Source organism: Chenopodium quinoa, unplaced genomic scaffold (assembly GCF_001683475.1).
Source record: "Chenopodium quinoa cultivar QQ74 unplaced genomic scaffold, ASM168347v1, whole genome shotgun sequence".
In the NCBI taxonomy this organism is placed as follows: Eukaryota; Viridiplantae; Streptophyta; class Magnoliopsida; order Caryophyllales; family Amaranthaceae; genus Chenopodium; species Chenopodium quinoa.
In genome coordinates, this window is record NW_018744949.1 from 726,173 (window position 1) to 798,261 (window position 72,089).

Genomic DNA, 72,089 nt, shown 5'->3' on the forward strand with positions numbered 1-72,089 from the left:
CACATAGGACTTAGAAGGTGCCCGATTGTGCATTGCACATGGGACTTAGACGGTGCCCGTTTGTGCATTGCACATGGGACTTAGACAATTCCCGGTTGTGCATTGCACATGGGACTTTATACAAAAATAGAACTGAAATAAAGTATTCTTTTCATTCATATGCTCTATTTACAAAAATATTTACAATCTCCTTAGAAGTAGTACTTTTTCAAGTTATCTACATTCAAGGTTCTGGCTAACTGCCTGCCATCTGGTGTTTCCAGGCGGTAGTTGGCGCCTCTTACTTGTTCAAAAATCCGGTAGGGCCTTCCCAATTGGGGGTTAGCTTTCCTTGTTCATTTGCCCTACCGGTTATCTCCATTTTTCGTAACACAAAGTCCCCCACTTTGAGGGGCCGCTTGTGTACTCTTTTGTTGTAAGCCCTCGTCATTCTCAGACAATATATCTTATGACGCAAGGCGGCGTTGCCCCTACGCTCCGAGAGTGAATCCAATGCTAGACGCATGTCCTTCCAATTTCCCTCTTCGTCATAGAGCATGACTCGGAGTGTTGGCTCATAAAGTTCGATTGGCAGGACGGCTTCAATGCCGCATGTCATGAGAAACGGGGTTTCAGCGGTTGCCCCCTTTTCTGTTGTCCTGATGGCCCAAAGGACGTGAGGTAACTCATCCGCCCAAAGACCACCAGCTCTTTAAATCTTCTTTTTTATGCCGTCTGATATGAGCTTGTTAAAGGCTTCACCTTGACCTTTTGCCTGGGGTTGGCCAACAGACGCGAAGCAATGCGAGATCCCCTGATCTCCCAACCAATCCTTGAGGGTAGGCGTTTCAAACTGAGGACCGTTGTCAAACACCATAGACATAGGAACCCTAAACCGGGTGATGATGTTCCTCCAAATGAAGGAGATGACATCCTTTGTCTTGATGCCTTTGACCGCCTCTGCCTCGACCCATTTGGTGAAGCAATCCACAGCCACCAGAATATATCTTCTGCCGCCTGTGGCAGGCGTATAAGGACCTAAGATGTCCATGCCCCATTTTGCAAATGGAACCGGGTTGTAGATAGCCGTCAGGTCTGTTGCCGGACGGTGTATGAGCCGGCCAAACCACTGCCACTTGTCACATTCCTTCACCAATTCCATGGCGTCTGCTTCAAGGGTGGGCCAAAAGTAACCTTGCCGCCTGACCCTCTTTGCTAGAGTCCTACCGCCTATATGTGACGTAAAGAAGCCCGCATGTAGGTCCTGTAGCACCTCTTTTCCCCTTTTTGGGGTAACATACTTCAGCAACGGCTGGAGGTAACCCTTTCTGAAGAGTTCCCCCTTGTACATTTCAAAGCTCAAAGCTCGTTTTTTAAGTGCAGCCGCTTCTAAAGAGGCATCCGGCAAAGTGTTGTGTACCAAATAATCTCGGATGGGGTGCATCCAGGTAGAGCTTCGGTCAAGAATTCCAATGGGGTCATGTTCAATACTTCTTTTTTCCATGACCTCCCAGAAGACTGACCTAGGCGTATCACAAGTGGCGGATGAGGCCAATTTGGACAAAGCATCCGCCTGATTATTTTCTGACCGAGGCACCTGACTTATATGGAATTCATCAAGTGTCCCCGCCTCATCTTTGACCGCCTGAAGGTCTTTGATCATTGCCGGATGGATTGCCTCATAGTCACCATTGAATTGGCTAACAATCAATTGAGAATCAGAACAGGCGTTAACTTTTCTTGCCCTTGCCGCCTTACACATGCGTATACCGGCTAACAAGGCTTCATATTCAGCTTCATTGTTTGAAGCTTGAAACTTGAATCGTAGTGCATATTCATACGTATCCCCTTCTGGAGATTTGCAAATTATGCCTGCACCACAGCCGTTCAAGGTAAAGCTTTCGTCTACGATTAACTTCCAAACCTGATCGGAATTTTTCGGCTGTTCCGGCCTAGTCATTTCAACAATGAAGTCGGCAAACGCCTGGCCTTTCACTGCCCGCCTAGGTTCAAAAGTTATCTCCAGGCTTTGCATTTCAACAGCCCACTTGATCATTCTACCGGATGACACTATAGTAGTCATTGGACGCTTGAGTGACTGGTCAGTATAGACAATCACCGGATGAGCCAAGAAGTAGGGCTTCAACCGCTTAACTGCTTTATAAAGAGCGAGCCCAAAATTTTCAATCATTTGGTACTAGAGTTCAACATTTCTAAGTATATGGCTGATGAAATACACCGGGAGCTGTTTGTCGTCGCTCTCAGCAAGGAGAACAACACTAAGGGAGTGATCTAAGATGGCTAGGTACATGTAGAGAACCTGCATAGGCACGGGGCTCACTAACCTTGGCAAAGAATGCAAGTGTTGCTTTAACCTCTGAAATGCCGCCTCAGCCTCTTCTCCCCATTCAAATCTAAACCTCTTCCTGATTGTTTGGAAGAAGTAAAGGCACTTGTCACCTGACCGACTAAGGAATCTTCCCAATGCCGCCAGGCAACAGGTTAGCTTCTGGGCCTCCTTGACAGTGCAGGGTGACTTCAAGTCAATCACCGCCTATACCTTTTCCGAAATGGCCTCTATGCCTCTTTGATCAATCAGAAATCCGAGGAACTTTCCAGACTCAACACCAAACACACACTTCTTGGGATTAAGCATGACCTTGTGCCGCCTAAGAGTGGTGAAGATTTCTTGGAGGTCAGCTAGGTGATCCGCCTGTATCTTGGATTTGACTATCATGTCATCAATATACGCCTCTACGTTCCTTCCAATTTGATTGATAAAAACGGTGTTGATCATTCGTTCGAAGGTAGCAGGCGCATTCTTCAACCCAAACGGCATCACCGTGTAGCAGTACAACCCCGGATCAGTGACGAAGGTCGTCTTCTCCTGATCCTTCTTCCATAGGGGAGATCTAATGGAAGCCTAAGTACGCGTCCATAAAGCTCATCAAGGCATGGCCGGCTGTAGAGTCGAGCAGGCTGTCGATCTTAGGAAGTGGGTAGCTATCCTTCGGACATGCCTTGTTCTGATCTGTGTAATCTACACACATCCGCCAGGTACCATTCGACTTCTTGACAAGAACAACATTTGCTACCCAATCCAGGTAGTAGCATTTATGAATGAACCCAGCATCCAGGAGCTTTTTGACCTCGGCGGCTGCCGCCTGAGACCTCTCCACGCCATGATCCTTCTTCTTTTGCCTAACCGGCTTTATTTTGGGATCAACGGCTAACTTGTGGACGGCAAGATCCGGGCTAACGCCTAACATCTCCTCCAATTCAAAGGAAAAAATGTATTTGAACTCTCTCAGAAGTTGGAGCAGGTCTGCCCCCAACCATGATTGTTCTGTCAGGGCGGCTATCGTCCAGGACGACGTCAATGCTCTCACCAGCCGGCTGGGGTCGGGAATCATCCGGCCTTTCACCGGCTAGTGATTGCTATTTTGTTTGTCTAGCGGGGGCCAATTGGTCCGCCTTTCGCTTTTTACCGGCTAACTTGGGAGCAGGCGCGACATCCTTGTCATCGAGGTCAGCGGGTTCCTCGTTATGACCGGCTGCCGTAGCAGTCGGCCTGACGTCTGAGAAGTATCACTCTCCAGCCGTCATTTGGTCCCCGCGCAGGGCACCGACTGACCCGTCATCCCTCTCAAACTTAATCATCATGAGGGATGGGATGATGACGGACTTGGACTCGTTAAGGGTAGGACGGCCCAATATGAGATTGTAGGCGGTCAATTCCTCGACCACCAAAAATTTGACGAACATGTGCCGCCCTTCCCCCTTCTCTCCTAGCCGGATGGGTAGGTCTATCCTTCCCACAGAATGCACCACTCCTCCCCCAAAGCCGACTAGTGGGTGAGGAGCCTTGTGCATACTGCTAGTCTTGTACTTGAGCTTTGTCAAGCACTGGTAGCTAATCAGGTCAGACGAGCTCCCGGTATCAATTAAGATCCGGCCAACTCGTTGATTGGCAACTTTTCATTCGATGACAATGGGGTCATCATGAGGCCGCCTGACCATACCCTTGTCCTTCTCAAAGATGAAGACCTCGGGGAAGGTGTCTTTCGACGCCTGGCCCTCATCCTCTGGGTTAGACAGCTTCCTAATATTATCCTTGGTGCCCCGGATGGTAGGACCTCCGCCTGCGAAGCCGCCTGCTATAGTGAAGATGTGCTCTTCATCAGTTTCAGGGCTAGCAGCCGACATCTTGAACGGTTGTCCCCCGCCTGATTTGGGGTTGCACTTGGACTTCACCAGGTAGGATTTCAAATCCCCCTCGTTGGCCAGACGGTCCAATAGCCGCCTGAGGCTATAGCAACCATTGGTGTCGTGGTCAACGTCCTCATGGAACTGACAGTATTTACTTTTATCTCTGTTCTTGACATAGCTCTTCATACAATCGGTTTCTCAATTGTCAACCAATATTTTATCCCCATGAGAATGGAAGAGCAGTCTTTGTTGAACTCGTACTTGAGGACGTACGGTTCCAACTTTCTTTGTTTCTTCTGGGACGGAAAACCAACGCGGTTTGCTGCCTAGACTTTTTTTCTTTTCTTTTCTTCCTTTTTTGCCAGCTGAGTAGGCTGGTGTCTCTCTTGTCGGACCGCTTAGGTTCTGACGGGTGCTTGATGGCGCAGAGTTCAGTTGCCTGTATATAGGCCTCAGCCTCCATCAGCGCCTCCTAGAGGGTAGCTACCCTCTTACGGACCAGGTCTAATTTGAAAGTTGACCCATCCTTCAGACCCTTAAAGAAGTCTGTATATGCAACTTCGTTAGACATCCCTTGAATCTAAATTCTCATCAGATTGAACCGCCTGACATAGGACCATAGTCCCTCCTTGTCAACCTACTGGATAGCCCCTAGGTTGAGACTAGTCTTTTTGGCAGGGATGTTCATTGAGAAGTTGGACGTAAACAGGTATGCAAGCGTCTTAAAGTTATTGATGCATCCAGCCGGCAAGTTGCCAAACTATCGTTGGGCTATGCCCTTTAATGTAGTCGGGAAGCATCTGCACCAGGCGACGTCATCCAATCCCTATAGGTACATTAGGTTGGTGTATGCCATAAGGTGGTCTTCCAGGTTAGTGGTCTCGTCATAGGTACCGACCAACACATTTTTAACCTTGGCCGGCTGTGCCGCCTCAGTTATTTCTCGAGAGAAAGCCGAAGGCTGTTTCCCAAGGTTTAGCACCCGAAGCTGCCAGTCCATAGGCTGGACCTGGTATTCCGCCTAACCCCCGAAGGAAGCCGATTGCATGAATGGAGATCCATATGGGGCGTATTGTTGTTGGGGCACATACGGAGCTTGCTGGATCACGTGAGGGCCAGTACGTGCGGACACGCCGCGTGACTGACTCCCTTGTTGAGTCTCCGAATGCTTTATTGAAGCATTTTGGAAACTGAGTAGGTCGACGTAGAGGCCGACTGAGACATGCTCTGACTTCTCTTCTTCTGGATGAACATCCGGGCGTCAGAGAAAGTCTTCTTCGACCCATCCGGTTGTGTATGCCGGATGGCCTTCCTTTGCCCTGATTCAGGGAAACGAAGTTTGGAGAGGTTGATCAGGGGCCCATCCGTTCCCTTAGGTTTGGGGTGAGGAGTAGGCACCCGGTCTTTGATTTTCTTCTGCCCGGAGGGAGAAGGTTTCTTCGCCGACTGACCCTTGTTTGAGCTAGCTGACTTCTTGATGATGTCCTTTATTTCCCCTTTGAAACTTGTCATGAACTTCATGAGCTCGTCTCTAGTGACCGGGGCAGCACCCTCCGCCGCCTGGGGTTTTCCAACAGGCTTGCCGCCTGGGTTGCTGGGACCAACTTTATCGTGGCCCTGTTCCCTAGTTTCCTTAGAACGGGTGCACCTAGATCGAAATGACCCGTCTGGGGCCATATAGGTTTCGACGTGGTAGTCGTCACCACTGCCACTTTCATGGTCCATATGGACCTCAGGGTTAGCCGTAGGCCGGCTGCCCTCAGCATTCGGTACAGCATCAAATTCCATCTCAGTAGTACTCTCCCTACAGATGGCGCCAAATGTTTCGGGTGTTTTTAGTCCCTCGGGAGAGTTACAATACTGGGTATGAGCGCCTAACTTCTGTACCTGCAAAACCACGAAATTTCGGTTGGGTGGAGTTCCGCCTCCGAAGATCAAGTTAGTATGATTCCGGATGAGTAAGCGTGCGAAAAGTAAAATGGGAGTTTCTATCTGATTCAGGGAGATTCCGCAATTAATATTGCTCGGGATTTTTGTATGTATTTATAAATGCCAATAAATGAGGATGATTCCTCTATTTATAGCAGATGAGAATCTGCTCCCCAATTGGGGGTTCAATGCAACGTGGCATCCTCTGATTAGATCCCCTTGGGCCTATATGAGGGTGACACGTGTCAGGCCCTCATTAGGCCACGTGGCATAGGGTATTTTTACCATAAACAATTTTGTAGGAAACTTTATGTTACATAATGATTATATGTTGTGTTACTCTCATTTTTTAGAATGATGGAGAAGTATAATTGTTGGAATAATAAATGGCTTCAAGGGATATATGATTTGAAAAAAAAAATGGTGTCCAGCTTATTCCAAAGAGTATTTTTTAGGTAGTATTTTATCCTCCCAAAGGAGTAAGACAACTATCAAGTCAGTTTCGCACAAGGTATCAAAAATAGATGGTTTGTGTGATTTTTATAGACATTTGAATGATGTTGTTGTTGGGTGGAGGAACGATGAAAATGGGGATGATTTTCAAACTTTGAATGGTAATCGATATCTTGCATTTGTTGAGGTTAGATTGCTTTTGCATTCTAAGGAGATATACACAAGGGAAATTGGTTTGTTGTTTGAGGAAAATTACATAACTACAAATGCATATAAACAGATGATTTAGGATGTCAGATATTCTATCTTTATTGAAGCCAAAGATCATATTATCCATGTTGTTACCTTCAACTGTAAGGAGGTTAAAGTTGATTACACTTGCAAGGGGTATAGTGAGTCGGGTATACTATGTGTGCATTCGATGAGGATCTTTTTTTATTCATTTTATCGAAAAAATTCGTGATTGCTATATGATTCCTCGATGGACAAAGTCTGCTATGGCTACTAATGGAGGAAAGGAAAAGGTGACTAATGATCCTTAATATGTTCCTTCATAGCTATAGAGAAATTTGGTTATAAGGAACTTGGTTCAGTTGGTGAATGAAAGGAATAGTGTCCTTCGAACAAGTGTATTATTCCGATAGAGGGTTAGGAATTAATTAGGAAAGCTAATTATTCAGTGAGGTCAAGTGATCGGAATGCCTAGCTGGAGGCCGCTTTCGATCAGTAATATTAATGTGTAATTAATATTACAGCTTGCTTTTGACTATACCCTTCGGGTCACACCCAATCATGTAACCAAACAAAGGCGACGAATTAATCCGAAGGATTAAATAAGTCGATAGAGATTTTACGAACTTAGACGTCGGATTTCGAGGTTAGACTATCGAAGCCGAGCGTCGACTTCGAGTCAATTTATGCTTTCGATGGGACAAGAAATTAGTAAAACAACAAGTCAGCGCGCACAAAAGTCTAAGCCATGCAAGGGCTAGGCAGGCTAGGAAGCCTAGTCGGGCTGCTGCTGCATGGCATATGATTTACCGCAAGCCCAAAAAACATCGTATGGCTTGGCTGGGCGTGTGCTGCCAAGCAGGTGCTTGCGGGCTAGCAACAAGCCCTCGCTAGCAAGGTCAGTAGCTAGCAAGGCTCGTTGGGCCTCGTTAGCGAAAGCAGCGCCCAACACTAGCAGCCTACATATGCTAGCTAAGCATACTAGCGCGGGATAGTGCTGCTTCGTGGGCTGGCTGGCAAGCCCAGCCGAGGGACCAGGCACTAGCAAGGCAGCCTTAGTGCCCTAGGCAGGCCGCCAACTAGTGCCATACTATTGTGGCCGGTTTGTAAAAAGGGTTGGCTTGGGAGCAAGGGAGGAGTGGTCCTCCTCTTGTGGTCCTCACCTACCCTCCTTTCTCTTATTGCCACTTGTTGTTTGCTAATTGATTTGTGATTTTAATTTAATTTAGAATTAAATTGATTACTCACTTTCTCATTTCAATAACTCTCCCACATGGAAAGTTATTGGATGTTTTTGGGAGCATATTCCTATAAATACCCACCTTGGGTAATGAGATTTCTCATTTGAGTTGAACTCAATAAGGTCTCTTCCAAAAGTGAGAAAGTCTTTAAGTTCATAATACTCTAGTTTATTTTGGTCTAGCCTCGTCTAAGCTACGAGGTAGGGGCTGATTCGGGCGCGAGGGTGTAAGACGGAGGAGGACTTGCACTTGCTTGTCTAGAGGTTTTCCGTGTTCGTGCTCAGGGTTCGTGAGAAGCACGCGTTAAGGGTGAACAAGTCTTATCCTAATTTTCTCTCTCTTTCCATTATGTGTTTATGCTTTCATTAATTGCATGTTATGTTGTTTAGTTGTAATTATTATGCATGCGATCCTTTTGCGGGTTTTGTTTCGCGCGGAGTCAAACACCACAAAACCCAACAGTGGTATAAGAGCCTCTTGTATTAAATTTTTACAACAAAAATATTAATTAAGGTGATTTAAAATAGATTTAAATTTCTGGATTAGCAACCTAATTAGATTAGGACCTCGTTTTTAATTGGATTAAAATCGTATTATTGCTAATGTTTTTATTTTGGGTGGAATCGATGTTCTAAATCATTCTTTATCCCCAAAGTGATTAAAAATGGCCTTCTACAAGCCAAAATCCACCTAAAAAGTGGTTTTTCGAAGGGTTTTTCGTTTGGAACGAACATTTTTAAATATTTAAATCTTGATTAATTCTGACATGCAACTGTTGGATTATGTGTTTGATTATACCATTAATTTACTGCAATTTTGTTCCTTATTGAGCATGTTTATAATGTAAATTGGTTGCTTAATTTGGATAGCTCTTAATTTCACGTAAACTTGGAATTTCTCATTCTTGCAAATAAATTAATTGTAATGTGAAAGTTTGTGTTGAAAATGATTTTTGAAACGCTTAAAATAGTTATTAATCATTAATGGTTTAAATGGTTGAATCTTAACATGCTAAAATCCATAATGAACAAATTTTGAGCTTTTATCATGTTGGAAGTTGATTAAAATCTTAAATATTCATACTTGTGCTTGAATTGTTATCCATCATATTGGAAGGTAATAATATAATATTCAAATACGCATAAGTAAGTATTGGATAAATTATTTCATTGGATGATTGATTGTTTATTCAACTATTTTTTTGTCAAATATCATTATTAATTTTAATTTTGGTCAAATTAATTTTGAGACAAGCCTTCAATTTTATTTGCATAAAAGTTGAGCCAAAAATATTAAAAGAATAGTTCTTGAATTAATTTTGGTTTATGCACCTAAATTGAATTAATTAGGTTAGACTTGTTTTAGTTCAAAAATGTTCAAATGTTGATTCTAAAATTAATTTAGAATTTAACTAATAGTCACAAAAAAATAATAAAAAATTGGTGCATGCCCCTAAATCGAGGCATAAAGCCTTGATGCTAGCCTCAGCAAGCAGGGCTGCTTGTGCAACCACGTTGACTTGTTGGCGTGGGTGTGTGTGGGGGGGAGGGGGGGTTGTGTGCGAGCGTATGGTGCAAAGGCTAGGAGTGGTTGTGCGGGTGGCTAAGCATCACCCAACCTGCCGCAAGCCCTAGGGCTGCTAGGCAGCGCCTTGTGATAAGTGTCATTCATGACACAATTTAGGGAATTTTTCACCCTTAGTTTTAGGTCTATTTCGGTGTATCTTTGTTATTTTTAGTATGTTTAGTATTGTTTTAGTAATCTTTGTCTTATTTTATAGTTTTTGTCCTTAGTTGTGATTAATATGCTTTTTGCTCAGTTTCTAGCTTGATTTACGTGTTTTCCTATGTGTTCTTTTACTCTTTTCTCTCTATCTTGGTCTATTTGTGTAGGTGGTTGGTGCTTCTTCGATGGTTATGAGCCAAGAGAAGGCAAGGATGTTTAATAGAAGAAGATTGAAGCTAAGAAAGAAACTAAGAAGCTTGAGGCAAGAAAGCTTGAAGCTCGTAGAAGGCCTTAAACCGAGTCTTGTTCACTCTTTCAGTTTTAACTTTTGATCTACACATTGGATTAAGGCGATTAAAATTTCTTTATAAACTAGACTTAAAGAGCTTTCCAACGGTAGGTCGGACGCTCCAAGCGGCCTCCTAGAATAGAAGTTATGGCCGTTTGAATCTACAAGACACTGCTAGGCTGCGCGACCCCAGCAACCGCGGGCGCGACCCTCTTTTTTTCCCAGCCTTTGCAAAATCTGGAGATGCCTTGGAGAAGGCGCGGAGAGGCCTCTCTAGGCCAGGCTGCGGGTGCGGAAAATAAGGGAGAGGGCGCGGCGAAGAGGGTCTAAAATTCCGGATTTCTTTCTTTCTCTTCTTATAATATAAATAGAGGACTTCTTAGACTTCCTAAAAAAAAGGTTTTTTACATTTTCGCTCTCCTCCAATGAGGATTAGGCTTAGATTAGGAGTTTCTCTCTCTAGCTTAGGAGTAGTTTTAGAGAGAGAAAGCTTGGACGTTTAATGGAGATTTGAGAGCTTGAAGAAGCAATTTTGTGGATTCTCTTCTCATCCAATCAATGAGCTTTTCTAACTTTCACTCACCTTTATTGCTTTGATTAATTCTTTTTTTTGCTTAATTCTTTGTTGATTAGAGTAGATAATTAGTTTACTTGATTGATTCTTGCTTTAATTCTTGTTTAACCTTGTTTTCCATGTTTTTCTTCATTATGTTTGCTTAGATTTTGTTCTAGGGAAATGGATGAAGATTATGTTAATGAATTGAGTTATTGATTGTGATTAGTATGGAATTGATTCTTGGTTATTGTGTTTGGATGATGCTTATATTGATTAGAATCATTTTAGCTAATTGATTCTAGGTTCTTAATTGTGTTTTCAATCAATTGTGCGGAAGTGAGTTGATTGAGAGTCTAGATTCTTCCATACCTTTGCTAGGCTAGTTGCGCAAGAGTGAATTAGCTTAGTACGATAATTAGCATGCTTAATTGCGCGGGAGTAAGTTAAGTGTGTTAATCGTTCCTAATTGAGATAATGATCATCTAATTGCGACTTGTTATTGAATTCATTATGTAATTGGATTCCTCTTTCCCTAGTATCTTGTTAATTGCTTTAAGTAGTGTTTTAGTTGTTTCTTTCTTTATCTGACAACCTTCCTACTAGTTTAATTAGCTCAAATTAATACACTTAGTCCTTGTGGTACGACCCTAGCTTGCCACTATCTAGTGTGAACTTAGTAGAGTAAGATTAGGAATATAAATTGTAAATTTGATCTAGGATAATAGACCACGACCTATTATCCGGTGATCAAATTTTTAGCGCCGTTGTCGGGGGCTAAGGCTTTCATTAGTTTGTGTTGATTAGATTAGCTAGGTTCTTGTGTATAGTTTTGATTTTGGTTTGCTTTTCTTAGCTTTGTGTAAAATAATGGCATGCTTATCTTTTCCTTAATTTGAAGATGAACCCTTCTATGCTTACTTTGAAAGACTTAATGGTTTCCTTAATTTCCATGGTTGTTCTCTTAGTGATGCTTTTGGTATAGCTTATTAGGGCATGAATGAGTATACTAGGGGAATGGTTGAGAATATGTATAATGGTAGATTCCATCTTTTACCTATGCATGATGCTTGGAATTTCTTCACATGGCTTGCTACAAATTCTTATGATAGAGAATGTCATGTTTCTTGTTTTGATTCTCAATGTCAATACTCTTTTAATTTTTGCATGAATTCTCCTGATGCTTCTAATATTCCTTGTGATGATCCAAATATGCATGTTAACCACTTTCTCTCTTATGCTCATTGTGATGAGGTGTGTTCTAATGTTGATGATATGCATGTTAATGGTGATTGTGAACCTCAACCCAATAACATTGATGCCCAAATTCTTGCCCAAATGCAATATCTCACCTAACAAGTCCACGAGGTTCAAGAGGAACAAAAAGTGAGAGAGATGAGACTTGCCTAAGTGATGAGTGCTAGGGTTGTTGGAAATGGATGCGAAGCACCTCACTTGGAGTGTGAGAGTGATTTTGAGGATGATTTGGGCCAAGGGTGTAAAGGTGAGGGGAGATTTTCTTGTGATGAGAGGATTTTTGAGGATTTTGATCCTTTTCATTCCCCTTTTGAGCTTCAGCACCTTCCTTCCCCTTATTCACTCCCTTTGAGAGCTACCCTTGGTGAAAATGTGAGTGAGCCATCTTCAATATTGGATGAGGGATTTAATGAGGAGGATGAAGATGAATTTGAGCAACCAAGAGAGATTGAAAGTCCCTTGGATGATGGTGGAGGAGTTGAGAATGAAGAAATTGTTGATTTTGTGGATTCCAACCCCCTTCCCCATCTTGATGAATCTAACTTGCATGTTTGTGACCCTTCGATCCATGAGTATTTGGACTCATTTGAGGTTATGACTAGTGTGCTCATTGAAGGAGTAACGAAAACTCATAACCTTTTGAGTGAGTTTATTGATAATGCTTGTTGGGAGAGAAATGAGTTTGAAATGAATTTGCATCCTTTCATGCATGGTTTTGAGACTGTAAAGGATAAGATGGTCCTGATGCTGGGTAAATTCAAGATAAACTGGAGGCTGAGCAGGAGCGGCTGATAACGGAGAACGAGAAGGACTGTGAGGAGCGCATAAAAATTGCATGGCACCTCGTCCATCCGGACTACGATTGGGACTTCTTTGGCCTGAGGTATAAGTAAGCAAGAGAGGTGTTTGATGCCCATGCCTTAGGACATGAAGCGTCGCCTCCGTTTAATGAATGGGCCAACATTGAGCCGTCTAATGAGGAGCAGGAAGAGGGCGAGGAGGAGCCTAATAAGCAGCAAGATCAAGTGTCGGTTGACCCTAACCTAGTTCAACCAAGGCAGGCAGAAGGTGTGCTTCCCTCCGGCCAGGGCTAGTCTGTGCCCCCGCCTCAACAGAATTAGCTTTATTTCTCTTTTGGCCTTGAGCCGTCTGTATTTCCGGCCTGCGTGCTGAGTATTTGTGTTGTATCTCATAACAATTTTTATACTCCCGGATGTGAATCCGGTTTGACAATCACTCTCCCCGCCTTAAGGTCGGGTTTTATTTATGTAGTAGCCTACTGAGTTGGTTTTGCAAAAAATTTCAATTTTGCAATTTTTGATTTGTTTTATATGCTTTGATTTTGCCTATCTTGTTAGCTGCATGCGGCACCTAACAAACCGACTGCATCTTGCCCCTAGGCGGCTGTGTGGTTGGTTTCAAATTGATTGATTGATTGAGAAACTTTTGATACATTAAGGAGTATGAGAGGGGTTCCTTGGTCAATCAATCATTACCATGATTGCCCCAAACCAAGTACACAACCATCTAACATTTAGGCGGTATAAACTTGAACACCCGGGCAGTTCTCAGAATTGCCTTATCCATTGAACTAGGAGAAATGTTGTTCACCGTCTGGGTCATCTGTTGGACTATTTTATCCATGATACACAAACGTCCTTTTCCCCCAATGGGAGGATTTCTTGAGTTATAAATTTTTTATAAGATTTTAATCTAAGTTGAAATAACGACCGGTTACTGGCTGGTGTCCTTAAGACATATGGGTACTTATGCCATTTAGGTTTCATTTTAGATTATATAGGTCAAACGGATATGAGCTAACCCTTATTGAGTTAGTCAATTGGGTCGTTTGTGTTTGAGTTTATAGAGCAATGTACCACCCAAATGGGATATGCTCTCTACGACGAATTCACCTGGATGGGCATCGCCAGATAACATACTCTTGTAGGAGCAGACGGTTGGTTTAGATTTTACCGCCTGCACATTGCACAGGCGGTGTTCCCATTGGGAGACATATGTAATATAGCAAAATAATCAAATTTGAAAATGAAAACCAACTTTTCATTGATAAGCTTCTTATTTACAAAAAATTTACAAGTCTTAGAAGTAGTACATCTTTAGATTGTCTACATCCCAAGTTCTGGCTAGCTTCCTGTCGTCTGGAGTTTCCAGGTGGTAGGTGCCGCCTCTTACTTCTTCATAGATTCGATAGGGAGCTTCCCAATTGGGCATCAATTTGCCTTGCTCATTGGCCCTACCGGTTGCCTCCATTTTCCGTAATACAAAGTCCCCTACTTTCAAGGGTCGTTTGTGTACTATTTTGTTGTAGGCTCTTGCCATTCTCAGACGGTATATCTCATGACGCAAGGCGGCATTACCCCTGCGTTCTGGAAGTGAGTCCAATGCCATCCGCATGGCCTCCTAGTTTGTCTCTTCATCATATAACATGACTGAAGAGTAGGCTCATAATGCTCAATAGGCAAGACGGCTTCAGCACCATACACCTTGAGAAATGGGGTTTTTCTGGTTGCCCCTTTTGCTGTTGTTTTCATGGGCCATAGGACATGAGTTAACTATTCTACCCATAGACCGTCGGCCATTTTAATTTTCTTTTTTATGCCGTCTGAGATTAGCTTGTTGAAGGCTTCAACCTGGTCGTTTGCTTGGGGACGGCCGACTGATGCAAAACTGTGAGAGATCCCTTGGTCTCCCAGCCAGCTCTTGAGGGTAGGCATCTCAAATTGATGGTCATTTTCAAAGACCATAGACATAGGTACCCCGAACCGGGTGATGATGTTCTTCTAGATGAAGGAAATAACATCCTTTGTCTTAATGCTTTTGACCGCCTCAGCTCATACCCACTTAGTAAAGTAGTCAACAGCAACTAGAATATACCGTCGTATGCCTGGCGCAGGAATCTACGGTCCCAGAATGTCCATTCCCCATTTGGCGAATGGTATTGGGCTATGAATGGCCGTCAGATAAGTGGTCGGACGGTGGATGAGCTTGCCAAATCTTTGAGACTTGTCACACTTCTTCACCATTTCCATGGTGTCAGCCTCAAGAGTGGGCCAAAAGTACCCTTGCCACCAGGCCCTTTCTACTAGAGCTTTGCCGCCTATGTTTGAGGCACAGTAGCCCGAGTGTAGATCTTCCAGAATTTCCTTCCCCTTCTTTGGGGTAATACATTTCAAGAGTGGCTGCAAAAAGCTCTTCTTAAAAAGTTCTCCTTTGTGAATCTCATTGTTGGCCGCACGCTTTTTCATTGCAGCCATTTCTGGATATGTATTCGGCAGAGTGCCGTCTAGCAGATAGGCTCGGATGTCATCCATGCAAGTTGAGCTTCGGTCCAGAACTCCAATGGGATCTTCTTCAATACTTCCCTTTGTACATACCCGAGAGGGGGGGGGGCGGTGTGTACTTCACGCGGGAGACGGATTTGCAATGCAACACTCCAACGGCTTGGTCACCTGCAAAACAACGAACCTCCGGTGTGCCGGAGGTTCGCCTCCGACGATCAAGTTAGTGACCGGAAAAAGGTATTTTAGAGAGAGAAAGTAAAGAGAAGGGAGAGTATTTTTGGAAGTCATTGCACTTTGAGGATATTGATTGTATCTCAACTGATGTAAATGATCAGTATATATAGTGCCTTGGGACATGTGCCTATTAGGTTATTTAACCTAAGTAGATAGGCTTCCCACCATTTTATGGTTTCTAAGGTTATGGGCTTGAAGCCCGTTTTTCCTCTTCTATCATTGAGTGACACGTGTCATGCTCTAATTAGCTGGTTGGGCGCTGAGCTTAAGGACACGTGTCGCAGTGGCCTTGGTCCACAGGTCAGGGGTACTTTTACCCTAAACATTAGCTCCTCAGAAAGAGTAATTTCTCTTTTAAGAGGGATTGTTCCTTTCGAAATTAAGGCTTTATTTGCTGTCGTTCAAAGTCTCTTTGGTCGACATTTATCTAGTTCAATAAAACAGATATTTGATTAACTTGGAAAATTTTGATACCTTGAATGGTATGACATTTTTTAAGTTAATCAATCATAATAATGATTGCCGCTGAACTAGACAGATGTCGACTCTCATTTCTTTTAGCCGCACTATGGCGATCATATGATCTTTGAGCGGCATAGAATATTCTTGAGACATTTTCTTGGCTATTAAGATTTCTGCAAATAATTGAACCTTTTTAGGTGTATTTGCATAATTTAATGGAACGTATGTACGTTCAAATTAAGATTCAATTTGATCTTAAAGACTCGCAGTCGGGGGCCGTCTGATATCCTATAGGGCAGGCGGCCTCCTTTACCATTTGTGTTGCATTTTAGCAAACACAGACGGCTTGGAGCTGTTTGACTAGACTTAGTTAGTTTACTCAATTATGAAACTTAACCAAGTTTTAATTTTAAGGCAGGTGGCAGGTGGAAAATGGCACATGATATCCCAAAGACAGAGGGCAAATGACATCCTTATATCCCATAGGCAGGTGGCAAATGGCCGCCCGATATCCCATAAGGCAGGTGAAAATGGCCGCCTGATATCCCATAGGGCAGGTGGCAATGGCCGCCTGATATCCCATAGGGCAGGTGAAAAGGGCCGCCTAATATCCCATAGGCCAGGTGGCAATGGTCGCCCAATATCCCATAGGGTAGGCAGCTTATTTTGCCGCCTGTGTTACATTGCATTTCTACAATTATTGACAGCTTGAGCTGGTTGACTTAGTTGGTTCAGCTATTTTGAGACCTTACTTAGTTGGCTAATTTTGAATTTAAAGCAGCCAAGTGGTAGGAGGTTGTCTGATATATATAGGACAGATGGTTAGTTAAGCCATTATAGTCCCATGATAGATTTTGCAATCACAAGCGACTACGACTTGATCCTAATTAAGATAGTCGGTTGTGCCGTTTGTTTTTGGGTTTATAGAGCAATGTACCACCCGAATAGGAGATGCTCTCTGCGACAAATTCATCAGGATGGGCGTCGCCGGATATCTCACCCTATCAAAGTGGACGGTTGGTTTAGATTTTACCAACTGCACATTGCACAGGCGATGCTTCTCCCATCTAGAGAAATATTTATCATTTATTGGATGTAAAAAAGCCAGTTCAACATACTCTTTAGACCTTTTCCGATCATTATGCTGCCCTTGAGGGAGACTTAATCCAATATTAAATGATTCAAGAAATTAAATAAGTTGAGCGGTCATTTTTAGACTGTCTAACTTTTCTTAAGTTTATTTTAGAACTTCTCAATGGGAGTTTGAAAAGTCTTTTTAGGCCATCAGAATTTAGTGAAATTCAATTAATGAATCAATAATAATAATAATAACAATAATAAAAAGTTACCCTGTTTGGGCTTGATTTCCGAGCTTGAACCTTTAATGTGGACGGCTTGGGGTGCAATTTGCTCAGGCAAAATAGTTGTTGTTTGAATGGGATTGAAGTGTCGTCTCTTAGGATCAAGTGACTGAGCTTTGTTGGGTTTCGTAGTGTCCAACACTACGCGAAAGAGAAACCCGCCCAAGACCCGTCCACTAACTAAAGCAACTAAACATGCAATCACATAATTAAACAACAAAAGAGAGAAAGAGAAAAGACGTTCTTACCCTCAAAGCGTGCTTCCCTCGATCACGAGCTTTTACTTGAAATCTTAACCTCGCAAGTGCGAAGGCCTCCTACGGCTCGCACCCTCGACCTGACCCGAGCGGTCTTAATCCCGAAGGTTAGTGGGGACTTGACCAAATAAAACTAGAGTATTACGAACTTAAAGGTTTTCTCACTAATGATGAGATGCATTATTGAGTTCAACTCAAGTGATTTTTCCCATACCCAAAACTTGGGTATTTATAGGGAAGGGAGCCTTGATCTTCCTTCTCCCATAATGTGGGAGAATTGCATTTTTTCACTAATTTATTTTAATCAAAAACAAATTAAAATGCAAAACAATCAACAAGCTCCAAGTGTCATATGGAAAGCATGCGTAGGTGAGGACCACCAAAGGTGGGGACCAAAACACCTTGCTCCCCAAGCCAAAGACCAAGCAAATGGTCCCCTCCCTTGACCGGGTTGACCACGCTACATGGCTAGCTGGTTGCCTACCTTCACTGCCAGCTGGCGCTTAGCACCAAGGCTGGGCTACCCAGCCAGCTAGCGCACGCATGCGTGCATTAAGAAGGCCACGCATGCGTTACGAGCTGTTGCTGCTTGGTGCGTGCTGCTGAGCGAGAGGCGTGGCCAGGAGCTACTGCTTGGTGCTGCTACGCTAGCAAGCACACATAGCACACGCACACACAGCACACTACTGCGATGCGATGCGTGTGCTGCTTGATGTTGCTACACTAGCACGCACGCGTAGCCCAGCACGCATAGCACGCTGCTGCGATGCTCGTGCTAACGAGGCCCGACAAGCACTTGCATGCTGCTGGCCTTGCGATGCAGCGGGTTGTGTTGTGTTATGCCCAGCATGCTGCGATGGCTGGTGCTGCTATGCTAGCAAGCACGCACAGCCATGCACGCATAGCCATAGCACACACACGCATGGCACGCATGGGTTGGTGACCTCGCCTAGCCTAGCACTCGCATGGCTAGGCCAATGCGAGGCTACGGCTTGGCTCGTACTTGTCTCTTGCTTGATTCTACGTCTAGTCGAATTCTAAATTCGACTCGACTTCCGACGCTCGGTCTCGACACTCTAAGCTCGATTTCCGACGTCTTTGTTCGTAATACTCTAATGACTCATCTAATCCTTCGGATTGATTCGTCGTCTCGGATCAGTTATTCGATTGGGGTGCGACCCGAAAGGTTCAGGCAAGATTAAGCTGTAATATTAATTACACATTAATATTATTGATCGGAAGCGGCCTCCACCTAGGCATTCCGATCACTTGACCTCACTGAAGAATTAGCTTTCAAATTAATTCTGAACTCTCTATCGAAATAATACACTTGTTAGAAGGACACCATTCCTTTCAAGCTTCTTGCCGTTTGGGATACTTCCCACTCAAATTAAATGGTCACATGCAAGTGACTTTTATGTTTTTCGTACATAGGCTCATGGTATGTATATAATTTATACATACCCATAATATTTATTTATTTATTTTCATCATATAAAATGATTATAAAACACACTAACACATACAAGTCAACATGCGATATTATGTTGTAAATAATGATAGTAATAATGATTGATGATAATGATTTATATGATGGTATCATCTCAATAGAAGTTCGGCACTTTGACACTGTCTTTTTAAGCCTGACATGCCATCACAAACTCGGCTGCCATCAAAGACACCATGCTCAGTTGTCTAATCTACTCACGCATTAATAGGCGGCTTGTGTTGGACGGCGTAGAGATGCCCCCTGCTTATGTGAGGGAGTATTCATTTGACGGCCTCTCCCGCAAAGCAGCTTAATTTCAAGCTTTGATGTTGGACGGTCCCCTAGCTTGATTCATTGGAATGAGCTCTTCAAATGGTGATAAGCGGCCATGAGATGCCGAGTAAATGAGCTCGAGAAATGAATTTGCTCTCGGATTACACAGACGGCTCTTTATGCCGTTTGTACAAACTACGTCCTGGTATGCCACGCCGCTACTCTCACACAGTTAGTTAGCTTGCTCATCCTTCATGGTCATCTGGCCATCAAGTGCCGGCTGACCCAACTCAGTAATGGTAAAAAGCTCTTGGATGTTGGTCGGCTTTCGAGGCGGTCCAACTAAACTTAAAATCATTATAATGATCGATGGTCGGCTTAAAACACGAACCACTTAATTAGCAGCTCTTAGATAGTATAGTGCCGCTTGTATAGCTTGCCCCACACAACGGCTTCTCTTGATTGTGGCAATGATGATGTTAAGGAAGCTTGCTGCTCCTCATGTGGGTATTTATACATATATATTACATTATATGTATAGTATATTGTAATACTTGGAAGTGACGCTTGAGTGTTCAACTCAAACTCTTTGGATGCCGAACCGCTTAGTAATAACTTCCAATTTCATGGCTATTCTTAGATACGATTGCCGCCTTACTTTATTGAGCTTATGCAAACAAGTGGTTGCCGCTTATGTATTATGACTTACATATATTTATTAATCCACCACTCTCATTATGCCGACCCACCGCAATAATTGAGTGAATAGGCTCTTGAGCTGAACTTGAGTCGGCATATTTACCGCCTGTATTTGCGGAGTTGGGGCTTCAATTCTTCATATCGACCCCGGCACATAGTTGCCGCTTGTGTCTTATGCTTACAAGACAGCTCTTGTACGACAATGGGTAGCAAGAAGCCCCTACTCATGCACATGAACACATTCGACTCGGCATTAGAGCCGCTTGTGTAGCATATTTGACCGGTTGTATGCATTCAGGTCAAGTAGAATTAGCATAGTTGGGTAGCCAAAGACAATACTTTGTGAGTTTGCCGAATGTAGAAGGTACTCTGGGCATGCCCCATAATTTTATTGCTATACAGATTTCATTTATATCATTGAATATAGTGCTTCGTGAATAAAGCAGCTCACCAAAGTAGACACACTCCAGTTGGGCATTTTATGCCTTAGCTTTTTGCTCCTTTGTATCGAGAGGCTATTTTTCTAGCTAATTCTTGTGATCGGCATCATATATTACAAGTAAGCTAGTTATCAAGGACTAAGGAGTATGTGAGTAGCCATGTGTGGCCGGCTCCCTACAAGATTAGTGTAGTTGGCCCATTTGGCCGACTCACTATATAAATATATTTTTTTTTTTTCAATTTTCTTTTTTTTGGTATCAAAATTATATCCTCATTTATACAATCATAATAATGATATGATAATAAGAGTAGCTTACAAGCTTGGCCGTATCTCTCGTACCATAGCAAACTCATGTAACCAATTAGGCTTGAGTTGGCACTATTTGAGCGGCTTTGAAGTGCGCGTTCATGTTGTTCGGCCATGGCAATTTCATGGCTGCCGTCTGGCTTATTACATACGGCTGCTGCCTGTCTTATTACATATGGTTGTCGCCCCACTTATACTCAAGCAAATGACTAACGCTTGTGCGCTTTCAGGCCATTGTTGAACGGCTTTTAGAGGTGTCGAGCAGCCTCCTGCTCGCACACACAAGCTCTAACCGTTGGTCAACCTTGCTGACCGTCAAACTCTTTATCTTCCAAGAGGCGTCAAATATTCTTGAGCTTTGCCGCCTATGTTAATTTCATACTTGAGAACTCAACAAGCTTTCTGTTGAGACCCTCCTACTTATTCTCATCTATGAGAATAACAAAGGAGAATCTTATTACTCCATCTGTCTTTTAATTTTTTCCCCATTGCAAAAATATGGGTCAAACTTTTAAAACTTTGACCATGAATTCTCGTTGATCTATAAGTGATAATATATTCATGTGGGATCTTGTTAGAATTATCTCATTGTATAGTTTATTAATATCAAATTTTTATAATTTTTACGCGTATAGAAATGGAGATATATGCGTTTGACGACGTGTCTTGAAGACCGTAAAAAGTCAAATGGGGCAAAAATTAAGAAATAGAGGGAGTATAATAATAGTGGAGTAGCTGATCTCCATCTCGATAGTGGGTTGCCGCCTAACTTTTATCACCAAGTTGTTCTCATGCAAGTTATAGGGTGGGCTAGCTCATTAGACAAAGCAAACCACTTGGCAATTGCATTAAGATGTGAGTAACTTTGTAGTGTGGAAGTAGTCGTATGTGGCTGACTCAAGGGTCTATAATTGGATTTGGCCAATTTGGCTGGCTTACCTTATATATTATCATTGCCCATCTTAGGAGGATCAAACGACGTTTTTTGCCGTCCAACCTTCCTTTGTGACAATAATAAAATGCATGACTTAGTTTGATGACGGGTTAGATAATTTTCTTGACCGTCTAACTATTGACATTTGACCTCATGATGCCTGTTGTACTTGATATATGGCCTCATGATGCTTGTACTACTTGACATTTGACCTCATGATGCCTGTTGTACTTGACATTTGGCCTCATGACCCCTGTTGAACTTGGTCGTCTAACTCTTTCGCACCGGGCTGATGAGTTAATGTCGACCGTGTCTCATACATGGATTATTTTGTTTAACCAAGTATGGATTTCTATCAAGAAATGAGGCTTTCCCTCTTGAGTTAGTGATCCACTACCGTTTAGTGCCATTACATATGTGTCTCCCCACAGACGGCGCCAAATGTTTTGGGGTTTTTTGTGTTCCTCGGGAGAGTTACATAACCAAGACTAATTTCCCGCCGGCTATACCCATAAGATAACGGAAGCTCCGAGTGTTCGGAGTTCCACCTCTGACGATCAAGTTAGAAAGTGTTTAGAGTGATGTAAGAAGTGCGGAAAGTAAAAGTAGATCTTCTCGGATTCCGAGATCAGGTGATTTCTTTGTTTTCGAGAGAATTTATTGTGCGTAATAAATGAGCGTGTCCCCAAAATGGGGTAAATCTCCCTATTTATAGGGTCATTGGAAAATGTGTCCCTATCTAGGTCATTTTGACCTAGATTTGGTGGGCTGCGCCGCTTTACGGCTTTCTCGGAAATTGGGCCCTAAAGGTCGCCTTTTCTCCACTGATTAGGAAGGCCACGTGTCAGATGGTGATTGGTCCTGTTTAGACCTCTCCTGGGATGACACGTGTAAGCTTCTTATTGGCCCACGTGGCCTAGGTATTTTTACCCAAATCAAGCTCCATAGAGCTCCATCAAGTACAACATGACCCTTTAACTGACCAGAATTGTGCTCGGTGTTCTTAACTGGAAGCAAAACTAGATGACTTACACTTTAAACAGGAGGCATATTGGCTTTTGCGTTCTAGGGTGTCGGAAGTACGAGATGAGGATCAAAACAAAAAGTACTTCCACCATAAATCAAGGCTGTGAAATTTAAAATATACGATAAAGGGTCTCTTTGATGGCAACACAATTTGGCGCACTAAAGTGGCGGATATTCACATAATTATTGAAGATTATTATGGGGCGCTTTTTTCTTCTTCTTGCCCAACTGATGATGATACTAATAGTGTTCTGAACCACATTCAGGAAGTTATATCAGTTGAACAAAATGCCAAGCTAATGAGGTCGTACTTTAAGCAAAAAAAAATTTATGCACTTAATCACATGCACCCAACCAAAGCCCCGGGGGCCAGACGGGTTACATGCAATCTTCTATCAAAGGTTCTGGCATGTGGTGGGGGACGATGTGGCGAGATTATTTGAGTGCAATTTTCTTAATGGTATGGCATTTCCTGGCTCCTTCAATAATACTAATGTTGCCTTAATTCCAAAGGTCAATTCCCTTACTCTACCTTCGGAGTTTAGGCCGATTAGTCTTTGCAATGTGCTTTATAAATTGGTCTCTAAGGTCTTGGTCCTTAGGCTAAAGATCGAGTATCCTCCCTGATGTGAATTCTGAATTTCAAAGTGCGTTTGTCCCGGGTCGATTAATTACTAATAATGCTCTTATTGCTCTCGAAGTTTTTCACTCCATGAAAAAACGTTCAAGAAGTGGAAGAGGCACAATAGCTATGAAACTTGATATGAGTAAAGCTTACGACAAAGTTTAGTGGGGCTTCTTGAGGAAATTGATGTTGACGATGGGTTTGGATGGCCGATGGGTGAATTTAGTAATGGAATGTGTGACGATGATGAAGTACTCTTCTGTGATAAATGGGAGGGTTGGGGTTCTTTAACTCCAAATAGAGGGTTAAGACAAGGGGATCATTGTCACCCTATTTGTTTATTAAGGTTGCGGATGCCTTCTCTAATATGATTCGTGCAAAGGTGGCTAGCAAATGTATCCATGGTGCAAAAGCAAGCCGAAGTGGTTCCAAAGTTTCACATCTTCTTTTACTAGAGCCAACCGACAAGAGTGCCAAGAAATAGTTGATATTATCAACAAATATGAAGCGACAACTGGTCAGAAAATTAACTATGACCAGTCGGAGGCTTCATTTAGTAGAGGGGTTAATACTGATCGTAAAAAGGAGTTGATTGATATCTTGAGAATGAAAGAGGTCGAGAAGCATGAAAAATATTTGGGTATTCCTGCCATTTATGAGAGATCAAAAAAAGCGACTTTTGGGGCTTTGATTAATAGAGTTTGGAAAAAGCTACAGGAATGGAATGAAAAATTGTTATCGAAGGCGGGAAAGGAAATTCTTCTCAAAGCGGTCATACAAGTCATTCCGACGTACCTCATGGGTGTTTACAAGTTCCCTGTTTCTATCATCCATGTAATAGAAGCGGTTATGGCCAGGTTTTTTGTTGTGGTAGCGATGATAGGAAAAGACTTCATTGGAGGAGTTGGAAGAATTTGTGTGAGCCGAAGTGTTTAGGGGGTATGGGTTTCAAAGACCTAACAATTTTTAATGATTCTTTGCTTGGTAGACAGGTGTGGAGGCTAATGAAATGGGAAGATACGCTACTTTGTAAAGTGATGAAGGCAAAATACTTCCCTAATTGCTCCATTCTTGAAGAAGCTTTGGGGTACTCATGTAGTTACTCTTGGAAGAGCATTTAGAGTGCAAAATCTCTCATGAAAGAAGGTTTGCTGTGGAGAATTGGTAATGGATACAATGTGAGTATTCGGATGGATCCATGGTTAGTTAATGAGGGTGGGAGATTTATTTCGAGTGATGTTCGGATGTTCCTAGAGAGCTGCAACAAGTAAGTGATATTATTGATCCGATTAGGCATGATTGGAGATTGGATTTGATTTCAAAGCACATTAGTGAGAGGGATCAAAAGTGCATACTTGTTATCCCAATCAGTCTTAGAGCCCCGAAAAATGAGATGGTCTGGGCTTTCTCCAAAGAAGGCACATATAATGTAAAATCTTCATACATGTTGGGAAAGGGGTATAACCTCGATAATTTTCATCACGCGTAGGTTAAAATTTGGGGCCTTGATGTCTCTCCTAAGGTCCAACACTTCTTGTGGAGATTGTGCACGAACACATTTCCCACCAAGTCTGAATTGGTGCGCCGCCATATGCTTGATAATGTTGCTTGTCCGTGGTGTAATGGCGAGATTGAGAGTTCATGGCATGCTTTGTACAACTGCAGTAGAGTCAAGCCTTTGTGGGATGACACTTTGTGCTCAATTATGATGAGAGATGGCGAAAATAAGACAATGTGCGACATTATTGCAAGTTGGTTCAACATTGATGATAAGATTGTGCGCAAGGGTGCTATTCTAGCATGGTGTGTGTGGGTTGAGAGGAATAAGAAGGTGGATGATAACAAGTTTACACCTAATTCAGTGATCATTGATAGGGTGGAAAGGCTAGAGGATGAGCAAGGTAAATACGCAAAAGGTATTTACCATAGGTCTGGTAATACAAGGGTGCAACAACAGCACTCTTGGTGTGCACCTTCGTCTAGTGTTGTCAAAATAAATGCCAATGCTTGCCTAAATACAGATGGTGTTGTGGGGCTGGGTGTTGTGGCAAGCAAAGAAGGTGGTGATGTGCTTTTTGCTGCAATACGTCGTTCAATAACTTGGTGGCAGTCATTAGAAAATCAAAAGGTATTGTGATGGCTCTTCGTCTTAGAAAGAGGAATGGTTTGAGGGATGTAGGGGTGGAATCAGACTGTGAAGTAATTGTGAATAGGTTGCAAAAATCAATGATCTTCTGTACTGAGTTAGACTCTATTCTAGAAGATGTATTAGCCTTAAGCTTTAGCTTTAATTCAATCACTTTTAGTCATGTAAAAAGGGATGGTAACATGGTTGCTCATCACTTAGCTAAATTGTTCCCCTTTGCTGTTGAACAAATCTAGGAAAACCATAGCCCCCCCAAAATCTCGACCTATGTAATGATGGATAAGCTTGCTTTGAGTTAATAATATTGGCTCTTGTTTTCTTCAAAAAAAAAAAGGAAAAATGGAAACTATTAATCCCACCTTTTTCATTTCTACTCAAAACAATCCCACCTTTTCAAAATCTGAAAAAAATCTCACATTTAATCTCCATATTCTCAAAACAGGTATTTTACCGGTTTTTGAAATTGGTAACTTGTTTTAGAAGGTGACTTGCCACGTGTCACCTTCTAATTGGCCTAATTTTAATTTTTATAATTAAAAAAATAAGATTTCTTTTACAAGAATCAGCCTCCTTCTTCCTGACCCAACTACCCAACATCACCCACCCCTATAAGCGAACACCAGCCCCATCCTCGTCAAACAGAAGCCCCCTGCCCGGCGAAGAGAGGACCTTGTGAAATTGCAAGCGCATATTTTTGGTGAATTTCTTTTGTTGAACATTGCAACTACATTGAAATATTTGATCAGAACACTATACTAAAACATGAAATTCAATATTGAGTTTGATAATCACAAACCAAATTAAACCTAGGATGAAATAATCTTATTCATACTCATCAAATTCAATTCTTACAAAATGAATTATTTTTTTTTATTAATGTTCAAATTTAATGCATCCTCCATCTTCCAAGTCTCGAACAATTGGCACCAAATGCTGAAGTGTCCTTCTGTTGATCAACATCTCCAAAATAACAAAAAAAACAAGCATTATGAAGAGTTGAATCAAGTTAAAAGCATCAGATTAATTAATAAAAAAAAATCAAAGGAAAAAAAATGATTAAAAGGGCTCATATCAAGGGGTTTCGTGGGGGTTTTAGGGGTTTCGTGCGTGGTCAAGTTTAAGGATTTCATGGGTACGGTGGCCGGATTTAAGTATTTGGGTGTGGCTGCAATGGTCGGGTTTCGGGTAAGGGGTGGTCGGGTTTAGGGGTTAGGGAGTATTTGGGTAAGGGGTGGTCGGATTTAGGGGTTAGGGGGTTTCAAGGTGGCCATGAAAGAAGCTGGTGTGGTGGTGGCCATGGAAGGGGGCTGGTGTGGTGATGGCCATGGAAGGAGCACGGAGGGATACTCAAGCTTGAAGAAGAGTGTTAAAAAAATTAAAAAATAAACTTGTAGAGGGATCTAGGCTTAGGTTGTTTGAGAAACTCCTCTTAATGTGATCACTTTCTATCTTAATTTTTTCTTTGCATGATTAATCGTCAATTTGATTCCCTTTTGCTTATTAATTGATGCAATGTGGATCTTAGACTTAGTATACGTTATTTCATATTATGTGTAGTGTAAGACTGGTTAGTTTTAGTTCCCACTTTCCCATTTGACTTTGACCTAACTTAGGTATTGATTGAAAATAATATAGTATTATCGTTCCTAGTAGTTCGACCCTTGACTTACCCGCTACCCCTATACTTGTATTAGGGTAGTTGATCAGTGATTATAAAATTTGTTTGACCTTAGGAGGACTAGTCTTTGACCTAGCTAATTTTTCCTTCGTCAGTAAGGCTTTCTATAAAACTATTAAACTTACTAAAATTGGCAACATAATTAAACTGACTTTTTTATTAATTAAAACCAATACCAAACCATTGTTCTTGAGTAATCAAACAAAACTGGTTAAACTTTATAGAAAAATAAACTATATGTGATCAACCCAAGTTTTTGATGCGCATATAGAATACTCACTTAAAATCACGACTGCATACCAAATTTGGTTTATAAATAGAACGATCCAAAACAATATAGGAAGTACGAGACAATAAAATAAGCTAAGTACATCCAAGTGCAAGATACATAATATTTTTTAATTAAATTAAACATGCGTCGGATTGAAGTTTGTTATCTCTTAAGCATTCAATTAGACTTTGGATTGAAGTTTATTTCAATAATAATCGTAGGGGTATTATTTATAATCTTTGTTCCTCTTTTATTATTTGCTTTCAAGTTTAATCTTTATTACTAGTAATCATGTTTTCCTTAGTTTTAGTTGTTTTGGTTTATATAATTATGTGTAAGTAGTTCCATACCAGGGCTAAAGGGATCTATGTATGTTTGGATAGAATTAATGTATTTTTAATTGAATTTGAATTGGTTTATTGCTATCTTCCTATTATTTGTTAGTATTGATTAATCGATTAAACAATGGCCATGATTGATTGATTATGCTTGTAAATGTTGGATTAAAGAGAGTAAAAACCATACTTTTTTGAAGTTGATCAGTTTACTCCACAAGGAGATTGTGGCCTACAACGTTTGCCCATATGTGGGTTGTAGAGTAGACTTTTCATGACTATTTTATAAGAAAATCAGTCTACTCCACAAGTAGGTTGTGACCAACAACGATTACTCACAAGTGGGTTGTGAAGTAGACTTTTTCATGTCTACCTTCATTCTTTTGGCATCCTTCCTCTATATCATGTATTCTCTTGCAACCCTCCATTAAAGTAGATGATTACGGTGATTTAATCAACTTCAGTATTCTGACTTAATCACCCCTATGATTTCTAGATTCATCCTCTTAAAACTCCATCCTTGCTTATAAAATTGACTTGGTTATTCTTCATCTTTGATGTACATCATACACAAAATACAATGGGCTAAACACAGTTCTTCTTCTTTTGGGCATCAGTTTATATGGCTCCTCCTCTCACCCAAATGTGTCTTTAAGTGAGAGTGGTGTGTAACCTTAGAGAACATACCAATGATACAACGTGCACCTTGGTTGTGCCGGAGTTCGTTTTCAAAGTCTGTGACGAAATGTCACGCCACACCATCTTCCTTTGATCAAACAAACACGCACATTATTCATTATATTGGTAGCTTTTGAAACCCTAATTTTATAACAATAAACACCGAGTTAAGCATCGAGAGGTAGAAACAATGTGTTAGACTTGCGATAATAGGTAGAGCGTGAATCTAGTAAATTGCGAGAGCCTACTAGATGGATGATATTCTATGGAAAATGATGATTCGAGAGAGCTTATTGACCTAGATAGTACAACCAAATTCATTTTTATGTGATGCTAGAATAATTCATAATATTTGTTCATAGTGAACCTATGTCTTAGGGTGTTTTTTTTTTTTCCTTGTCACTTGGTGTAGTTTGTTTTAGATTGATCAACTCTTAAACTAAGGCCTTTTAACATAGTCTAGATCCTCTTAATTGACAATTGCAAAATAAATATTTCTCTTTGTGGATTCGACCCTACTTCCCTATCTATTTAAGTTAGTGGACTTTATGATTATTTTTGGTTAACTAGCTGATAAGACTTTAGCCTATCAATAAATCGTGCGGAGATGTTGCACGCAACTCATAGCATTCTTTCTTCGCTCGTTTAGTGAATAGTCAATTTTCGATTAATTAACAATCAACAATTCAAAGTGAATTAAATAATGTGATTAAAATATGACCAAGTAATTTAACATTAAACATTATTTTTATTATTTAAACATGCAATTTGGTAATCTAATTGCGTAGGGAACGTTTAACTTCTCCTTTTCTAGATCTTCATTATGCATCTACGGACTCCTTCTACTCCAAATGATTTCTAGCGATTAGGAACGAATTAATAATAAAAGGTTAAAGAATTAAGAGAACAGGAAGGGAACCACAAAGTCAAGTGTTAATAATACTCCAATTTTAGGAATTCTTAGGGTAATTTCTATTTGCTCTTGTCTAGTTGAATTATTTGAGGGTTGTATTTATAAACTAGCATTTAGCCCGCGTGATGCATTGATAAATTTTTTACAAATATATATTTTTTTAATGAAAAAATTGTTGTATTATGTATTTGGATTGTTCTTAGTTTTTTATTTAAAAAAAAATCAAAACATATTATATGTAAATTGCATTTTATTAGTACAATAAAATACCACGGAACTGTGATGAAATATATTCTTTTAAAATAACAAAAAAAAAGTCAAAAATGTTATGAAATATTTGTGGATGTCTATTATACTCTTGTCCTCTCAAAGCAAACCCAGCATTGTATCTGTATATGGAATAAATACACACATATTAATTCTCTCTCAATCTCTCATGTTTCCCCTTATTTCACAACACGTTATCAGCACCAGCCCTAATCGAATGAGCAAAAAAAATCAGCCATAATTGGATAAGGAGATGAACAAATTAGTTAACTATAACTTCACGAGTATTCCTAAATATACTCCTCCCCTCCATCAGATTATCCTTATCATACATTCCTTCATGTATCCCTATAATTTTTTCACGTTATTTTTATTGATATTGTCAAATTGTTATTGTCCTCTTGAGGTAAATTAATTATAAGGTCTTAGATTTGTTTTATTTGATCAATTAACATGTTCAGTGATATAATTTGGGTATTGAAGTGAAGTATGAAGTCTAATGAATATGGGATATGGACTATTCGATTTGTTTTGGCTAATTTGTCTCATTTGAATATTTATACTTTTGGGGAATGAAATCAGTTTGGTGGTTTCATTATCAATCTCTGTTACAGTATGAAGATCATCATAGTCTATTTATTTTGAACTAAATATTCAATAATGTTAATTATAAATGTAAACGCTGGCCTGACCCCTTTTGGAATTTTTAAATTCTTGGTCATGATGATCAAATATATACATGTTGCTTTTAATTGTCTTTAATTAACCGTCATACTTGAGTGTTCAACTATATGTATTCCATAGGATTTGTTATAATAGCCGTAAATTTATTTTTTTGGATTTAGGTAAATTCCTACGATATACATAAGAAGTTAATCTAATCCTTCTTGAATTAAGCACTAGAGCTTGATTGTTAGATATGTGTAACAGGATTTAATGTGATGATGCAAATACTTTGATATAATCATAAAGCTGAGTTTTTTTTCCCTCTGTGTCACTGATTTCGTGCCTACAAGTTCATATTGAATTAAAGATATGTGCCTTGTTCCCTTTGATGTTTAGTGGGTGTAGGAAAGTTCCTTCTCAAATTTTGTTGTTGTTAATTAATAATTTCGAAAGTGCCCTTTATTATGCATGTATATTATGAAGTGTTGCCTAGCAATGTGGGTGACTTAATTTAGAATTTAAGACTAACTAGTAAATTAACTTAACTCACCTTGGTAAGTATATTGGGGAAAGAAAACTCCATGAGAATATATCTATGACAAACTTAGCAAATTACAGGTACATTACATTCGGCTTATATCTTTTGTGTTTATTGTTAAATCAGGTTTGACTATAAATTTATTATTTATCATTTTGATTACAAAGGGTTTGTTTGGTTTTGAATGTTTCAATGTGTCAAATATTTTCCTTGATCTAGAGGCCTAAGCAACTGTTTGGTTGAATATGGAGAATGTGCTAAGTTTTTGTTAGTATTCCTATTAGCTTGAGTCTAAAAGGAAGAAACAGTATTTGTATTAATTCTTGTTAATTTAACTTAATAGTTTTATTGAACTTAAAATGTGTACATTTGCTAGATAAGCATATCTTTAGTTTTTCATTGACATATGACATGTTAATCTTATGTGTTCATGTGGCTTCTTTTGTTTCCTAAGCTTTGTTTTGCCAGTGTAGTTGAGTATATCAACTAAGGTATGTTTAATTTTTTATTTTATTTTTTTTTAATCATAACTAAGGTATGTATTGATTATAACTTAAATTAATTAAGTCATGTCTTGTTATTACCTTTTACTTCAGAAATGTGTAGATGGATGATTAATTTATTTGAATTAAGTTACTTTAATTTATTTAAAGTGAAGGTTTCATATTTGTAAATACTTGTTTAGTAAGGAATAATTGTTTAGTAGACATAATAATACATGAAGATGGATTATAGGAATGATGTGTAAATTGAACATAGAACTCTCGGACATATGGACCTGAGTTCCTTAAATTCATAATGGGTTAGAAACTTTCTAGAACAATCTAGAAATGTCTAATAGTTTTTAAAGTGTGTTGACTAGATTATTCTCCTCTTAAAAAACTAATGTGTTTATATATATATATATATATATATATATATATATATATATATATATATATATATATATATATATATATATATATATATATATATATATATATGTCATGTGAGAAATATACGAAGATTTTGAATGGATATTTTTTATACCAAATACTGGGTGAGAATTGGTGATTTATAGCTAACGAGACTTACTAGGTTATTCTCGAAAATGAATGAGACATCTAATGATTATTGAAGAAATAACAAGTATATTTGCTTGATGTTTTCTTAATTATATATAACTTATGAAAAGTTCATAAAACCATCTATTTGAGCAAGAAATAGTGTAATAAGTTGAAGAAAATAAATTTGCTATTTTGAGCAATTTACTTGAAAAATGTATTTATTATGTCCATATTTCATAAAATTTTCAACGGAACAAGTAAGAGTTTTATATAAGAATAATTTTACTTTACTTGATACATATTGCAAAAATTATTTATGACTTAAAAGGTGCAAGGGATTTTAAAGATTGTTGGATTGATTCCATAACCCCACATGCGAGGATTAGGGGGAGTAATTATTTCATTATTTTATGTAATCCTTGCACGTGAATAATAAGATACATTGATGGTCAGTTTGGTACACATATTAGCTTTAGTGTAAGTGATTTATTTTATAAGGGTGACCAAAAAATTATTTAATATTTAGAATAACACCATCTAGATCGAAGATGGATATGAATAGATGTTGATTAGAGTAAAAATACCCTATGCCACGTGGCCCAATCAGGGGGTGACACTTGGCATCTTCAGAGTGGTTCATAAGGACCAATCTCCTCTGGACACGTGGCACATACTTTCAGATCCTATAAATAGGAGGATGTTTCCCTATTGGAAACCATTCACAATTAATACAAACCAACTGAGCACACTAAGTGTAGATCCTTTACTCCCCATCTCGTAATTCGAGATCATTTACTTCCGCATTTATTACAGACTCCATTCCGGTTCTAACTTGATCGCTGGAGGCTGAACTCCCCCATCCGGAGTCTCCGTTGTTTTGTAGGTACAGAAGTCCGGATTCCAGTCTTGGTGTTGTAACTCTCCCGAAGGACACAGAATACCTCGAAACATTTGGCGCTGTCTGTGGGGAGAGTACTACTAAGATGGCATCCAAAGAGTTTGTACCACTTGCCGAAGGCAAGAGGGCTAAAGTCGAAACCGAGGTCTACACGGACCAAGATAGTGGTGACGACCTTGAGGTCGACACCTACGTGGCCTCAGACGGGTCATTCAGGACAAGACGCACCCGTTCCAAAGAAACTAGGGTACAGGGCAAAGACAAGGCTGGCCCAAGTAACCCAGCCGGTGTACTTGCTGGACAACCCCATGCGGTGGAGGGTGACACTCCCGTCACCCGAGACGAGCTCATGAAATTCATGACGAGTTTCAAGGGGGATATCACGGACCTCTTAAACAAGAGGACTAGTGGCTCAGGCAGGGGTCAGACAGCTAAAAAGCCTTCTCCAATGGGGAAGAGGAAGCCAGTTCAGGAACGTGTCCCTACTCCCCATCCCAAGCCGAAGGAGGGGAACCGGCCCTTTGGCGACTTAACCAAGATTCGATTCCCTGAATCGGGGAAGAGGACGACCATTCGAAATGTCCAGCCAGATGGTTCAAAGAAGACATTCTCAGATGCCCGGATGTTTATCCAAGAGAAGAGAAGTGAACAATTGTCTAAGTCGGCTTCAACGTCGACCTCAATGAGGTATGGATCACCTTGCAGTGTTCGGAAACGAACCGAGAGAGCCAGTCACGCGGCCTGTCCGCACGTAATGGCCCTCAGATTATCCAACCAGTTCTGTGTGTGCCCTAACAGCCACACATGCCGTATTGATCGCCTTGCATGCAGCCGACCTTTTTTGGAGGTCAGGCGGCTCAAAACGTCTAGCTAATTGACTGGCAGCTTAGGCTGCTCAATCTTGGGGAACAACCATCTGCGATCTCCAAGGAGATAACCGAAGCAACACAGCCTGCTACGGTTAAGAATGTGTTGGTGGGTGCCTATGATGGTACCACCAACCCGGAAGACCACCTGATGGCATACACCAACCTCATGTACTTATAGGGGTTGGATGATGCCACTTGGTGTAGATGCTTTCCGGCAACATTGAATGGCATCGCCCAACGATGGTTTGGCTGTAGGGTTTCGTAGAGATCCACTCTACGCGAAAAGAAACCCACCAAGACCCGCCCCAATAACTAAAGCAATTAAAGCATGAAAAACATAATTAATAAATAATTAATAGAAAAAGGGATAAAGAATATACCCTAGACGCGTGGTTCGCTCACTAAAAGAGCTCTTACTTGAACCCTGCAATCGCAAGGTCTTTGACGGCTCGTACCCACGAACCCCGACCCGAGTGATCCAAGTCCCGAAGGTTAGTCGGGACCCGATCAAATAAAAAGGGAGTTTTACGAACTTAAGGCTTTCTCAACAATGGAGATACCTTTGAGTGCTACTCAAGTTGTGTATTCTCAAAATCCCAACCAAGGGGTATTTATAGAGAATGGGGACTTGAATCCCATTTCATGACCAATGTGGGATCATGTGCAAATGCACTAATTTATTTAATTCTAAAATAAATTATAAAGCAAATGCAATCACATGGCACAAAGTGGCAAGAGGAGTGAATGGTTTAGGTGAGGACCATATCCCATAGGGGGGGACCATTGCCTTGCTCCCCAAGGGAAGCCTTGAGGCCTTGGTCCCCACTTCTCCTAAAACGCCTCTTCACAAAGGCAGCTGGGCTGGCAGCCAGCTAACACGCCAGCACAGCTAGTGGTGCCAGCACGCACTGGCCCCAGCACGCCCAGCATGTGCGTGCGGCGTGCTGTTGGGTTGCTGGGCGCTGGGCACTGTTATCGTGGTGTTACTGCTTGGCCAACGCACACACACACGCACAGCCTTGCTGGCTGGTGCTTAGTGCTGCTGCCTAGCCTCTCGCACACACACACGCATAGCCAGCATGCGTGCTGCTAGCGAGCCACGCATGCTGGGCATTGCCCCGCAAGCTGCTGGCCCTGGCACTCGCATATGCGCACAACACATATGCTTGACGGCTGGTGCGTGGCGATAGGCCTAGGCATACGCACGGTTTTGAAGCCCTAGGCTCGATATCCGACGCTCGGTTTTGACGCCTTAGGCTCGATATCCGACGTCTGTGTTCGTAAAACTCCGACGACTCATCGAATCCTTCAGATTGGTTCGTCGTCTCGGATCGGTTGTTCGATTGGGTTCGACCCTAAGGGTTCAGTTAAGATTAAGTTGTAATATTAATTGTACCTTAATATTACTGATCGGAAGCGGCCTCCACCTAGGCATTCCGATCACTTGACCTTACTGAAGAATTAACTATGTAATAATTCTGAACCCTCTATTAGAATAATACACTTGTTGGAAGGACAACATTCCTTTTAATCTCCAACTTGTCCTTCCGGACAAGTGTGCATACAGTGTATAGCCCATTTCCTATGTCGCTTAATGTCTCTTCGTGAACTATAAGGTAAGATTCATCGTCATCCTTATTACGTTCAGAAGTGTTTCTCGATCTCCAAGTTCGACTGTCAATTAGCAGATGATTTCTAAAATCCATCTGAGCACGGCCATGCATTTTCACAGTCTCGCTCTTCGAGCGCCTTGTAAACAACAAAGACATGTTCCCTATTGTTAATAGGGGGACATTCCCAGTCTTGTACTGTAAGTTTCTCTTACTAAGAGGACCTAATCTCCCAAGTGTTCCCGTTATGATCCTTAGTTACGGCAGACCTTAGGCAACATCAAAGAGACTAGTACTTAAACAAGAAAACTTCACAATACTCATGGTTGAAGAAACAAGTTCCGATAGCTATAATGAGAAATGTACTTATGACAATTTTGAATCTCAAAGTACTCTCATAAGTCTATCCAGTGCAGTTCTAAACTAGCACCTATGCAAATGATTTATGACCATTACGTCCTTGCAGCACAAGAAACGGTGCTGTAAATCATACTACACACTAATCTCTGGTGGTCATCAATCGTCCATCTGTTAGATGACCTCGATTAGGGATAATTTTTTATTTAAATATTCAATGTTCACTTAACAGGTGTTTCTTTATCCAAGACATGGTCTTAATACCCTGTTTTGAATATTTTCATAAATCGAATGGACTCATTATTTAATTCTAAAGCACAATTAAATAGCAATGGAGTGAATATTAAATATAAAATTCATTACTCCATAAATGAATGGTTTCAACACAGTGTCTTACATTAAAACGTCTAGTTTAATTAAAACACATGTACAAGGATTTTCAAAGCCAATCTCCAACGTGCTTGATTCCCATTGCCTCAATGTGCTTGTTATGCTTCACTTGAGGCAGTGGTTTAGTCAAAGGATCGGCCACATTATCATCCGTTCCGATCTTGCAAATTCTGATTTCAGCTTCGGATTTTCATTCCCTTATCATGTGAAATCGCCTCTGGACATGTTTGACCTTCTGGTGCTCTCTTGGCTCTCTAGCCTGAGCGATAGCTCCATTGTTGTCACAATAGAGATCTATCGGACCCTTGATGGAGGGTATAGCACCAAGTTCACTAATGAACTTGCAAATCCAAACAGCCTCCTTAGCGGCTTTTGAAGCTGCCAAGTATTCGGCTTCAGTTGTAGAATCTGCAGTGGTGCTTTGTTTGGTACTCTTCCAGCTAAACGCTACTCCATTTAGGAAAAATATGTACCCTGACTGTGACTTGAAGTCGTCTCAGTCAGTCTGGAAGCTAGCGTCGGTGTAACCTTTAACAACTAAATCTTTGTGCCCACCATAGACCAGGAATTTATCCTTGTTCCTTTTCAGGTACTTCAGGATATTCTTGGTCGCAGTCCAATGCGCCTCTCCTAGGTTTGATTGGTATCGGCTCGTAGCGCTTAAAGCATACGATACATTTGGCCTGGTACATATCATGGCATACATGATCGACACAATTAGTGAAGCATATGGAATCTTATTCATTCTCTCTCGCTCAACAGGTGTCTGTGGACACTATTTCTTGCTGAGAGTCACGCCATGGGACATGGGTAGGTGCCCTCTTTTCGCATTTTCCATGTTGAATCGTGCTAGTACTTTATCAATGTAAGTACTCTGGCTCAATCCAATCATCCTCTTAGATCTATCCCTGTAGATCTTGATGCCCAATATGTACTGTGCCTCACTTAAGTCCATCATTGAAAAGCACTTTCCCGACCAGCCCTTTATGGATTCTAGTAATTTAATGTTGTTTCCAATGAGCAGTATGTCATCGACAAATAGGACTAGGAATGCGATGTCACTCCCACTAACCTTCTTGTAGACACAAGACTCATCTGGATTCTTGATAAAACCAAACTTGCTGATGGCTTCATCAAATCGCAGATTCCAACTTTTGCTTGCCTGCTTCAGTCCATAAATGGACTTCTTAAGCTTGCATACCTTTCCAGCGTTGCTTGGATCAACAAAACCTTCTGGCTGTGTCATATACACATTTTATTCCAAAATCCCATTCAGGAAGGCAGTTTTGACATCCATCTGCCATATTTCATAATCGTAATATGCAGCAATCGCTAGGATAATCCGGACAGACTTTAGCATTGTAACTGGTGAAAAGGTTTCATCATATTTAATCCCGTGGATTTGTCTATAACCTTTTGCCACCAGTCTAGCTTTGTATATTGATACATTTCCATCTTTGTCTGTCTTCAGCTTGAAGATCCATTTGCAACCGATGGGTGTGTAACCCTCGGGCAAATTCACCAAGTCCTAGACTTGATTTTCAGACATGGAGTCCATCTCGGATTTCATGGCCTCTTGCCATTTAGCAGAGTCGGGGCTCGTTATAGCTTGTTTGTATGTCGCTGGCTCTCACCATGCATGACTAGGATGTCCTAATCATCGGTTAAGACGATACCAAGGTATCTGTCTGGTTGAGATCTTGGTCGTTGCGGCCTACGAAGGGTAATGGGTTGAGATTTTGCATTGTCTGTTTGATTCTGACCAATCTTCTCAACTGCTTCCAAAGCACTTAGATTGTCAGTTTTATCAGGTTGACATTGTTGCTCGTCCTCTCGAACTTCATCGAGTTTGATTTTCCTCCCACTTGTCATTTTGGAAAGTTGTTCCTTCTCCAAAAAGACACCATCACGAACAACAAACACTTTGTTCTCGGATTTATTGTAGAAGTAATACCCTTTGGTTTCTTTTGGGTATCCAAAAAAGAAACACTTGTCTGATTTGGGGTGATGTTTGTCCCAAATTAATCGTTTGACATATGCTTCGCATCCCCAAATCTTGAGAAAAGATAACCTAGGAGGTTTCTTGGTCCATAATTCATATGGAGTCTTTTCAACAGCTTTTGACGGAGCTCGGTTCAGTGTTAGTGCCGCGGTTTGTAGCGCATGTCCCCAGAAAGAGATAAGAAGTTCACTGAGACCCATCATTGATCGAACCATGTCTAACAAGGTTCGATTCCTCCATTCGGACACTCCGTTCCATTGAGGAGTTCCGGGAGGTGTCAGCTCTAAAAGAATACCATTTTCTTTCAAGTGATCGTTGAATTCATGGCCCAAATATTTGCTACCTCGATCCGATCGAAGTGCTTTTATCTTCTTCACAAGTTGATTCTCAACTTCTCTCTTAAATTCTTTGAATTTCTCAAAAGATTAAGATTTATTCGACATTAGGTAGACATAGCCATATCTACTAATGTTTGTTAACGAAGGTGAATTCTTAGGGTTCTTAGTTTAAGTAGTGGTATCAACTTTTGTCTAATCATATGTCAAAATCATGCAATTTTCATTGAACATATATTTGCAAGACAATTTTGAAACAACCATTGTCAAAGTCTTACATTCAAAATAACTAGGTGTCCAACACCATAGATCATAATATGTTCAAAAGCATGATGAAACTAAGATTAGTTTAATTACATGTCATAGACAAAATAGTGCATGCAAGCACGACCGAAAAACCATCTCCGTCGTCTACTTGTCCTTGCACGTACACTTGATAAGCTTCTCACTTGGTCCCTAAAAAGGCAACATAAAGTGAGTCATACTTGGTATATAATACCTATGATAAGCTTAATTCACAAGTGTTTAAGGAAGATACCTGAGGCAAATGCTACATTCCTCTCCTCCTCCTCCCGGAAGAGCTTGCATTCTCTCTTGTAGTGGCCTTGCCCACCACAATAGAAGCATCACATATTTGCCTTGTTCTTGAAATCCCTCCTCCTTGATGGTCTTTTGGTTGCCCTAAATGAATTGGCTCGGTGAAGTAGCTCCACCACACTCTTCAAAGAATGTGCCTCCTTTCCTTCAGAATTATATGCCCTTAGTGCATCATATCCTGAGTGGAGTGAAGTGAGCATAATATGACCAGCCATTCCATCCTCTAATGGAATTCCGAGGAGTTTCATGTGCTTGAAGAGCCTAGTCATTCTTGCCACATGGGGTCGGAGGGGCATACCCGGTCTCAACTTGGTGTTGCAAACTGTAGACCAAAGATGGTACCTCTCTTTAGCAAGACAACCTTGATCTGATGGCTTCACATTCATGTTTGTAAGTGACCTATTCACCTCAAACAAGAGTCCATCATTGTTGTCGTTGAAACTCTTAAAGAATCTCACACCGACAACATCCCTTAGTCCTCCAAGGAATAAGTCCGGAAAAGAGAATGGAAGTTTTTTCTTTCCATTCTTCCGGGATGGAGTTAGCCATGAGTTGTGACACTATTTTGCAATCGTTGGACCATGCACAATAAGTTTCGTCACCCAAGTCTTTCTTGGTGAAGAGGGTTGGGAGGGAAGTATCCAGAACATACTCCTTGGAACAACTCCGGAGAGTTTTCTTGAGTTCCTCTTCCCATTCTTCAAAGTTTGTCAAGTTAAGCTTGATAACCAACTTATCAGGGAGATCCGGGCACATAGGGTTTTTGTTTGAGTTACTTGCAGACATTGTTCTACAATTGAAAGAATTTGAAATGAAAAACCATTCATAAAATCGATAAGTTTGAAATTTAAAAGCGTTCATGCAAATTTTCAATCTTATTGAGCATTTTATCCACGCATTAATAATTTTGTCCCTTTTAGGCGAGAATAAAATGATTTCGAGATTCTAAAGATCAAGAAATGGTTAAGCATGCTTTGGCCTGTCTTAACATTAAATATCTGAAGGTAAGCAATCCAATTTCTAATAGCTCTAAGCTACTCTCGGTTTGATAAAATGTCGCATCTAATGCATTCCTAACATTTTATCACTTTTTCCATGACATCTAAGGACTCCTTATTGATATCGTTGAGTTTAACCAAGACCAACTCGGATACCTAGTATACCTTACGTTCCTAGGGAAGTAGTGTTGCCTCGCTTTGGCGTAGCCCATCACGTACGCGCATTAGTTCAGTAAGTGTTGTTCTTGGAACGGTAATTTTTAGCTCAATATTTTAAGGGACCTAGGGTTTCTAGTTGGTTGATTTAAGTGAACTTAACTAATCACCACAACATATCGAAATCCTAAACATGCATCTATCATTCAATATATATATATATATATATGAACATAACAACAATATATATAAGGCATAAATTTGATGCATTTGGCAACTAGCATGACCCCTTGAAATCTTCAAATCTTCAAGGGTCTTCATCTTGGCTTGTCTTCATCGAAACGCCGTCTTGAGACATCTTTGCCAAAATAAGATTACTAGCTACTACAACTAAGATTAATCTAAAGTACAAAAATACTTAACAGTACGCAGACCGTATTTAGATTTACAAAAATACGTAACGGAACGCAGTCCGTATTTTCTATCCTAGTCGGGTCCCACTAGTTGCCATCTTCTCAATACCTGTTTTGAAACAATCTTTCATTCACCCATTCACTATTTGTGAATGGCCCATGCATTTTACGAGATAAAACAAGTAAACACGCAAAACTAGTAACTAATTTAGGTGGTTATCCGATTAACGCGCCTAATTAAAACTAGTCAAAGTTGTTTAATAAATTATGTATTACTAAGGTGCAATTTGTTCACGTAATTAGCTAAGCTCCCACTAAATTCCGCATCCAACTTAATCAATCCAATTAATTAAGCCGGTTAACCCAAATTTGTCAAAATCAGAAATTTTGCAACGGCCGGAAAAATCGAGGTCCAACCTCGTTAAAATAATTACATAAATATTTTAAAACGGCGAAATTTTCGCAAAACACATAGCCCGAAATTAAGAAAAAAGAGCCCACTCGTATCCTTGTGGGTTGCGCACCATGGCTGCTAGGCAGCCCATGGGGTGTGCTTGGTGCGTGGTGCTAGCATGCAGCGCCTAGCGTAGCATGCTATAATACTAGCACCAGCAGCCTGCCTTGCATGCTGCGCATGCTGGCGCCTTCCAGCAAGTGGCGGGCTGGCTGGGGCTTGCTGCCATGCTGCCTTGCAATGTGCCCAAGCGCTCCAGTAGCCTTGGCCTACTGCCCACGCATCAGCCCCCTTGCATCCCTCGCCACATAGCAGCGCAACATCAAGGCACAGCCCTGTGCGCACCATAGGTAGCCACATGCGGGTTGCGTGCGCAGCATGGCTAGCCTTGGTGACGCTTGGGGTTTTTGCCTCAATTTGCGTGCATTTTCCTCGAGCTTTTATTCCCGATTTACGTGGTACGTAAAATTAATCTAAATTTATTTTAGAATTAATTTAGGGCAAATTGAAAATAAAATAAGTCCAACTTAATCGAATTCAATTTTAGTGGTGCATAAGCCTAAATTCCAAAATTACCTTGGAATATTTTAGGTCTTTCTTAATGCTTAAAATTGAAAGAGCGATGTCCATAATTAATTTAACCAATATGCAAATTAATAATGGATTTTGACAAATAGGGAGTTAAAAAAATAAACTAATCATCCAATGAAAAATTTTCCAACTTTTATACTTGTGTAAAATAACAAGATTACATCTTCCAATATGAAGATTAATCACAAAAAATCACAAGCATTTGAACTTTAAGGATTTTAATCAACCAAATATGAAAAAATCCAAAGTTAGTTCAACATGGAATTTAGAGTCAAGATTCCAACCATTTAAACATTTAAAGATTGGATCTTTGACATGCTAGGAACTTTAACATTATTACACATTCACAATAAACATTCACTCATTAATGCAATTTATTTGCATAAATGTGAAAAACAAGTTTATGTGAAAAAGAACATATCAACTTAATTAAGCACATATTATAACTCCATAGTCATGCTTATTAGATATTTAAATTGCAGTAGATTAGGGATGCAATAATGCATTTAATCTACCCTTGACATGCTTGCATTAATCAAGGCATAAAAGATTTAAAATTTTCGTTGAAAATGAACAAAACCCTCAAAAAATGGGTTTCTGGTTTGAATTTGGCTTCTGGATAGACCTCTAAAGGAATGAAACTGATTTAGAACGTCGATTCCACCCAAAAAACACTATTTTTTTGAGCCAAAATCCGAGTTCCCAGACCAAAAAACCGAAAAAATACGAGATTAAAACTATTTTAAAAACGTACTTCTAATCTAATTAGAAAAAAACAAAACCAGAATTTAAATCTACTTTAAAACACCTTAATTAATAAATAATTGCAATAATTAAAAGGAGCACGGCAAAACACGGAAAGAAACCCACCAAGACCCGCCCCGATAACTAAAGCAATTAAAGCATGCAAAACATAATTAATACATAATTAAGAGAAAAAGGGATAAAGAATTATACCCTAGACGCGTGCTTCTCTCACCAAAAGAGCTCTTACTTGAACCTCGCAATCGCAAGGTCTTCGACGGCTCGTACCCACGAACCCCGACCCGAGTGATCCAAGTCCCGAAGGTTAGTCGGGACCCGATCAAATAAAAAGGGAGTTTTACGAACTTAAGGCTTTCTCAACAATGGAGATACCTTTGAGTTCTACTCAAGTTGTGTATTCTCAAAATCCCAACCAAGGGGTATTTATAGAGAATGGGGACTTGAATCCCATTTCATGATCAATGTGGGATCATGTTTCGGGGTTTCTGATGTCCTGCGGGAGAGTTACAATTCCGGGACTGGATCCATGCGCCTGTACCTGCAAAACAATGGAGACTCCTTGTGGTGGGAGTTCCGCCTCCGACGGTCAAGTTAGTACTTGTTTGTGGAGTTATAAATGGAGAAAAACAAAGGTTAGGAGATCTGGTTCCTCAAGGGGAGGGGTGATCAATGTGTTTAAGTTCTCTAGGCGAGAGTAATTAATTTCTGAATCCCCTTAATGAGGATTAATTAGTGTATTTATAACCTTGGGAAATGTGCCAAGCACTAGGTTTAGGTTAACTTAGGGCTCACTGGGCTTCCCTTGGAAATTGGGCCTAGGTGGCAGTTCGGCTTATTTGGCATACGGATGCCACATGGCGTGACTTAACTGGTCCATGATGGACTTATCATCACCTGACACCTGATACGACTGTTTTCCTAGGCGCCTACTCGATCAAGCTTCAGAACTTAAGTTTCAGGTAACCGTCTGTTTCTTTATTCTTTTCGCTTTTGCACTTTTTCTTTCTTTTTTGAAAATAAGACCTCAAAAGCATCCGGCACGGCCTAGGTTAGCAATCAGCCGGTCACCGGGGACGGCTGAGTCTAGGACTAGGGGTGCCGACTGCCCTGCGGTACTTCAAACTTTGCGCAAGTCCCGGAATCTAACTGTCTTTGTATTTATGCAGGACAGTATGGCAAGAACAAAAAAGACCAAGAGAATAGAAAACTCTGATGGCTCCTCTTTCCGGGTTCCGATTAGTGAAACGTCGGACCAGCCGCCTGATGCCGCAGGGACCCAAGGCGGCCCTTCTGCCGAGAGCTCTAAGGAGGGAGCTAAGGTAGCCCCTTCCCACTTCACTGTTGACCTAGCCAGTCAGCAGACGGCCCCTGAAGAAGAAGAAGGGTCGGCCCCCTCAGGGAGAGGGGAGGAGTCGGACTCTTCTGATTGTGAGTCTGACTCTATCTCTTCAAGTCGCCTCTCTATAAGCTCAGAAGAAAGGCATGCTCGCTTGCATGAGGCGAGAACTTCTCATGCAGCTGAAAAGGGGGACGGCTGGTTAGAACCATCCGCCTCTCATAGGGAGTTGAAAACTCATTATTACTGTCATGTTCTAAAGGGTCGGATCAAGGCCATAAAAGAACGAATTGACACTTTTCTTTCGAACCATACGATGGGTCCGGATTATCAAGTATTTGTGCCGGATGGCGAGGATACAGTCGTCTGGCCCGCGGGATCCAGCTACGGGAACGCCTGTTTTGGCTGCTATGAGGCGGCCATTAAGGCTGGGCTACGATTTCCCCTTCACCCAGTCGTTCAACAAATCCTCGATGGATACGAGGTGGGGCTTTGGCAGTTAACCCCGAATTCCTGGTTCAACATCCTTAGCTATGTAGCCGGATGTGAAATGCACGGGGTGGAGCCAAATTTTGAGGCATTCACCCATATGAACTATCTCAGCCGGACCCCGAAGGCAAGCAGTACCGGCTGGTACCAAATAATGAGCCACAGGGGTTACCTAATGACCAGGGGCAAAGAAAATAAATGGAAGGATTGGAGAAACACCTTCCTCATCATTGCCAGCCCTGACCGCCTGCTGAACAAGCGCTACAATAGGTGGAACAAGGATCAACCTCTTCTAGCAGGCGGTCGCAGCATGCCGCCTGTCCCCCGCAAGGCTCGGGAAGTGATCCTTGACCGAGGACTCTTCAAAGTAGAGATTAGGGCAAACTCTACTACTGGGGTACGAGAGCAAGTGCCCCTAAACTGCGTCCCAGAGTTTCAATGGCTCTATGACGAGTTTCAAGTGCCCCACTTGCAGCCTTAGCTGTTAGTCCTCTAGAGGTAGCCGGCCTCTTATATATATACACTTCTTTTGGTTTGTTTTTAAGTTTTTTCTAACTCTTTGTGGTTCTTTTTTGTAGTTGACCCTATGGACCAAATTTCTGCATCTAAGAAGGCGGCCGCCTTGCTGCGAGCCTCTATCATGCAACAGAAGCGGACCTCTTCTTATTCTCCTGCCAAGGAGACGCCCATAGTGAGTTTCAAGCCTTAGAACTTGTCTGAAAAACTGGTTATGTCAGTATTGACCATTCATCTTTTTCGCAGGCTGGCACTTCCAAACCCTCCTCCTCCCAACAATCGGACTCGAAGGTTCGGAAGACGACTGGTGGGAGTACGCCTGGATCTGCCAGGAAACAGTCGGCTAACAAGCAGTCAGTCACCCCACAAAGTGTGGGGAACCCACCAATAGTTCTCAATCGGCACCCAAGAGGTATAGACTGCTCTTCTTGACTTAACTTATTTTTTCATTACTTTCTTCACGTTTCTGATGTTTCTCTTTGTTTTTTATGCAGGCGGCCCTCAAGAACCGGACTTGGTCCAAATGGCCAAGTCTATGATTAAGATCGTCCCTCAAGAGGAGAGGGATACGGTCAAGGGAGTCGGCACCCTTGACCTAGACGACATCATTGGTCTCCTTTCTGAGGTAGACTTGGAATATTTTTAAAGTGGTTACTTTGCATGCCGCCAGCTATTCTCAAATTTGACGCGTGTTTTTCCTTTTTCCAGACCATGTTGAGAGTACACGGCCTTCGAAGGCCAATCAGCGCCAAGAACAAAGAGGTAAGGCTGCTAAAGCTATGGCCGCCTGTGACGTTGATAAGACAATGTTTCAAATTGCCCAAAATGAAATTTTGACAACTAATATTCTTTATTATCAGGCGCAGGCCACTTCCACTATTCGCGCTAAGTTGGAGGCTGCCAAGAAAAAGAACAACGAGCTGGAGGCGACTGTCAAGGGTCTCCGAGATGAGCTGAAGCCGCTTAGGAAAAAGATGACTCATTTTGAGGCCATGGAGAAATCCTTGGCTGCTGTCAAAGACCGCCTTCAAAAGTAGGAGAAAAGCCTCACTGATGAGCTCTTGGCCAAGGCTGAAAAGGAAAAGATGGAGTTAGTCCAAGCCATGATGGACGACTCTGCTCAAATCATGAAGATGACTTGGACAGCCCTCTTCCCAAAAGCTCACTATGCCGCATGGGAGAAAAAGTTCCACGCTTGTACTGAACAGTACAACCAACAAATCACGAGGCAGGCGGCTGAGGATGACAAGGTGGCCGAGTCCAGCTCAGAAGAGGAAGAGGAGGAGGTGGCCCTACGGCCGATTGAGGTGGATGCGTCTAAAGAAGCTGCTCCTGATGCCGAGACAAGTAAGAAGGATGCCTCCCAGAACCAGGCGTCCCTTGCTTATCAGGCGGCAGTCAATACTGAAACCCTGCCTCAATCTTAAAGCTTTTATGTCTTTACTTTTTCTTCGGCCTGCGCGTCGTTTGCTCTTGTATCATGTTACCCGGCCAGGGGGCCGGGGTATTGAATATTTTACCGGTCTTTATGGCCGGCTGTTTATATGAATTTAACGACCATTTTTTGGTCGACTTTGCTCATTGGATTTTGCTTCATGCTTTTTATTTTTTGCTAAGTGTAGAGGATCTTTGGTATCCGCTTGCATGTCATGCCGACTGTTTCAGCTAGCCATTTATTTAAAATTTTTATGCCAAAGATTGCGAACAGGTACAAAGTAACGACTGCCTATGCCCCTGGATGATTGGTTGTCTTGGTTCCATGTAAGGCGATCAGTCGGCCATTTTCCCAGTCGGACCCCAACATATTTTAGGCAATACGTTAGGTTTGTTTAACTTTTTCAAGTTAGAAAGGAACAGGCCGCGTATAACTAGCCCGCCTGTTTGTTAAGATAGGAATAGTTCTTGAGTCCTTGCTTGCCAAAAAGGTAGTCGACCTTCGAACCAGATTTTCAAACGTGTTTGGTTTGAAAAGAAATCGTCTTAGCAGGGTCGGGATACGAGAGCTCTGGTTCGCCTTTAAACAGGCGGACTCGTCATACCTTTTGAATCCTGACCAAGTATGAGAGAGTGACTTATGGGTAATCTTTGAGGTTACCCACTCATCATATTTTATGCTTGAGTTGTAAAGACACTGGCTGGTCCCCTTGATTCACCAATTTTTGTTGGCTATTTACTCAAGAGGTACCGGTTGTACTTATCCCAAGAAATACAGACGGTTATCCGAATCGGATGTTAACTGCTACCACTTATTTGGTTTAGCGTTAGAGTTATCCTTGTCTCAAAAACGACTACGTGGTTGTCCTTGGGGACAGTCGTTTGGGTGCCGTGTAATTATTTTATAAAACAATGTTCCACCCAAAAGGGAGCTGCTCTCTGCGACAAATTTCATCTGAATGGATGCCGCGGACGCCTGCTGTGATGTTGGGACAGGTCGTATTAGTTTTAAGATTGGATCAGTTGGCTGGGTGCTTGGTCTAATCATTTGGCCATAGGCCTTAAGTAGTTCATGGCGAACTAAGTATAGTAGAGTATCCGACTGTATATCTAAAGCCGGCGTGCCCCTCTTAATTGAATGCATATTTGAGTGAAATGGAGAGTAGCCGACTGTTCTACCAGTTGGCATGCCCCTCAATTGATAAGAAGATGGAGAGTAGCCGACTACTAATGGAGCAGGCGGCATGCCCCTCATAGTACAAAATAGATGAAGCAAAATAGAAAACTTTTTATTAGTAGCTCTTGGCTATTTACATCATTCAAAAGTAATACTTCTTTAGATTATCTACATTCCAGGTCCGAGGCAAAGGTTGGCCGTCTGGTGTTTCCAGGCGGTAGGTGCCGTCCCGAACCTCTTTATAGATTCGATAGGGTCCTTCCCAGTTGGGAGTTAATTTGCCTGACTCATTTGCCCTACCGACTGCTTCCATCTTTCTTTGGAAAAAGTCCCCCACTTTGAGCGGACGCCTGTGCACTCTTTTGTTATATGACCTTATCATTCTCAGGCGGTAGATTTCATGGCGCAGGGCTGCATTGCCCCTTCGTTCTGGAAGTGAGTCCAATGCCAGGCGCATGGACTCCCAGTTCGCCTCTTCATCATACAACATTATTCGAAGAGTCGGCTCATAGTGTTCAATTGGAAGAACAGCTTCTGCACCATAGGTTAAGAGGAATGGAGCTTCTCTAGTCAACCTTTTTCAGTCGTCCTAATGGCCCAGAGAACATGTGGTAGTTCGTCTGCCCATAGGCCGCCTGCTCGTTCAATCTTCTTCTTAAGAATGTCTGAGATGATCTTATTGAAAGCTTCTACTTGGCCGTTTGGTTGAGGACGGCCGATTGATGCAAAGCAGTGTGAGATGCCTTGGTCTCCCAACCAATTTTTGAGAACAGACGTCTCAAATTGAGGACCATTATCAAATACCATAGACATGGGCACCCTAAACCGAGTGATGATATTTTTCCAAATGAATGAAATCACATCCTTTGTCTTGATTCCCTTAACAGCCTCAGCCTCAACCCATTTGGTGAAGTAATCGACTGCAACAAGTATGTACTTCATGCCACCTGTAGCAGGCGTATAGGGACCTAGGATATCCATGCCCCACTTAGCAAACGGTAGTGGGCTATGGATGGCAGTGAGATCAGTAGCCGGACGGTGAATTAATGTACCAAACCTTTGACACTTGTCACATTTTTTCACCATCTCCATGGCGTCTGCTTCTAAGGTAGGCCAAAAGTAACCCTGCCGCCTTGTTCGTTGAGCAAGCGACCTGCCGCCTACATGAGAGGCGCAGTATCCAGAGTGCAGATCTTCTAAGACCTCTCGTCCTTTTTCTGGGGTAACACATTTCAAGAGGGGTTGAAGGTACCCTTTCTTGAAGTGTTCCCCCTTTCGCATCTCAAAACTGGACGCTCGCTTTTTCAATAAAGCCGCCTGATAGTGATCATCCGGCAAGGTGCCGTCTGTTAAGTATGCAATGATTGGGTCCATCCAGGTTAAACTTCGATCTAGAATTCCAATAGGATTTTCTTCAATACTTCTCGTCTCCATAACTTCCTAGAAGACGGTTCTTGGAGTATCACAGGAGGCCGAGGATGCCAGCTTGGAAAGAGCATCCGCCTGGTTATTTTCAGACCTTGGCACTTGAGTTAGATGAAACTCCTCAAGTGTACCGACTGCTTGTCGTACCGCCTGTAAATATTTAATCATGGCCGGATGGGTTGCTTCGTATTCGCCATTATATTGACTCAATATCAATTGTGAGTCAGAGCAGGCGTCTATTTCGGATCCACAGCTAGTTTATCTACAGCCAGGTCAGGACTGATGCTTGGCATTTCATGAACTTCGAATGCAAAGATATCTTTGAACTCCTTCAAAAGTTGGTGAAAATCTTCACCCAAAAGTTCAAGACCAGTCGTCCCAACCTTGACTGTTCGGTCAGGCCATGAGTCATCTAGGACAACATCAGTGTGTTCGCCAGCCGGCAGAGGGCGAAATTCATCCGACCGCTCCTCAGCCAGTGATTTCTATCTTTTTTCTTTTCTCTCGGCCCCCAATTGGGTAGCCTTTCTTTTCTTGCCGCCTGCCACTTGAGCAGGCGCATCCTCCTTGATGAGTTCAAGGTCAATTCTTTCAACACTTGGGCCAGCAGCCGCCACAGTGGGCTTGATATCCGAGAGATAACACTCTCGTTCCATCTTTTGATCTCCCCTTAGGGAGCCGACTGTTCCGTCATCCTTCTCAAATTTGAGCAGCATAAGAGAAGGTATAATGACAGCTTTAGAGTTGTTCAGGGTGGGTTGTCCCAAGATCATGTTGTAGGCCGATAGTTCCTCAACCACTAAGAACCGAACCACCATGTGACGGCTCTCCCCTTTCTCACCAGGCGGATGGGCAGATCCACTCGTCCCACTGGGTGTACGACACTTCCTCCAAACCCTACGAAAGGGTGAGATATCGGATGCATGCAGTCAGTTTTGTACTTGAGCTTTGCCAAGCACTTGTTGCTAATTAGATCAGAGGAACTGCCGGTATCTATGAGGATCCGGCCAACTCTTTGGTTGGCCACCTTACATTCAATGACAATGGGGTCATCATGCGGCCCTTAACACCTCCCAGATCCTCTTCTGTGATAACAATTTTTGGGAATGAACTCTTGGCGTTCCGTCCTTGGTGAATGGAATTAACATCTAACCGCCTGATATTGTCTTTGTTGCCCCTAATAGTGGGGTCGCCTCCTGAGAAGCCGCCGGCTATAGTGTAGACGACAGCGTCATCAGTATCAGAACTGTCGGCCGGCTGATGATTCTTCTTGGCCGACTGCTTGTTCTTTGGGGGAGCATTCCCCTTGGACTTCTTGACATAGGAGTCAAGGTCGCCTTTTTCAGCTAGGCGGTCCAGGTAGCGCATGAGGCTAATACATTAATTGGTTTCATGACCAATATCTCCATGAAAATGACAGAACTTATCTTGGTTCCGATTGCTCGCAGAACCCTTCATGGGGGTCGGCTTCTCAATTAAGATCCGGCCCTTGATTTCTTTGAGGATAGCTTGGCTATCCTTGTTGAACGCATACTTGGGAGAGTATAGTTTGAATTCTTTCTTCTTTTTCTGGGCCGGCTGTCAAGAGGAGTCGGCCGCCTAGACTTTTTTTCTCTTTTTCTCATCTTTATTTGTCGACTGCTTTGGTCGGCTTTCTTTTTTATCAGACCTCCTTCTGTCCGACTGTTTTCCAGTTTTACAGAGATCAGTCGCCTTTTTATAGGCTTCAGCTTCAATCAATGCTTCTTGGAGAGTCGTGGTGAAGGATAATTAAGCTAGGTCAAAGAGATAGGATGGATAGAACAATAAACAAAATGAGATTAATATTAAGTTAAACTAACACCAAGGGAGAGGGTCAAACATGACAATGATCTTCAATAAAGTTAGGCAATGGAAATGAGTTTACATGCAAACCAAATATCTCATATAAGGCAATACCAACAATACCATCTAACCACCTATCGGGGTCAAAGGCTTTCCCAACTTAACACATGCTCATACTATCGTCATAAGCTTTGAAAGTTAAGGTTTTTGCATAGAATCGATCACCTAATGGATATCCCTAAGTTACAATATCGTCATAACTTAGTTCAATCCACCCAATTACAACACATGATTGGCCATTCACATGGAGTAATTAGTAAAACATGGTTACAAGGTATATTTAATCACATATAACCAACATTTGTCTAGCCTAATACATTCAAGATTCACCACATGCTATCACCAATCCCTTAGTAAAGGGAATTACTCACTAATCATGAACAACTAACACAAAACCCAACAAGAAGAACAAAGAGAAGCAATTAAACTAAACAACTACTCTAATCAAGCAAGAAATTAAGAAAGAACAATAAATGAGATAGAGTTTAGAATGCTCATTGAAGTATTGAAAAGGAATCCAAAACAATGTCACTTTGCATCTTCATCTTCTTCAATCCACCATTGAAGCTCTTCACTTTCTCTCTCTAAAATACCCTAAATTACTCTTAATCTACATTACAAAGTATAAAAACAAAGATTAAAACTAAATCTAAGCCTAATATATGTGAAGATTGATGGAGAGATGTTAGGGTTTAACCCCTCAAAGAGGAGAGAGAAAACCCCAAAGAAAACCCACCATCAAAAATTCCAAAAAGAGGAGAGGAAGAAGCGTTTAAAAGACCAGTAGCTGCTCGTGCGCGCCCGCGATATTTGCCTGCGCGCCCGCGCACTGGGATTGGCCTGGCAGCGACATTCATTTTCAAACGGCCATAACTTCTGTTCTAGGAGGCTTCTGTGGGCGTGCAACCTACTGTTGGAAATCTCTTGAAGTCTAGTTTCCAATGCAACTTGAATCACCTCAATCCAATTTGTAGATCAAAAGTTATGGCTAAAAGAGTGAACAAAGGTTAGTTTTGGAGTTCAGGCCCTTGAGCGCCCGCACCTATCTTAGGAGCGCCCGCGCCTATCTTAGGAGCGCCCGCGCCTAAGCCGCGCCCAAATTGCGCCTACATTCTGCCTCCAATATTTTCGACCCCAATGTTAGGCACGCTCGCGCTGGGTTTGGCGCGCCCGTGCCATTCTGAAAGCGCAACCCGCGCTGTCCGCATGGCCTTGCTTGCTTGCTCCTTAACTTCCTTTGTAGCTCTTCAAATGAACTCCAATTCTCCAAGCTCTTCATTCTATTAAAATCAACTCCAAAAGCCTACAAAACACGAGGAAAAGCACAAAAACATAATAAAGAGGTAAACGGAGCAAAAGGGGTACAAACAAGGGACAAACGTAGAAAAATACCGCGATTAGAGGATCTAAATAGTGGCATAAATGCCACTTATCAAGTCGCAACCCTCTTTCGGACCAAGTCGAACTTGAAGGTCGGCCCATCCTTAAGACCTCTGAAAAAGTCAGTGTAGGCTACCTCATCCGGCAGCCCTTGTATTTGAATCCTCATCAGATTAAACCGCCTGATGTAGGAACGGATTCCCTCCTTCTCACCCTGCTGAATAGTCCCCAAGTCAAGGGTCGTCTTCTTAGCAGGGATGTTCATAGCAAAATTGGAGGTGAAGAAGTAGACAAGTGTCTTGAAATTATTCAAACAACCAGTCGGTAGGTTGTCGAACCATTGTTATACGATTCCCTTGAGAGTGGCTGGGAAGCACTTGCACCAAGTGGGATCATCCAACCCTTGGAGGTACATTAGGTTGGTGAACGCCATTAAATGATATTCTGGATTAGTAGTGCCATCATAGGCGCCTATTAAGACATTCTTCACTTTGGCCGGCTAGGCGGCCTCAATAATTTCCTTGGAGAAGGCGGACGGCTCTTCTCCATGTCTGAGCAACCGTAGTTGTCAGTCCAATGGCTGGATATTTCTTGCCGCCTGCCCTCCAAACAAAGGGGGTTGCAAGAAGTATTGTTGTTGTGGTACGTATGGTATATTCGATACCGACTGATCTTTAAGAGTTTCGGACCGATGGGAGGTACCGCCTGTCTGACTCTCATAATTTGATTGAGTATACCTCATGGTGGTATTATGCAAACTATCTTGAAAATCTGAAGTAGAGGTCGACTCTAACATTCTGTCAGTCTTCTTCTGCTCTAGCAACAGTCGAGCGTCTGAGTAAGTTTTCTTTTACCCATCCGCTTGTACATGACGAATGGGCTTTCTCTTCCCTGGTGAGGGAAAGCGGTACTTTGTTAGGTCAATCATGGGTGGATCCCACTTCCTAGAATTAGGGTGAGGAGTCGTCTCTCGACCTTGTACAGGTTTCCTTCTTCCAGACTGAGAAGGTTTTCTAGCCGACTGCTCCTTGGAGGGAGCAGGCGTCTTCTTATTAATCAACTCTTGGATCTCTCCCTTGAACCTCCTCATGAAAGTCATGAGTTCGTTCCTTGTAATGGGAGCAGAACCTTCAGCCGCCTGTTGTTGTTCAGGCGATGGGTCGGCTGGATTGCTGGGTCCAGCTTGGTAATCTACCCGTTCTTTCCTTTCGGTGTGACGGGTGCGTCGGGCCCTTAGGGTCCCATCTGAGGCCATGTGTGCTTCAACCTCGACCTCATTCTCAGTATCTTGGTCTGAGTAGACTTGAGGGTCGTCCACTGGACGCCTCTCGTCTGGATTCGGTACAGACTTTGATGCCATCTCGAAAGTACTCTCCCCATAGACGGCGCCAAAATGTTTCGGGGTTTTCTGATGTCCAGCGGGAGAGTTACAATTCCGGGACTGGATCCGTGCGCCTGTACCTGCAAAACAACGGAGACTCCTTATGGTGGGAGTTCCGCCTCCGACGGTCAAGTTAGTACTTGTTTGTGGAGTAATAAATGCAGAAAAGCAAAGGTTGGGAGATCTGGTTCCTCTAGGGGAGGGGTGATCAATGTGCTTAAGTTCTCTAGGCGAGAGTAATTAATTTCTGAATCCCCCTTAATGAGGATTAATTAGTGTATTTATTACCTTAGGAAATGTGCCAAGCACTAGGTTTAGGTTAACTTAGGGCTGACTAGGATTCCCTTGGAAATTAGGCCTAGGTGGCAGTTTGGCCTATTTGGCATACGGAGGCCACATGGCGTGACTCAACTGGTCCATGGTGTACCGATCAGCACCTGACACGTGGCAGGCTTCTATTGGCCCATGTAGGCGGACACTTGGCAAAGCCTGATTGGTCCACTTGTCAGATGGTGATTGGTAGGGAAAAATCCCCTAATCAGATCATGTGCAAATGCACTAATCTATTTAATTCTAAAATAAATTAAAAAGCAAATGCAATCACAAGGCAACGAGTGGCAAGAGGAGAGAATGGGTTAGGTGAGGACCATATCCCATGGGGGGACCATTGTCTTGCTCCCCAAGGGAAGCCTTGAGGCCTTGGTCCCCACTTCTCCTAAACCGCCTCTTCACAAAGGCAGCTGGGCTGGCAGCCAGCTAGCACTCCAGCACTCCAGCACACCAGCCAGCTAGTGGTGCCAGCACGCACTGCCAGCCACATTGGCCCCAGCATGTGCGTGTTGCATGCTGCTAGGCTGCTGGGCGCTGCTGTCGTGGTGCTGCTGCCTTTCCAACGCACACACACACACACAGCCTTGTTGGCTGGTGCGTAGTGCTGCTGCCTAGCCTCTCGCACACACACGCATAGCCAGCATGCGTGCTGCTAGCGAGCCACGCATGCTGGGCATTACCTCGCAAGCTGCTGGCCCAAGCACTCGCATATGCGCAGTGCACATATGCTTGACGGCTGGTGCGTGGCCATAGGCCTAGGCATACACACACGCACACACGCAAGTGCCCAGCACTACGATGGTAATGTGCTGTGCGAAGGCACATATGCACGCACACACGTTAGTGCCTAACACTGCGATGGTGCTGTGCTGTGCGTCTAGCATGCAAGATATGCCTGCCAGCTCGAGCTAGACTAGCGCCCACATGGTTAGGCCATAGTGGTGCTACGGCTACACTCGAACTTGTTGCTTGTGATTTTGCGACGCTCGGTTTTGACGCCCTAGGCTCGATATCCGACGTCTGTGTTCGTAAAACTCCGACGACTCATCGAATCCTTCGGATTGATTCGTCGTCTCGGATCGGTTGTTCGATTGGGTTCGATCCGAAGGGTTCAGTTAAGATTAAGCTGTAATATTAATTGTACCTTAATATTACTGATCGGAAGCGGCCTCAACCTAGGCATTCCGATCAATTAACCTTACTGAAGAATTAGCTCTGTAATAATTCTGAACCCTCTATTAGAATAATACACTTGTTGGAAGGACACCATTCCTTTCATTGGTAATTTTCCAGTCGGATGCATAAACGGCTTCAAGACGCTTGCGTACTTGTTTGCCTCAAACTTCTCTACGAATATCCCTGCGAAGAAAAAAAAGTCTGGACTTGAGTGCCATACAGCAAGGAGACAGAGAAGGGCGTAGGTCCTACATTAGGCGGTTCAATCTGATGAGAATACAGATTTAGGGGCTATCCGACGAAGTGTCTTACACAAACTTCTTTAAGGGTCTGAAAGACGGATTAACCTTCAAGTTCGATCCCATCCGAAAAAGGGTTGCTACCCTATAGGAGGCTTTGATGGAAGAAGAAGCCTACATACAGGTTGAAGGGATCTGTTGTACCTTGGGACACGATAACTATAGGTGTCTCCACACCCGCAGTTTTGAGAGCCTCAGAGGCGTCCGGTTGCCGGGCGGTGAGATCAAATCCCATGCTGGTATTTTTGACGCTCTTGCCCCCAACAGTCGCGCGGCTCGGGGCCGCTTGGGCATACGTCTCTTGAGACTTGCTGGGGGCAGCAACTTCACCCCCCCTGGCCTTGGCCTTATCAGCTTTGTGAGCGATCGAGGCGCCTTGCTTCTATCCTGAATAAAAATTAAAGTCTTTATAGTCAGCCGGTGTAAAATAATATTGATGAGTGCTCGAAACGGGTGAGGTAGGCGTTTTTACCTAGTTTTTGGCCGCCTGGGCAGCCTTCTTCTTTTCCGCAATTTCTTTGCGGATTTCTGCGGCGGATCTTGCGGGGGTTTTTCTCTTTGGCAGCATCTTTAAAGCATTCACTGCAAAAACAAACCATCTGATTAGATCATTATGCAAAAAAATTCACAAAGTAGCAAAGGCGGCATAAGATATACCGGATGCATTTGAAACATACGTTTCTTGAACTGAGTGCCCAGCCTGCAGGCGGACAAGAAGGCCTCATCCCTTAGAAATTCGTGTTTGGGTACCCAATTTTTGGATACGCTTATTAATTCGCCGATTGCAAGGGCGGTGGTAGTAAGTTCAAAAAACCCCGCCTCTATAATTCGTTCATAGTCCTCATCTAGGACTTGGGGCAATTTACACTTCTGCCCCAGCAGACTCGGCTTTCGGTTGTATATCCTAAGCTCGGAGTTCTCTTGCTTTGTTAGGGCAGAGACGAGGTAGAAGCGGTTTTTCAAGTCTTACCACTTAGACAGCTTGTCTAAGGTCATCAGGTACTTGGGGTAGGTAGTAAGGGTATACCATGCCCTCCACCCGTCTGGACTTCGGCTCAAGTAATGCATGTGGGCAAAGGCCTCCTAGCCGGGATGGAGGCCCTGCATTTCACAGGTGGCGATGTAGCCTAAGTTGTTAACCCAAGAGTTGGGGGTTAACTGCCAAACGCCTAGGCCATACCCTCTTAGGATGGCCTTTATTGTGTCGTGTAGAGGGAAGCGGAGACCAGCTAGAAAGGCCGCCTCAAAGCAGCCAAAATATTTGTTTGCATTGCGCTGGTTGTCTTCCCAAGCTATGGTGCTCATCTCAGGCGGTACCCTGATGGTGTAGCCCTTCCCTAAAGGTCGCTTTCACTGAGGTTGCCAGATGTTTTTCTATATTGGCCCTATTTCTAGCTGAGACTTATATCTGGAGGGGTTCCCCCCTATTATTCCAAGATGGCCTCTCTTCTTCCTCGCTATCTACAACCGGTGTAAGATAGCTGTTGCTGTTGTTTTGCTCAGATCAAGACCTAGAGGCAGCCTCACTGTTGTCTCCCTCGTTGGAGGGCTCTCCTTTCTCAGCTCCAGAGATAGAGGCGGCTTCCTCATCGCCTCCGCTATCAGACCCCAGAATTCCGTCGCCTGGGGTGCTAGGGGTACCTCCCGGAGATCCCCTTGTCATCTCAGCTCGATCCATCTCAGGCGGACCTTCTTCGGAGCTTTCTCCTCTATACTCCAGGTCTACAGTTGTCTTTCTAGTTCGAGCCATAGTGTCCTGCACAGACACGGAGATGGTCGAATTGGGAGATGGACAAGGGGAATCCCATTACCTAGAGGCGGCTCCCCCAGTCCTAGACTCAGTCGTACCAAGAGACTGGTTGCCCTCTAAATCGTGGTGTGCCGTGTGTGTATTTGGTGAACCCATTTATAAAAGAAAAAGAAGATAAGGCACAAACAAAAATGCATGAAAGAGCTAAGGGAGGTAGAGACGATACCTCAAAGGTAAGCTGGAAGAAATGAAGAGTTGACCGGCTGAAGTAGCAGGTGAAAATCAGATGATGGCTTGCAAGGGGCACAGGCTCTTGACTGGATTTACCCTCTCTGAAAGCAGCTGAATTCGTTGGGCTGTACTCAGGCGGTTAGTGAAGCTTGAGTTAAGTGATGCATAGACGGTATACCTGTATGTGCATTTGGAAATAATGAGAGATTGCTTGCAAACCCCTCAGGTGGTTTTTTAAGATGTGTTGTCTAGCAAATCACAGACGTATTACCGAATGTGGTTAAATGTTGGTGCAGGCGGGTTTTTCACTCTAATTCTCTCTGGAAGCCGGCTGAGTCTCTCTTTCTGAACTTTAGAAAATGAGGAAATAAGGGGGGGGTGAACGGCTATATAAAGGAGGGTAATGCGAAGGTCACCAAGGTAACTACCATAGAAGGCGAACGGTTATTGCCGTTAGCCAATGATTAAGTGACAAGTGTCACATATGCCACGTGGCCTGCCACGTCACACCTGTGAGGGGCAAATGATTAGGGTAAAAATACCCTATGCCACGTGGCCAATCAGGGGGTGACACGTGGCATGTTCAGAGTGGTTCATAAGGACCAAACTCCTTTGGACACGTGGCACATGCTTTCAGATCCTATAAATAGGAGGATGTTTCCCTATTAGAAACCATTCACAATTAATACAAACCAACTAAGCACACTAAGTGCAGATCATTTACTCCTCATATCGTAATTCGAGATCATTTACTTCTGCATTTATTACAAAACTCCATTCCGGTTCTAACTTGTGTAGGGTTTCGTAGTGACCCACACTACGCGGAAAAGAAACCCCCCAAGACCCGCCCCGACAACTAAAGCAATTAAAACAAGCATAAACATAATTAAGTAATAATTAAAAGAAAAGAGAAAGAAATTATACCCTCGATGCGTGCTTCGCTCGCAAATCGAGCTCTTACTTCGAAACCTCTAGCCTGGCAACTGCGACGGCCTCCAACGATGTCCACCCTCGAGACCCGACCCGAACGGCCCCTACCCCGAAGGTTAGTCGGGGCTAGACCAAGAAAGATTAGAGTATTACGAACTTAAAGGTTTTCTCACCTTAAGGGAGATGCCTCATTGAGTTCAACTCAAGTGGTTTTTCCCAAAACCCAAACTTCGGTATTTATAGGGAAAGGAGACTTGAATCTCCCTTCTCCCATCCATGTGGGAGAATTGCATTTTCCTACTAATTTATTTTAATCAACAATAAATTAATAAACAATGCAATCAATGAGTTACAAGTGTCAAATGGAGGAAGAATGATTAGGTGAGGACCATTCTAAGAAGGGGGGGACCATTGCCTTGATGCCCAAGGTAATGCCCACAAACCTTGGTCCCCTCACCTAAACCGTATCCACCATGTGGTTGGGACAGCTGGCTGCCAGCCAGCCTTGGCAGCCAAGGCAGCCTAGCTGGCGCCTGGTGCCTAGGCTGTGCTAGCAAGCCAGCCAGCACAAGCATGCGCACAGCTAGCAAGCTACGCATAGCATGCGAGCTGCTGCTGTGGCATGGCGGGTGCTGGGCGCTACAAGGCTGCTAGCCCACGCCACCATTTTCTTGCAATGTGCCTGGCCCTAGCTCTCGCATGCACAGCACGCATTGCTAGCAAGGCACAGCCCTGCGATGCTGCATGCTTGCGAGAGGTTAGCTAGGCTGTTAGCGCCCAGCGTGCTAGCTAGGCTGCTAGAGCCCAGCATGGTAGCTAGGCTGCTAGCGCCCAGCACTATGCACAGCATAGCATGCTGCTATGCGATGGTGTGGGGCTGCCATGGCTAGCTAGCATCATCATGCTAGGCTTGCGGCAGGTTTTTCCTAGCCTAGAACTCACATGGATAGGCCATTGTGAGGCTACAACTAGGCTCGTACTTGTAACTTGATTGATTTCGTGTCTCGTCGAATTCTAAATTCGACTCAACTTGCGACGCTCGGTTTCGACGCTCTAAGCTCGATATCCGACGTCTTTGTTCATAATACTCTAACGACTCATCCAATCCTTCGGATTGATTCGTCACCTCGGATCGGTTACTCGATTGGGTGTGACCCGAAGGGTTCAGTCAAGGTTAAGCTGTAATATTAATTGTACATTAATATTACTGATCGGAAGCGGCCTCCACCTAGACATTCCGATCACTTGACCTTACTGAAGAATTAGCTTTCCGATAACTCTAAACCCTCTATCGGAGTAATACACTTGTTGGAAAGACACCATTCCTCTCAACTTGATCGTTAGAGGCGGAACTCCCCCATCCGAAGTCTCCGTTGTTTTGCAGGTACAGACGTCCGGATTTCAGTCTTGGTGTTGTAACTCTCCCGAAGGACACAGAATACCCCAAAATAGATGTCATTGGCTATATACCAACTGTAAATGCTCCAATTAAAATTGATGTCCCAAAAGGACAACATTAGTTGCTAATGAACCTAAAGCACGCCTGAAGCGTGGTAGTCATAGCTGAGCCTAATAGATTCCAAAGATAAGAATCTTCAAACAGGAAAAGAGCAATTATTGACAATAGCAAATTTGAGCAAGTGATACATTTTGATAGATATTTAGAAGAAATTTTATTTAGTAAAATGGATATGTACCATGATTAAATAGAGTACTCTAGAAGAGTACAGAATGTCCAACAAGATTAGCTTGTACCAAGATTATAGTGAAAGCCCCAACAGAGTATAAAATCAAATTGGATCAATTATTAATTGATTGTCTTGTCAATTATATAAAGAAACACATGTTGGTGTTCTAATATCACATCATATTTGTTTCGAGGGTTTTTTATGTGTGTTGCGGGAGAGTTACAATTCCTAGTATGTGCAGCCGACGCCTGTACCTGCAAAACCACGAAGACTCCGGTTGGTGGGAGCTCCGCCGCCGACGATCAAGTCAGTAACGTACAGGAGGTAATAAGTACGGAAATAGTAAATACTCCTCGCTAATACAGGAGGATTCTGCAATTAATATTGCTCGGGATTGGTGTTTGCATTTATGGATGTTTTCTGAATGCCCAATCTAGGGTTTAAAGGACACGTGTCAACAGGGGATTGGCGCCCTGTTGACCCATGGCTGGCTACCACGTGTCGCAAGGCCACTGGGCCACGTGTCTAAGGTAATTTTTACCCTAAACATTTGCCCCTCTCAGGTGCTGACGTGGCGGTGCCACATGGCGCCTAAGACGGTTTTTTTTTTTTAATTCGAATTTTTGAAGTGTAAGAAGCAGAAGGTGAAAAGGCGCGAGGGTTCGCCTTCTGAGGATTGCCTATAAATAGCAAACCTCCTCCCCCATGTTCACATTTACAACCTTAAGTAATTTTCAAAGATTTTGAGAGCTGTCGGTTTTGAGAGCAAACTTCTCCAGAAATTTTCCGAGTGCACATCCGATTTTCCGCCTCCTTTAAAGAATTTTTTGTCGTCTATGAGTGATGTGAACAGCATCGCAAATTTGCAGCTGCTACTCAGAGAACACATCCGGCTACGAGGACGCCTGAGTCTTTGTAAGTCGTTTGAAGATTTTCCAGTTTGGTCAAGCGGTTTTCTCTCCTTCTCAATTAACTTAGGTACCGCCTCTGTTCTCTCTAGCTCTTCCATGTATTTACGTTTGCGCTTCTTTCTTGCTTTTTTCTTTATTAGTTCCATAAGTAGATGGACCCTTTATACCCACACCCGAAACATAGCTTTGAGACCAACCGGTCCCTCAGTACGGCTGAGTCTAGGACTGGGGGTGCCGCCTCCGGGCATTGGAATCTTTCTTGTTCATCTCCCAATCCGACCGTCTCCGTGTCTGTGCAGGACACAATGGCCAGAACCAGGAAGAAGGCTGTGGATCCCAATTATAGAGGCGGAAGCTTAGAAGAGTTGCCGCCTGAGGAGTGGATCCCAGATGAGATGACAAGGGGATCTCCAAAAGGCACCCCAAGCACCCCTAGCGATGGAATTCTAGGGTCTTACAGTGGAGGCGGTGAGGAAGTTGCCTCTGCTTCTGGAGCTGAGGATCAAGAAACCTCAGCAAGAAATGAGAACCCCGCTTCCAGTTTCGGCTCTGAGTCCAGCTCTGACAGGAGCGACAGCAGCAGCAGCTATCTCACACCTTGTGTGGATAGCGAGGAGGAGGAGAGGCCTACATGGAACAATAAAGGCGACCCTCTCATGATCTCCGTCTCTGCAAAAGACAGGGCTAACATGCAGAGAAACTTAGCCAATTTCATACTCAAGCGGCCCTTAGGAGAAGGGTACAAGCTAGTCGTCCCACCTGAGATGGGGACCATTGCCTGGGAAGACAACCAGCGCAATGCAGACGCCTTCTTTGGCTGCTATGAGGCGGCTTTTTTAGCGGGGCTCCGCTTCCCCCTTCATAACACAATAAAGGACATACTCAGGGGTTATGGCCTAGGCGTCTGGCAACTTACCCCCAATTCTTGGGTAAATATTCTGGGGTATATTGCCGCCTGCAAAATGCAGAACCTAAACCCCGGCTGGGAGGCTTTCGCCAACATGCACTATCTGAGCCGGAGTTCAGGCAGTTAGAGGGCCTGGTACATTTTGACAAAATATCCCAAGTACTTAATGTCGCTTGACAAGCCGTCAAAGTGGTCGGATTGGAAGAACCACTTCTACCTGGTTAAAGCTCCAACCAATGAAGAAAATCGAGAGCTCCGGAGGTACAACCGGAAGCCTAAGCTGCTTGGGCAAAAATGTAAAATGCCCCAGATACCAGATGGGGATTACGAAGCAATCATAGAGTCCGGATTCTTCGAGCTCACCACTTCCACTATCTCAACCGGTGAAGTTATCAGTGTACCCAAGAATTGGGTACCCAAACATGAGTTCCTAAGGGACGAGGCGTTCTTTTCCGCCTACGGGTTAAACACCATGTTCAAAAATAAATGTAGGTTTGGGGCCTCAGCCAAGCAAATTGCCGGATGTATAATTTTGCTTTGTGTAGATGTGTTTTTGAACCTTTTCTAACAAGGCGTCTCTTGTTATTTTGCAGCTGAAGCCCAAGGTATGTTGCCAACATACAAGACGCCTGCTAAGAAGACCTTGGATATCCGAAAGGAGAATGCCGAGAAGAAGGCTTCCCAGGCAGCCAAGAAACTAAGTCCGCCTGACCTCTTTACGTATTGCTTGCTTGCTTTCTCTTCTATTCCCAGTTATTTCAAATCTAACCGTCTGACCCCTTTTTGCCTCGTTTCAAGATGGGAGCAAGGTTCCTCGCTCTCTTTCCAAACACCTCCGGCAAAGGCCGGTTGGGGAGGAGCCTGCTCCTAAAGTCCAAAAGACCTCTTATGTTGACCGGCTAACTGTCGGCGGCAAAACGGTGAAGAACACCGGAATAAGGTTTGACCTTTCGCACAGGAGGTCAGACGTCCCTCCGGCACCCCAAAAAATAGGCGTTACATCTGCAGAAAAAGGCCCACGCGGTACTCAAGAGACCCAAAGTACGAATGACCCCTTCAATCTCACTCTACTTGGCCTGCCCATGCGGGTCAAGTCTTACTCCGAACTCCAGCCGGAGGACTCGTCATCCAGCCGACACTCTATTGGAGGGGCGTTTGCTCCTTTCTCACTATCTATTTCTGGTGTAGATAAATCTCCTCGCTGGCCGGACGTGACACAATACGCCCGGGCCATGCTGAAAGTCGTCCCTAAGGACGAGAAGGAAGCGATCCCTGGGATCAACGCCTTCAATGCTGACCGTGTGATGGTTAGCCTGGCTGAGGTAATCTTATACATCTGTCTCTTCTTTAAACCATAATCTCATACTTGTCCGGTTTTTTCTAACCCCGGCTGTGTCTTCGCAGTCATTGCTGCGCATGAAGGGGCTGAAGAAAGCATATGCACACAAACAAGAGGAGGTAAGGAGAGCCAAACGGGACGCCTTAGACGCCCATAATGTAGCTTAGTATTCAATGATTGTGCATGCCTTAGAAACTAAATCTATAATCATGCGACAGGCGGACCAGATCAAGACCCTTCAGAAGGCCCTCAATGAGTCTAAGGTCAAGGCTGACAACCTTCAGGTGGCGCTGGACAATGTTGAGACAGAGCTGAAGAGCCACGAGGATTCTCTCCAGGCCCTGAAGAAGGCACAGACGCAGAACTCCTCCCTGAAGAAGAAGAATGACCGCCTGAAGCAGGAGGCTGCCACTTCTTAGAAAAACTTCGAGGCAACCCTTTAGGCGGAACAGAGCCGACTCATTGAGGAGAATGAGCAAGACTGCGAGAACCGCATGAAGCTGGAGTTTTCCCTGATTCACCCAGAGTATGACTACACCGCCTAGGAGCTCGCCTATCGATACGCAGATCATGCCATTCTGGCGCAGGAGGAAGGTCAGCCGGCGTCAGAGCCCTATGAGCAATGGGCCAAAAAGGAGATTGAGAAGATGCTGGTTGAGGCGGCCGAAGAGGAGGAGGAGGACCATGCTGAATTTGAGGAAACCGCCAACCTCCCTGGCCCTGAAGCTGATGCCAACCAGGCCTAGCCGTAGCAGACTCAGGTGCCCAGTGCTCAAACACCAACAACCCAGCTGACTCTTGAAATTGAATGAGTGTAATTTTCGGCCTGCGTGCCGTGTATCTTTATATCGATTTTCACCGGACGGGGGTCCGGTTAACAATTTCAACATTTTGAAATTTTATTACATATATTTCGCCGACTGTGTTGGCTTTGCCTTGATTCGATTCTCAGTTTATTTCTGCTTAGCATTTTTCTAATTTTCGCAAATTTTTGCCAATTATAATGACGCCTGACTTTCCATATATACCGGGTGGGGTTACTGAGTTTGCCCCTGGATAGCTGGTTGTTAACTTCAAAAGGTTAACAGGCAGACGTCCACATGTGCACCCAGTTAGACAGACAAGCGGTGCTTGATTGTTTGAAGGAAACTGATCGCATTACTAGCCGGCAGGGATGTGCTCGTAAAGCACCCCGTTTTGCCAAGTTTGTATGCAGCCGGTTATTTGGCCGGCTATAGATCAATCGTTTGTTAACTGCCAAGGTTTGGACCTCGCTAGGTTTAGTGGCATAACCGTTTGAGGTGCCTTTGTATAAAAATTGGTTTTGGCATGACCAAGATTTCGTATGCCGTCTGTACTGTTTGGTAATACGGGCGGCTGTATTTTCCTATTGGGGTACCGGCTGTATTACTTTGAAGTACAGCCTTGGGGTACCGCATTGCAGAAATGATTGGTTGTACTATTTGCAGTGAAGACCAGTCGCATCTTGGATACAAAGGATCATTCAAACAGCCGGTTAAAGCCGTTTGATTCATGATCTCTAGAACAATGTACCACCCGGAAGGGAGATGTTCTCTTCGACAAATTCACCCCAAATGGGCGTCGTCGTATGTCTGCTCTTTTGGAGCATACAGTTTTATTTTTAGCTTGCCAGTTGGCCTTTAATTTTATAGTTGTCGGCTGTATATTGCACAGGACATGGCGAATGTATGCAAAAAGGGAAAATTTGGAAATAAAGCATTGTCATTAATACACTCAATTTACAAAAATTTACAATTCCTCAGAAGTAGTACTTTTTCAAGTTGTCTACATTGCAAGTTCTGGCTAGTTGCCTACCGTCTGGGGTCACCAGGCGGTATGTGCCGCCTCTGACTTCTTCAAAAATCTGGTAGGGGCCCTCCCAATTAGGAGTTAGCTTCCCTTGCTCATTCACCCTACCGGTTGCCTCCATTTTCCGAAGAACAAAGTCCGTGATGTGTGGCATTTATCCCACCATTTTAACCTTTTTCATTAGAGATTTCCCCCGGATTTGTCACTTGTTTATGCCTCTTTTCACCCCTTTTATCTCGATTTTAGTCACTTTAGCTCCCTCTCGTGTTTTCCTTTCCCTTTTGTCTTTTCTTTTAGTTTTTACCTCCTTTTCGTGTGTTTTGATAGCTCATAGCACTCGTGGGCGAATCATGGGTTACTAGTTCGAGTAGAGATGCTAAGGGAGCTTGCTAGGGAAGTGGAGATGCCAAAATGGAGAGGGCGCGCTGATGAGCATAGCCGCGGGCGCGGCATTCTCCCCCGCGGGCGCGGACAGGAAAGCCCTGATGCTAACAAGAGAAAGTGGAGATGGTGAGCCGCGGGCGCGGAGCAAAAGGGCCGCGGGCGTGGCAGAGAAGACGCGCGGCACTCTCCCCCGCGGGCGCGGCAATCTGGGTTTGACGAGCTTATTACCCAGCTTGGAGAGGGCACGGCAGCCTGTTCGGAGATCCCTCTCCCTTGCCCTTTTTCCTCATTTTGGTAGAAGACTATAAATAGTCTTTTAGCTTGAGTTTTTCATCATTCACTATTCCATTGGCTTAAAATCATTTTGTAGAGAGAGAATATCCATGTCTTCTAGAGAGAGAAAACACTAGTCTTCAAGAATCAATCTTTGTAATCAAATATTCAAGCTTTCTTCTAGATTGTTACCACTACTTTGATGATTTGGTAATCTTTCATCTTTATAATATCAATCTTTACTTTTGTTTCTCTAGTTTTTGGTTTTCTTTGTTTTATTGTTTTTACTTGAGTTTTCTTTCATAAATATTCAAGCTTTATTAGTTTCTTTGATTTCCTTTCAAGTTAGAATCATGTTAGGTTGTATTGATATTGAATATATGCTTATGTTAGTTGTTATGGCTATTCCCTTTCTTCTAGCTTAGGTTTTTAGCTAGGGAAGGGGGTGAAAATCATGTTTATTTGATTATCTATTGATTATTGATTGGGATCTATTCTTGAGTTGATGATTTGAGCTAAAATATGCTTGGAGTTAGTGTGTGCACCTCTAATCCCAAGAGTCTAGCCCTTGATTGAATGCATGAGAATGATTTAATCTAGGTGTGAATGATTTCATCGACTTGCTCGAGTAGTTGCATGAGAATGAACTATCTTAGGTAGAGTTTATACTCCTAGAATTGGTTCCTTATCGGTTTTCATTAGTATTCCTTGTTCATGATTGAATCCCCCTCTCCCTAGTGCTTTTGCCATTGTTATCTCTTTATCTAAATCCTTTTACTTGCATATAGAAGTGACCTTTCTTATCCCTTGTTTTTAGTTTATACTTGACTCATTAGTTGATAGTTTGTCTATAGGATTTCTCTCAACTATATTTCAACACTCTCTTTGTTACTAGCAATTTATCCTAGATACCATATTAATTGTGCTAAACCCCCGTTTCCTTGGGAATCGACCCTACCTTACCACTATCTAAAGAAATTTTGATAAAGATAGGTTAGGAGATATAAATTGTAATTTTGATCTAGGGTAGTAAACTAACGACATATTGCCCACCGACCAGTCCGCCACTTTAAGGGGCCGTTTGTGTACTCTTTTGTTGTAGGCCCTTGTCATTCTCAGACAGTATATCTCATGACGCAAGGCGGCGTTGCCCCTGCGCTCCGGGAGTGAGTCCAATGCAAGACGCATGGCCTGCCAATTAGCCTCCTCATCATAGAGCATGACTCGGAGTGTTGGCTCATAAAGTTCAATGGGCAGGACGGCTTCAGTGCCGTATGTCATGAGAAACGGGGTTTCACCGGTTGCCCCTTTTTCAGTTGTTCTGATGGCCCAAAGGACATGAGGTAACTCATCTGCCCAAAGACCTTCAACTCTCTCAACTTTCTTTTTTATACCATCTGTGATGAGTTTGTTAAAGGCTTCAACTTGGCCGTTTGCCTGGGGCCGGCCAACGGATGCAAAACAGTGTGAGATCCCTTGATCCCCCAACCAACTCTTGAGGGCAGGCGTTTCAAACTGAGGACCATTGTCAAAGACCATGGACATGGGAACCCCAAACCGGGTGACTATGTTTTTCCAGATGAAGGAAATCACATCCTTAGTATTTATGCCATTGACCGCCTCTACTTCAACCCATTTGGTGAAGTAATCCACAGCAACCAAGATGTAACGACGACCGCTTGAAGCAGGCGGGTATGGTCCCAGAATGTCCATGCCCCATTTTGCAAAGGGAACTAGACTGTGAATGGCTGTTAGGTCTGTGGCCGGTCGGTGTATCAGCCGGCCAAATCGTTGACATTTGTCACATCTCTTCACCAAATTCATGGCATCTGCCTCAAGAGTGGGTTAAAAGTAGCCTTGTCGCCTGGCTCTCTTAGCCAGGGATCTGTCGCCTATATGTGTTGTGAAAAAACCCGCATGCAGATCCTCTAGGACTTCTCTCCCCCTTTCTGGGGTAATACATTTTAAAAACGGCTGCAGGTACCCCTTTCTAAGGAGTTCCCCTTGATGCATTACAAAGCTTAGAGCTCGTTTCTTAAGAGCAGCGGCTTCTGAAGGGACATCCGGCAGAGTGCCGTCTGTCAGATAAGCCCGGATGGGGTCCATCCAGGTAGAGCTTCGGTCAAGAACTCCAATGGGATCATGTTCAATACTTATTTTTTCCATGACCTCCCAAAAGACTGACCTAGGCGCATCACAGGAGGCGGATGATGCCAACTTGGAGAGTGCTTCCGCCTGATTGTTCTCGGACCATGGCACTTGACGTAGATTGAATTCGTCAAGTGTCGCAGCCTCCTCTCTTACCACCTACAAATACTTGACCATAGCCGGGTGGGTGGCTTCATAGTCCCCATGGAATTGGCTGACGATCAATTGAGAATCAGAGCAGGCATCAACTTTTTTGGCCCCTGCCGCTTTGCACATGCGTATACCAGCCAGCAGGGCCTCGTACTCTGCCTCATTGTTTGAGGGTTGGAACTTAAACCGTAGTGCATGTTCATATTTATCCCCTTCTGGAGAATGGCAGATTACGCCTACACCACAACCGTTCATAGTGGAGCTTCCGTCTACAAATAACTTCCAAACCTGATCCGTATTTGTCGGCTGTACCGGCCTAGTCATTTTGACATTGAAGTCGGCTAACGCCTGACCTTTCAATGCCCGCCTGGGTTCGAAAGTTATCTCCAGGCCTTGTATTTCAACAGCCCATTTGATCATTCTGCCAGATGACTCTATAGTAGTCATTGACCGCTTGAGTGGCTGATCAATATACACAATCACTGGATGTGCCAAAAAGTAGGTCTTCAACTGCTTGACAGCTTTGTAAAGAGCCAGCCCAAATTTTTCAATCATTGGGTACCGGAGTTCAGCATTTCTGAGGACGTGGCTGATGAAATACACCAGGAGTTGATTGCCGTCTCTCTTAGCAAGGAGAAAAGCACTAAGGGAGTGATCTGAGACGGCTAGGTACATGTAGAGAACCTCCTAGGGCAGGGGGCTCACTAGCCTTGGCAAAGAGTGCAGATGTTGTTTTAGCCTCTGAAATGCCGCCTCAGCCTCTTCACCCCACTCAAATCTTGACCTCTTCCTGATTGCTTGGAAAAAATAGAGGCATTTGTCGCCTAACCGGCTGAGGAACCTCCCCAATGCCGCCAGGCAACCGGTAAGTTTCTGGACTTCCTTGACAGTGCGGGGTGATTGCATGTCAGTAACCGCCTGTACTTTTTCCGGATTAGCCTCTATGCCTCTTTGATCAATCAGAAATCCGAGAAACTTCCAAGACGCAACACCGAAGACACACTTCTTGGGGTTAAGCATGACCTTGTGCCACCTGAGGGTGGGGAAGGTTTCTCGGAGGTCAGCAAGGTGATCCGTCTGCAGCTTGGATTTGACTATCATGTCATCAATATACGCCTCTACATTCTTTCCGATTTGATTGATGAAAACTGTGTTTATCATTCGTTAGAAAGTAGCAGGCGCATTCTTCAACCCAAACGGCATCACCGTGTAACAATATAACCCCTGATCAGTGACGAATGTCGTCTTCTCTTGATCTTTATTCCACAGGGATATTTGATGGAAACCTGAGAAGGCGTCCATGAAACTCATCAGAGCAAGACTGGATGTAGAGTCGACTAGGCTGGCGATCTTTGGAAGCGGATAACTATCCTTCGGACATGCCCTGTTCAAATCTGTGTAGTCTACACACATCCGCTAGGTGCCATTCGGCTTTTTAACAAGGACAACGTTTGCTACCCAATCCGGGTAGTAGCATTGCCGGATGAACCCAGCATCTAGCAACTTTTTGACCTCGGCGGCTGCCGCCTGAGATCTTTCCTCTCCGTGATTCCTCTTCTTTTGCCTAACTGGCTTCTTTTTGGGATCAACGGCAAGTTTGTGGACAGCAAGATCCGGGCTGACGCCTGGCATCTCTTCCACTTCAAAGGCAAAAATGTCTTTGAACTCTCTCAGTAGTTAGAGCGAGTCTGGCCACAATTTCTCAAGAGCGATCGTCCCAACCTTCACGGTCGGGCCGGCTGTCATCCAAGACGACATCAACGCTCTCACCAGTCGGCTGGGGTCGGAGGTCTTCCGACCATTCACCGGTCAGTGACTGCTATTGTTTTTCTTTTTTGACGGGTGCCAGTTGGTCCGCCTTTCTCTTTTTACCAGCTGCCCTTGGAGCCGGCACTGCATGATCGCAGTTATCTTGTTCTATGGGTTCTTTTCCATGACCGGCTGAAGCCATAGTTGGTTTGACGTCTGAGAGGTAACACTCTCTAGTCGTCTTTTGGTCCCTATTTAGGGCACCGACTGCCCCATCATCCTTTTGAAACTTAATCAGCATGGGAGACGGGATGATGACAGCCTTGGACTCGTTGAGGGTGGGGCGACCAAAAATCATATTATAAGCGGTCAACTCCTCAACAACAAGGAACATGACGACCATGTGTTGCCCTTCCCCTTTTCTCCCAGCCGGATGGGTAGGTCAATCCTTCCCACCGGATGCACCACCCCTCACCCAAAACTGACTAAGGGGTGAGGAGCCTCATGCATGTTGCTGGGCTTGTACTTGAGCTTTATCAAGCACTGATAGCTTATCAGGTCAGACGAGCTCCCGGTATCAATTAAGATCCGGCCAACTCGTTGGTTGGCAACCTTACATTCGATGACGATGGGGTCATCGTGAGGCCGTCTGACTTGGCCTCGGTCCTTTTCAGAAATAAGGACCTCAGGAAAGGTGTCTTTCGACGCCTGGCCCTCATCTACTGAGTTGACTAGCTTCCTGATATTGTCCTTGGTACCCCGAATGGTAGGACCTCCACCCGCAAAACTGCCTGCTATAGTGAAGACTGTTTCTTCGTCTGTTTCAGAGTTAGCAGCCGTTTGTTTGGACAGGTGTCCCTTGTTTGTCTTGGGGGTACCCTTGGACTTGGGTAAGTAGGACTTCAGAGCCCTCTCCTTAGCCATACGGTCCAACAGCCGCCTGAGGCTATAGCAACCGTCGGTGTCATGGCCAACATCCTCATGGAATTGGCAATATTTGCTCTTGTCCCGGCTGCTGACGGGACTTTTCCTTGCTGCCGGTTTTTCAAGAGGCAACCGTTCTTTGATCTCCATGAGGATGGAGGAGCAGTCCTTGGTGAACTCGTACTTTGGGACGTACGGTTCTAATTTTCTTCTGCTCTTCTAGGCTAGCTGACCAGATCGGTTTGCCGCCCAGACTTCTTTCCTTTTCTTTTCTTCTGTCTTTGCCGGCTGGGATGGCCGGTTCTCTCTCCGTTCAGACTTTTTGGGGTCCGATGGGTGCCTCACGGCACAAAGCTCAGTCGCTGTATATAGGCTTCAGCTTTCATTAATGCCTCTTGGAGGGTGGCAACCCTCTTTCTGACCAAGTCGAACTTGAAGGTCGACCCGTCTTTTAGACCCTTGAAAAAGTCTGTGTAGGCAATGTCGTCAGACAGTCCTTGAATCTGAATTCTCATCAGATTCAACCGCCTAACGTAGGACCTAAGTCCTTCCTACACTCCCTGCTGTATGGCCCCCAGATCGAGGCTCGCTTTCTTGGCAGGGATGTTCATTGAAAAGTTCGACGTAAACAAGTACGCCAAAGTTCTGAAGTTGTTGATGCCTCCGGCTGGGAGGTTGCCAAACCATCGTTGGCCTATGCCCTTCAATGTAGCCGAGAAGCACCGACACCAAGCAGCATCATATAACCCTTGTAAGTACATGAGGTTAGTGTAGGCCATCAGGTGATCTTCTGGGTTGGCGTTACCGTCATAGGCACCGACCAACACGTTTTCCACCTTAGCCGGCTGTGCCGCCTCGGTAATTTCCTTGGAGAATGCCGTTGGCTGTTCCCTAAGGTTAAGCAGCCGGAGCTGCCAGTCCATAGGCTGGACCGGAAGAGGGTCGGCTGCATGTATGGAGATCCATACAACATGTACAGTGACCCGTACTGTACCGGCTGGATAATTTTGGGACCAGAACGTGCGAACGGACCGCACGACTGACTCCCTTTATCTGATTCTGAATGCTTTATGGAAGCATTTCGGAAGCTCTCTAGGTAGGTCGACGTTGAAGCCGACGCGGATAGCTGTAGACTTCTCTTTTCCTAGATAAGCATCCGGGCATCAGAGTAAGTCTTCTTTTATCCATGTGGCTGTACTTGCCGAATGGGCTTCCTTTGCCCTGTCTCAGGGAAACGAAGCTTTGAGACGTCGATCGTGGACCCATCCGCCACCTTCGGTTTCAGGTGAGGGGTAGGCACACGATCTTTCAGCGCTTTCTTCCCGGAGGACGGGAGCTTCTTAGCCGGCTGACCCTTATGAGGGCCAGTGGACTTGTTTAGGAGGCTCTTGATCTCGCCCTTTAAACTTGTCATAAATTTCATGAGTTCGTCTCTCGTAACGGGAGCAACACCTTCTGCCGCCTGGGGTGTCCTAGTCGGCCTACCGGTTGGGCTGCTTGGAGCAGCCTGACTTCCACCCCGCTCGTTTATTTCTTTGGAACGGGTGTGTTTTGTTCTGAAGGACCCGTCTGGGGCCACATAGGTGTCGATTTCGTAATCGTCACCACTTTCTTGGTCCGTATGGACCTCAGGCTTGACCGTATGCCGTTTTCCTTCATTCGTTGGTACAGTTTCAGAAGCCATCTAGGAAGTACTCTCCCCATAGACGGCGCTAGATGTTTCGAGGGTTTTTTATGTGTCCTGCGGGAGAGTTACAATTCCTAGTATGTGCAGCCGACGCCTGTACCTGCAAAACCAC